Genomic DNA, 72089 nt, shown 5'->3' with positions numbered 1-72089 from the left:
AGGGAATTGTATACGGGATTGATTGAATCCCCGACATCGTGGTTCATCCGATGAGATCATCGTGGAACATGTGGGAGCCAACATGGGTATCCAGATCCCGCTGTTGGTTATTGACCGGAGAACGTCTCGGTCATGTCTGCATGGTTCCCGAACCCGTAGGGTCTACACACTTAAGGTTCGATGACGCTAGGGTTATAGGGAATAGATATACGTGGTTAACGAATGTTGTTCAGAGTCCCGGATGAGATCCCGGACGTCACGAGGAGTTCCGGAATGGTCCGGAGGTAAAGATTTATATATGGGAAGTCCTGTTTTGGTCACCGGAAAGTTTCGGGTGCTATCGGTAACGTACCGGGACCACCGGGAGGGTCCCGGGGGTCCACCTGCCCCAGTGGCCTACACGGGCCAATAGTGGGAAGGGACCAGCCCCTAGGTGGGCTGGGGCACCTCCCACCAAGGCCCAAGGCGCCCTCAAGAGGAGAGGGGGCAAACCCTAGGAGCAGATGGGCCCTAAGGCCCACCCTAGGTGCGCCCCCCCTCTCTCCCCCCTTGGCCGCCACCCAGATGGGATCTTGGGCTGCCGCCACCGCTGGGGAGGGAACCCTAGGTGGGGGCGCAGCCCCTCCTCTTCCCCTGTATATACTTGACGTATGGGGCTGCCCAACACATGATTTGCTCTCCCTCTTGGCGCAGCCTTTCCCTCTTCCATGTCCTCCTCCTCTCCCGCGGTGATTGGCGAAGCCCTGCAGGATTGCCACGCTCCTCCATCACCACCACGCCATCGTGCTGCTGCTGGACGGAGTCTTCCCCAACCTCTCCCTCTCTCCTTGCTGGATCAAGGCGTGGGAAACGTCACCGGGCTGCACGTGTGTTGAACGCGGAGGCGCCGTGGTTCGGCGCTTAGATCGGAATCAACCGCGATCTGAATCGCTACGAGTACGACTCCTTCATCCGCGTTCTTGCAACGCTTCTGCATCGCGATCTACAAGGGTATGTAGATGCACTCCCCTTCCCTCGTTGCTAGATTACTCCATAGATTGATCTTGGTGATGCGTAGAAAATTTTGAATTTCTGCTGCGTTCACAACAGTGGCATCATGAGCTAGGTCTATGCGTAGTTTCTATGCACGAGTAGAACACAAAGTAGTTGTGGGCGTCGATTTTTTCAATTTACTTGCCGTTACTAGTCTTATCTTGATTCGGCGGCATCGTGGGATGAAGCGGCCCGGACCGACCTTACACGTACTCTTACGTGAGACAGGTTCCACCGACTGACATGCACTAGTTGCATAAGGTGGCTAGCGGGTGTCTGTCTCTCCCACTTTAGTCGGATCGGATTCGATGAAAAGGGTCCTTATGAAGGGTAAATAGAAATTGGGATATCACGTTGTGGCTTTTGCGTAGGTAAGAAACGTTCTTGCTAGAAACCCATAGCAGCCACGTAAAACATGCAACAACAATTAGAGGACGTCTAACTTGTTTTTGCAGGGTATGCTATGTGAGGTGATATGGCCAAAAGGACGTGATGAATGATATATGTGATGTATGAGACTGATCATGTTCTTGTAATAGGAATCACGACTTGCATGTCGATGAGTATGACAACCGGCAGGAGCCATAGGAGTTGTCTTAATTTATTGTATGACCTGCATGTCAATGAAAACACCATGTAATTACTTTACTTTATTGCTAACCGTTAGCCATAGTAGTAGAAGTAATAGTTGGTGAGACAACTTCATAAAGACACGATGATGGAGATCATGATGATGGAGATCATGGTGTCATGCCGGTGACGAAGGTGATCATGCCGCGCCTCGAAGATGGAGATCAAAGGCGCAAGATGATATTGGCCATATCACGTCACTTTATGATTTGCATGTGATGTTTGTCATGTTTACATCTTATTTGCTTAGAACGACGGTAGCATAAATAAGATGATCCCTCACTAAAATTTCAAGAGACGTGTTCCCCCTAACTGTGCACCGTTGCGAAGGTTTGTTGTTTCGAAGCACCACGTGATGATCGGGTGTGATAGATTCTAACGTTCGAATACAACGGGTGTTGACGAGCCTAGCATGTACAGACATGGCCTCGGAACACATGCAAAACACTTAGGTTGACTTGACGAGCCTAGCATGTACAGACATGGCCTTGGAACACAAGAGACCGAAAGGTCGAACATGAGTCGTATAGTAGATACGATCAACATGGAGATGTTCACCGATGATGACTAGTCCGTCTCACGTGATGATCGGACATGGCCTAGTTTGACTCGGATCATCTATCACTTAGATGACTAGAGGGATGTCTATCTAAGTGGGAGTTCATTAAATAATCAGATGAACTTAATTATCATGAACATAGTCAAAAGGTCTTTGCAAATTATGTCATAGCTTACGCTATAGTTCTACTGTTTAAGATATGTTCCTAGAGAAAATTTAGTTGAAAGTTGATAGTAGCAATTGTGCGGACTGGGTCCGTAAACTGAGGATTGTCCTCATTGCTGCACAGAAGGCTTATGTCCTTAATGCACCGCTCGGTGTGATGAACCTCAGCGTCGTCTGTAGATATTGCGAAACATCTGACATATACGTTTTGATGACTACGTGATAGTTCAGTGCGTAATGCTAACGGTTTAGAATTGTGGCACCAAAGACGTTTTTGAAATGTTGCAGAACATGTGAGATGTTCCGAAGACTGAAATTGGGATTTCAGACTAATGCCCACGTCAAGAGGTATGAGACCTCTGACAAGTTTCTTAAGCCTGCAAACTAAGGGAGAAAAGCTCAATCGTTGAGCATGTGCTCAGATTGTCTGAATACTACAATCACTTGAATCGAGTGGGAGTTAATCTTCCAGATGAGAAAGTGATGGTTCTCCATAGTCACTGCCACCAAGCTATTAGAGCTTCGTGATGAACTATAACATATTAGGGATAGACATGATGATCCTTGAGCAACTCGCGATGTTTGACACCGCGAAAGTAGAAATCAAGAAGGAGCATCAATTGTTGATGGTTAGTAAAACCACTAGTTTCTAGAAGGGCAAGGGCAAAAGGGATACTTCATGAAACAGCAAATCATTTGCTGCTCTAGTGAAGAATCCCAAGGTTGAACCCAAACCCGAGACTAAGTGCTTCTGTAATGAGGGGAACGGTCACTGAAGCAGAACTACCCTAGATACTTGGAAGATGAAAAGGCAGGCAAGGTCGACAGAAGTATATTGGATATACATTATATGAATGTGTACTTTACTGGTACTCCTAGCAGCACCAGGGTATTAGATACCGGTTCGGTTGCTAAGTGTTAGTAACTCGAAATAAAAGCTGCGGAATAAACGGAGACTAGCTAAAGGTGAGATGACGATATGTGTTGGAAGTGTTTCCAAGGTTGATGTGATCAAGCATCGCATGCTCCCTCTACCATCGAGATTGGTGTTAAGCCTAAATAATTGTTATTTGGTGTTTGCGTTGAGCATAAACATGATCGGATTATGTTTATCGCAATACGGTTATTCATTTAAGGAGAATAATGGTTACTCTGTTTATTTGAATAATACCTTCAATGGTCTTGCACCTAAAATGAATCTCGATCGCAGTGATACACATGTTCGTGCCAAAATATATAAAATAGTAATGATAGTACCACATACTTGTGGCACTGCCATTTGAGTCATATTGGTATAGAATGCATGAAGAAGCTCCATGTAGATGGATCTTTGGACTCACTCGTTTTTGAAAAGATTGAGACATGCGAGCCATGTCTATTGGTATATATGCATGGAGAAACTCCATGCAGATGGATCGTTTGGACTCACTTGATTCTGAATCACTTGAGACATGCAAATCATACCACATGGGCAAGATGACTGAAAGGCCTCGTTTTCAGTAAGATGGAACAAGAGAGCAACTTTTTGGAAGTAATACATTTGATGTGTGCAGTCCAATGGGTGCTGAGGCGCGCAGTGGATATCGATATGTTCTTACTTCACAGATGATTTGAGTAGATGCTGAGAATATTTACTTGATGAAACACAAGTCTGAATTATTAAAAGGTTCAAGTAATTTCAGAGTGAAGTTGAAGATCGTCGTGACAAGAGGAAAAAATGTCTATGATATGATCATAGAGATATCTGAGTTACGAGTTTGGCACACAATTAAGACATTATGGAAAGTGTTTCACAATTAATACCGCCTGGAACACCACAATGTGATGGTGTGTCCGAACATCATAACTGCACCCTATTGGATATGGTGCATACCATGATGTCTCTTTACCACTATCGTTTATGGGTTAGGCATTAGAGACAACCGCATTCACTTTAAATAGGGCACCACGCAATTCCGACACCGTTTAGAGAAACCTAAGTTGTCGTTTCTTAAAAGTTTGGGGCTGCGATGCTTATGTGAAAAAGTTTCAGGCTGATAGGCTCGAACCCAAAGCGGATAAATGCATCTTCATAGAATACCTAAAACAGTTGGGTATGCCTCCTGTTTCAGATCTGGAAGTAAACATGTCCTTTCTCGAGAAAAGTTTCTCTCGAAGAATTGAGTGGGAGGATGGTGGAGACTTGATAAGGTTATTGAACCGTCACTTCAACTAGTGTGTAGCAGGGCACATGAAGTTGTTCCTGTGGCACCTACACCAATTGAAGTGGAAGCTTATGATAGTGATCATGAAACTTCGGATCAAGTCACTACCAAACCTCGTAGGACGACGAGGATGTGTGCTACTTCAGAGTGGTACGTGATCCTGTCTTAGATATCATGTTGTTAGACAATACTGAACCTACGAGCTATGGAGAAGCGATGGTGGGCCCATATTCCGACAAATGGTTAGAAGCCATGAAATCCGAGATAGGATCCATGTATCAGAACAAAGCATGGACTTTGGTGAACTTGCCCGATGATCGGCAAGCCATTGAGATAAATGGATCTTTAAGAAGAAGACGGACATGGACGGTAATGTTACCGTCTATGAAGCTCGACTTGTGGCAAAGAGTATTTTCACAAGTTCAAGGAGTTGACTACGATGAGATTTTCTCATCCGTAGCGATGCTTAAGTCCGTCGGAATCATGTTAGCATTAGCTGCATTTATGAAATCTGGCAGATGGATGTCAAAAACAAGTTTCCTTACCAGTTTTCGGAAGGAAAGGTTGTATGTGATACAACCAGAAGGTTTTTGTCAATCCTGAAAGATGCTAACAAGTATGCAAAGCTCCAGCAATCCTTCTACGGACTGGAGTAAGCATCTCGGAGTTGGAATGTACGCTTTGATGAGATGATCAAACATTTTGGGTTTATACAAAGTTTATGAGAAACTTGTATTTCCAAAGAAGTGAGTGGGAGCACTATAGAATTTCTGATGAGTATATGTTGTTGACATATTGTTGATCAGAGATGATGTAAAATTTCTGGAAAGCATAAAGGGTTGTTTGAAAGGAGTTTTTCAAAGGAAGACTGGATAAAGCTGCTTACATATTGGGCATCAAGATCTATAGAGATAGATCAAGACGCCTGATGATACTTTCAAAGAACGCACACCTTGACATGATTTTGAAAGAGTTCAAAATAGATCAGCAAAGAAGGAGTTCTTGGCTGTGTTACAAGGTGTGAGTATTGAGTAAGACTCAAGACCTGACCACAGCAGAAGAGAGAGAAAGGACGAAGGTCGTCCCCTATGCTTTAGACGTAGGCTCTACAGTATGCTATGCTGTGTACCGCACATGAAGTGTGCCTTGCCATGAGTTGGTCAAGGGGTACAATAGTGATCCGGGAATGGATCACATGAGAGCGGTCGAACTTATCCTTAGTATCTAGTGGATTAAGGAATTTTCTCGATTATGGAGGTGAAAAGGAGTTCGTCGTAAAGGGTTACGTCGATGCGAACTTTGACACTAATCCGGATGACTCTGAGTAGTAAACCGGATTCGTATAGTAGAGCAGTTATTTGAAATGGCTCCAAGTAGCGCGTGGTAGCATTCACAAGATGACATAGATATTCGTAAAGCACACACGGATCTGAAAGGTTCAGACCCGTTGACTAATAACCTCTCTCACAAGCATAACATGATCAAACCAGAACTCATTGAGTGTTAATCACATAGTGATGTGAACTAGATTGTTGACTCTAGTAAACTCTTTGGATGTTGGTCACATGGTGATGTGACCTGTGAGTGTCAATCACATGGTGATGTGAACTAGATTATTGACTCTAGTGCAAGTGGGAGACTGTTGGAAATATGCCCTAGAGGCAATAATAAATTGGTTATTATTATATTTCCTTGTTCATGATAATCGTTTATTATCCATATTAGAATTGTATTGATAGGAGACTCAGATACATGTGTGGATACATAGACAACACCATGTCCCTAGTAAGCCTCTAGTTGACTAGCTCGTTGATCAATAGATGGTTACGGTTTCCTGACCATGGACATTGGATGTCATTGATAACGGGATCACATCATTAGGAGAATGATGTGATGGACAAGACCCAATCCTAAGCCTAGCACAAGATCGTATAGTTCGTTTGCTAAGAGCTTTTCTAATGTCAAGTATCATTTCCTTAGACCATGAGATTGTGCAACTCCCGGATACCGTATGAATGCTTTGGGTGTACCGAACGTCACAACGTAACTGGGTGGCTATAAAGGTGCACTACAGGTATCTCCGAAAGTGTCTGTTGGGTTGGCACGAATCGAGACTGGGATTTGTCACTCCGTGTAAACGGAGAGGTATCTCTGGGCCCACTCGGTAGGGCATCATCATAATGTGCACAATGTGACCAAGGAGTTGATCACGGGATGATGTGTTACGAAACGAGTAAAGAGACTTGCCGGTAACGAGATTGAACAAGGTATCGGGATACCGACGATCGAATCTCGGGCAAGTAGTATACCGATTGACAAAGGGAATTGTATACGGGATTGATTGAATCCCCGACATCGTGGTTCATCCGATGAGATCATCGTGGAACATGTGGGAGCCAACATGGGTATCCAGATCCCACTGTTGGTTATTGACCAGAGAACATCTCGGTCATGTCTGCATGGTTCCCGAACCCGTAGGGTCTACACACTTAAGGTGCGATGACGCTAGGGTTATAGGGAATAGATATACGTGGTTACCGAATGTTGTTCAGAGTCCCGGATGAGATCCCGGACGTCACGAGGAGTTCCGGAATGGTCCGGAGGTAAAGATTTATATATGGGAAGTCCTGTTTTGGTCACCGGAAAAGTTTCGGGTGCTATCGGTAACGTACCGGGACTACCGGGAGGGTCCCGGGGGTCCACCAGGTGGGGCCACCAGCCCCAGAGGCCTACATGGGCCAATAGTGGGAAGGGACCAGCCCCTAGGTGGGCTGGGGCGCCTCCCACCAAGGCCCAAGGCGCCCTCAAGAGGAGAGGGGGCAAACCCTACGAGCAGATGGGCCCTAAGGCCCACCCTAGGTGCGCCCCCCTCTCTCCCCCCTTGGCCGCCACCCAGATGGGATCTGGGGCTGCCGCCACCCCTGGGGAGGGAACCCTAGGTGGGGGCGCAGCCCCTCCTCTTCCCCTATATATACTTGAGGTATGGGGCTGCCCAACACATGATTTGCTCTCCCTCTTGGCGCAGCCCTTCCCTCTTCCATGTCCTCCTCCTCTCCCGCGGTGCTTGGCGAAGCCCTGCAGGATTGCCACGCTCCTCTGTCACCACCACGCCGTTGTGCTGCTGCTGGATGGAGTCTTCCCCAACCTCTCCCTCTCTCCTTGCTGGATCAAGGCGTGGGAGACGTCACCGGGCTGCACGTGTGTTGAACGCGGAGGCGCCGTGGTTCGGCGCTTAGATCGGAATCAACCGCGATCTGAATCGCTACGAGTATGACTCCTTCATCCGCGTTCTTGCAACGCTTCCGCATCGCGATCTACAAGGGTATGTAGATGCACTCCCCTTCCCTCGTTTCTAGATTACTCCATAGATTGATCTTGGTGATGCGTAGAAAATTTTGAATTTCTGCTACGTTCCCCAACAAGCGAAAGGAGTGGGACATGAACAGTGTGGTAGAGCGTCTCCACTTCTTCCACTTCTGGGTCGGAGACCACACGTAGTAGTACTTAGTGGTATGAACGATACAAAGTGCGACCTGGAGAGAAAGACACGTCTAGTTGGAAGGTCTCGGGGCATACACGTAAACAAATATAAAAGTTAATATGTGCCTCCAACTAATATAGTAGTAGTAGAGTACTTAGGCACGTACTCCATAACATCACCGTGCATTGCACGTACAACATTTAGTGGTAGTACGTAGTAAGAGACAAATGCCGCCCAAGAGTTCCCTTCTCGACCTACTTTTGGGTGTTTGGTAGAGTGTATGGAGGGTGCATGAGTCCACACTAGTTTAGTGTAAATACACTAGAAGCATGCATGAAGAGAGCATGCATGAAGAGGGGTGTTGAGTTGAGCATGCATGAAGAGGGAACAACTATGCTGAGACGAGAACGCAACCAAACACACCCTATATGCCACGCATGTTCATACCATTTGTGCCTTTCTACTTCACTTACTGCGCTACATTACTCAGGTTCGTACGTCCACTCCTGGGTACATGTCCGTCTCGTAGTTCCAGTCCCACGTGTTCTTCATATAGATGGAACAATCCTTGCATAACACGTGCACCTTGATGCTAGATGTCTCGCGTGTTGGCAAAAGGATGAACAAAGCTCACGTAAAAAAATAGAGTGGAAGAACATAGATTCCGGACGACCGAGAAGGAGCAAGGAACCTCGTGGTGGAGCGTCTGCACTCATAATATTTAATATTCTTCAGCGATATAAAATTAACCAATCATCTCCACAGTGGACTGGAAGAGTATGAAACACGGCAGCCCAGTGTAGTTACATCATACTAGTACATGGCTAACCCACGCTATCACCATATTTCTTGGCTTCCGTGCGACACCTATCTCTAGTAATCCAGCAGCCTGTATCGTTTCTCCCTCCTCGTCTCTATCAAAGTGCGGCGGGCTGGCGTTTCTGCCGTCTATTGAGGTCGGTTAACTATCACATGTTAGCGACATGCCAAGAGCATTCTAAAAAAAATTCCTTTCACATTCCGTTTTCAAAAAGAAAAAATCCTTTCACGTACAAATTTGCCTGTATGCTTTGAGCAACTTGCATGTCCTATACTGCTCCTGTTTGATACTCTAACTTAACTAGAGGTTAGACTAACTCATGACTAACCCTGAACTAACTATAGCCAAAGAGGTGTTTGGGTGACAGGGTTAGATTGACAATAAATGCACTTCATGGAGAGAGAAAAGTAATTTTTTAGTGGTCCCAATGAGAACTATCTCCAGTTAGCACCTCTTGGGTGGGATAGTTTTTTTGGTGGGTTCGGTGCAACTTGCTCCAATTTAAACCCTCATGCTTGGATACTTTAGGGCTATTTGAGCCCCAACTAGCTCAAACTAACTCTAACCCATGGATCCAAACAGGGCCTATGGCCAGTCTCGACGCGGAGCAGTCGCGTGCACCGGGAAGCGGCGCTCTCTCGGCCGTCGCGCCACTTCAAAGCCGGCGCCAGTGAGAGGTCGCCTCCGCTCTGGCCGGGCATTAATGCGGCACTGACGCTCCAGGGCGACGCTGACCGTTTCACGCGGGAAGCGCACGCTGGCAAGGGAGTATAGGTTTTGAACCGTTTCAGGTGTAGTACTGGTAGTTTGCAAAACTACTCAATTATTGCACTCAGTTTCCTAAGAAATCATGGTAAAAAACATTACTCCACAGCCCGCTTCCCTTCTCCTTCCTCTTCCACCGCCCGCGCACGTCCGCGGGAAGCGATCGGTCAACCCTTATATAGGAGTGCTAGCACAAAAAGATGCATGCATGACCACTAAAATTTCCATATTAAAGCGCCGCTCCGGCGGGAGTATGGCGTATGTTGTTACCTTCGGCCGGCCCATGGCTACCAGGTGACGGCGACCAGAGAAGAGGCGGCGGGAGGGGAATGAATGCAGCTACTGTTTGGGTTCGCCTTCCGGCTTAAATAAATGCGCAGCATCACGTGTAGCCGTGGGTGCACAAATTGTAACATACGTGTCTGCTTAAGTGGGCGTCACGTAACTGGTGTGTGTGTGAGAGAGTCTCTGGGAGACAGAGTGCGTGTGTGCGACTCTACTCTTCGGACATGTACTCAACCTTTTGCATCGGGATATAAGTATAATGGTATTTACTTTAGCTAGTGATTTACGTGCCCATGTTAACGTGGTTGTGTCAAAAAATGTCACTTCCTGCTCGTGATTTGCGTTATATAATTACAAGCAAGATTCTCGTGCATTGCACGGAACATCAATATGCATTTTTTTTACAGAACACCTGTTGTGATTGACCCATGCAGGAGTAATCCCATGTGTAAAAACTAATGATATCTCGACAATTTTATCGGAAAACTAGTATCTCGAGAATGTCATCGAAAAAATGAAAGATGAGAGATAAGGCGAGGAGGAGTGGAGCGTGGTGGTCACTGGTGGTCGGAATGGGCGGAGGCATGGGGATGGACGGCGGCGGCAGGCGGCAGCGGCCACCATGCATGCTAGATTGTTCCAGAGACTTATTCCTTTTTAATTGCTGAGCAATGAGCTTGCGGGAGATAATGATGTGGAGAGAGGTGCGGGTATCTTTTGTAAAATTATCATAGTTTGCTTTCTATCCTCAGATATAGATCATACGGTCTGTATTACAAGATGGCAGGCACACCATCACCGCCAACTCGTTTTTATAAGGGTACAGATGATAAGTTTGCTGACTACTAAAGTAAAGTGGAATTTGTCCATGTTATGCAAGTAAATAAAGGTGATTGTTTATCATACGGGTAAGGTTGGATGAAGGGTGGTAGGAACAAATGCTCCGCCTAGAGCATGTGTGTGTGAGATGGAGTCTTAGTCTGTGTGTGTGGGGTGTGTGTGTGTGTGAGGAGAGAGAGAGATGGAGTCTTAGTTTGTGTGTGTGTGTGAGAGAGAGAGAGAGAGAGGAGTCTTAGTGTGTGTGGGGGGTGCGTGCGTGCGTGTGTGTGTGTGTGTTTGTGTGTGTGTGTGTGTGAGAGAGAGATGGAGTCTTAGTGTGCGTGTGTGTGTGTGTGTGTCGCGGGGTCCTCTGTGGAGGATGTAATTTAAGTGTGCATGGCTTCATCATAGAGAGGTGATGTGTATGGCAGAGGCCACCAACGATGGGGTGCGAGAGAGAAAATGCCCGTAGAGAGGGAAGAGAAGGTGTGTGCGCGTGAGAGGAGTCGACATCGAGAGAATGTGTTTGTTCGAGAGACACCGAGGAAGACTACTATATATCGATGGTGCATGTAGGCGTGGATTAAACAAAGGGATAGTCTTATTGGTTTCGGGGATATAGGGGAAGAGTGAGAGGCGGGGGGGGGGGGGGGGGGGTAGCTAGAAGGAGATTGTTAAGTGTGAGTGTGTGTTTTACCCATCCAGGCGGAAGTTATGTGCACAAAAGAGGAGAACGATTCGATGTGGCGTTTGGATTGAGGGTAATTAAATGTATGGAGACATAGAGACCTTGAACGTGCATGTGTGAGAGGTATACATGTATACGTGGGATGTGTGTGTGTGCGCGCGCGCATGATCGAGATAAAAGAAAGAAGATATAAGTCATAAGATCAACGGCATGGGAGAGACGGATCGGTATGACAATATGCATGCATGTGAGAATGCAGGGAAGAAGGCCCGACAATTGAGCATGTGTTTTTGTCTTTAAGAGATAGTGGCGTGGGCTGGAGCATGCATCTATGGCGAGCAGAGGGAGTGAGGCACAACGATTGTGCAAAAGAGACCAACCTATAAATGCATATGTATGGAGAGACATATATAGTGTGGGTGATAGGAAGCAAGACTCCATGCGAGAAAGAAATGTTGACGGAGAAACTACAGATAGATACAGAGATGGAGATGCTAGCTAGAGGGACATCCGCTAGTTTGGGTGTTGGAGATGACCGTCGGGTGGTTCAAAGGGTGAAGTTATATATGTGTGTGAGAGGGCACCTGACTGCATGTAGAGAGAAACATATGTAGTGTGCGTGATAGGAATCAAGAGTGAGGGCGAGAAAGAAGGTTGACGGAGAAACATATAAATAGAAAGATAAATATGCTAGCTAGTGTGCGTTAGAGATAGGAGTCGAGTGGATCAGAAGGCTGGGTTATGTGTGTGGGTGTGAGAGAGATAGAGAGAGGGTGCATGTGAGTCACATACAAACAGATATCAGAGAGAAATGAGGTCCAGAGAGACGGAGTTTTGTGTCTGCGAGAGAGAAAGATATTTCACAACGAGAGTGATAGCTAGAGAGACATACGAGGGAACGCAAGATATCTCTAGGGAGAGAGGGTGTGTGTGAGCGACATACAAGAGAACAATGGAGAAATATGAGACCCTGGGAGACAGAGTTTGTGTTTGTGTGTGAGAAAGAGATATTGAAGAGGAAGAGTCGTAGGTTCTCATATCTAAGGAGCGAAAGACATCTCTGTATGAGGGGTGTGCGAGTGGCACACATGGGAATAGTAGAGAGAAATGAGACCCCGGGAGACAAAGTTTTGTGTTTGTGTGAGAGAAAGAGATTCCACATGGAGAATCATAGTTAGAGACACATAGCAGGGAGCGAGATATACTTAGAGAGAGATAGAGTGATGAAGGTCGAGGGAGAGAGTACCGTCAGTGTGTTACGAAGATAAAAGATCATTGTCGACATACAGGTAGCACGAGAGATACCTGAGAGACGATGAACGCGTATAGGTCCAGAGAGATAGTCCTATATAAGCATGAGTGATAGTTATATGAGACGAATATTTGGATTAAAGGGGATTCAAATATTTAAACTGGAGATCACGACATCGATAATATCATAACGCAAATTGGTGTATCAAACATGCATATTCATTTGAATTTGGGAACACATGTAATGTTATATAGTTTTTCAATATTGGTGATCCATAGATTCTTCAATTACAAACAATGCATGGTTTATATGCAATTAATGTCTAAACGGGATTACACTATATGTTGCGTGTGTGAAACACATTATACATGTTTGATAAGTAAAAAAACCCGCATGAAACGCACATTAATTGGAGACAGTTAGCGAGGAATGCATCCATTAGATTTCAACATAAAGTGGTTTCAAATATTTAAAAATCCAAATTGATGGATACAACCTTATGAATCTGAGATCGTGCCATTTGTAAACCATATTTATGTATAAATGGTGTTGTGCTTTTGAAAGTATATATAAAAAAATGATGTATATAGAATGTAATTCCAATTGAAAATGGATCCCGCCCGAAAAAAAATAGAATACAAACGGGATTCGAATTGAGTTGGCACGGTAAACGTGCACTCTGCAAAATTTGAACGAAGCGGGGAAAGTCGCGGTAACCGCCCGAAACCAAAATCTGCGAGATGGAAATCACTACTGCCTATCCCTGCCACGCAAAGCCTATCTGCTGGATTTCTATAGGTTTCGATAGGGGTAGGTTTGTAATTTCACCCAAACGTGACGTAACCGCCTCTCACCCGGATTCATACACGGTGGGCGCCAAAACACAGTGTGTCCTCGGCCGAAATGGACTCCCTCCCCGATTCATATTCATACACGGTGGGCGCCAAAAACAAACTCTCGTCGGCAAATATTTGGTGTATGCGAGATTACCGTCCTATCCCCAACCGACTAATGTTGCTGTGATGTAGTAGAAATTTGAAACGGGGGCTAAGTTTGTAAATTTCCTCGCATTTGAGACAAGCGCACCCTGAATACATGGTTCCCCCCTTCCTCTCTACCTCCCTTTTCCCCATTCGTACTCCGTGGGCGCCAAAACACCCTCTCCACCCCACCCTCCTCCGTCCGTCGCCGTCCGCCACCCCATCCACCGCCGTCCTCCTCCACCATGCCGGAGCTGATACCCCGACGCCGCCGTCCATTACAAGAGATCGACCTCTCTCATCCACGGCTTCGGACCGGGATCCTTGCATCCCGTCCTCTCGCTTCATCCCCGCCGTCGTCCACCTTGCCGGCGCCGCTCCTACGACCGTCTCATCCACCGCGCCCCGCCGCCACCGTCTACCCTCCTAGATCTACTTCCACGCCGCCGACAGCCATCGCTACCGCAGCACCGTCAAATTCTCAGCAGATGCGTACACGGCGCCGCACCAGAGGCGGTACTCTTTCGTATCTACTCAACTTATTTATCGCAGCAAGAAAATAGATCTCCAGTGCTTTACTCTGATTTCTCGTCTTGGTTGCGAAGTTGCCTTTGTCCGGTTTGCACCTTCAGATCCGCCATGGCACGCTCAACACTATACTCCCAATGCTTATGGTTTTCCCCTTTTATATTCCACACTAGTTAAATCACAGTAAACTAAATTTCAAAATTGGGTCAGTCGATTTTTCAGAGCTCGCCGGAGTTCGCCGGTGCGATCGAAGGGGCTCGGGTGGTTGTGGGGCCTCGCTGAAAGAAGAAAACTCGACGCGGGTGGGGGTTGGGGCGGGGGTGGGGGGTGGGGGTGGCGGAGGAACACAGGCGATGGGGGCCGGTGGTCCGGCCGGCGGCCCGTGCGGTGTTCTGTATGGGAAGAATCAGAGACGAGGAAGAAGAAGGGTTAGGAGATGTAGGAATTCATCCAACCGCCTGAAATGGTCGAGAGACAGCTGGGAGTTGCATTCTTAATGCGCTCTGGTTCATCATGTGTGGGCACTGCGCAACCAACATTTTATTATCCAAAATCTCCTTGCTCTTCTTTACCATGTTCCTTTTCCGTTCTTCTTTAATATGTACTCTCTCCGTTCCTAAATACAAGTCTTTGTATAGATTCCACCATGGACTACATATGGAGCAAAATGAGTGAATCTACACTCTAAAATGTATCTGGATACATCTGTATGTGATCCATAGTGGAAATCTCTACCAAGACTTATATTTTGGAACGGAGGGAGTATGATAGTAGTACAGTATGTTCCTTGTACTGAAGATGAGCAGGGACATTTGCAGTGTAGAGGTCTATACGGTCGGTTGTGATGGACACTCTGAGCCTCTTTGATTCGTAGGATCTTGTAAACATAGGAATAGGATTTGTAGTGGCCTGCCCACTTGAATCCTATAAGAATGGCAAGGAAATGCGGGGAGCTGTGTCGCCTTTGAGAGTTACACTGATATAACAGTACCGCACCTTCACTTGAAGAGAGCTAGTATCCGAAGCCTTTTTAGCCGTACCGGCAATACTAGCACATATATTCCAGCAAGTTCCACTTTGCTGATTTTACTCTGATGCTTAAGGTTTTCCCGTTATATCTACACTATGATCTGTGTAGCTCCTTTGTGTCGCACTAGCAGCAGTCCACTCTTGAAGCTAAACACTGCAATGACTTAAAAAATTGGCACCAAGGCATTGAGTGCCATTCTGGATGCAATGAAACTCATACGCTCCCCACCTGTTGATTCTTGTTCAGAATATGATCCTAATGACTATTCTAACCTCGAGGAGTCAAAGGCAGATGGCCTGTCCTGTTCACCCATCAAGGTGCATGTTCTAATTTGGCAATGTTTTATTGATTGCGGGTATCTTGCATATGTTGTCTTGCATTTCTTCTACTTTGTTGCACCGCCATCTGCTTAGTTTACTCATCATATATGTCGAGATGCCATGCCGATCCATTATCAATACATATTCCATCTGTCATCATACCATGTTTTTCCACTCAAATGCTGTTCTTGTGCATCAGACATCAAAAAGGAAGAGGGTGATTGCCGAACCTGAAGGAGCACCAGCAAAGTCCTTGAAAAACGTGGTGGTGCCGGAGAAATCAGACAGAACCCCACTTATATTGGCTGTACAACCAGTGACACAAAACGTAGGACCGACTCCAGCAGACTGTGCCCATACTTCACTGGCCACACCACTAGCCCCACCACACAGGACCTGCACTCCAGCAAAAGGTATACCGATTTCATTTGCCATAGCACCAGCTGTACCACAGAAAAATCCCACTCCCGCAAAAAGTACAGCAAGTCCACCGACCGAAGACCTATCCCAACTGCAGAGATGGCCAATTCCTGCAGATTGGAACCCCATTCCATTTATTCCCAGTTTAAAAGACAATGCTTTCAATGTTGTTAGGGACTACGTGCATATATTCCCATCATGGGAAGATTATTGTGAAGACAAACACCATTTTCACAACTTCCTGTCCAACTTACGTGTAAGTGCTATTATTCATGGTTATTATTTTCCTGTTTTCTGCTGATTGAACACATCAATGATTTACATTACATTCTTGTAACTAGGCGAGGGTCAATCTGGATAGTCATGACGAGCAAACCTTGCTTGTGCTTTTCAAGGAAGCATTGCAACAGTATCGGTGTTACCTGAGGAAATCACACTTTGATGGCAAGTTTATAAACAAATTTCCGGTGAAGTCTCCTGTGCTAAATTTAGAAGACATTGAATGGAAAAACCTTGTTATGCAATGGTCTCGTTCCCAGGATGAGGTACTGTCTATGAAATCACATGACAATTTGAACTTCTACTTTTCCGCATGTGCCTTACGGATCTTTTTTGCAGGAAATCTGCTTGAAGAAGAATTCCGGTTTGGCAAGAACGACAGGATATCGCAAATATGTTGCCCGCTGCTTTGCTCTTGTTAGTACCTGTTGTCCTGTATCACTGTACTTGCATACATACCTGGTTCATTATGTGACAGCAGTATGCATGATAGCTTGCTTATCAATTGTTCGCTCCAAATTATCTGATCTGTATGAATGGTTACATTAGTGTAGAATATATCCAATGCCAATGTTTTTTTAAGCTCTGCATTGTTCTTGTAAGTACATGCTGTCCTTTATCAGTGTACTTATAATGACAGGTAGTTGTTCATGTACCATCACTCTGCAGCTTATTTTCCTTTGCCCTCCATTTTCTACACATCAAATCTATATTTACTCTTACCATAAGGTTGGTACTAAAGAAGTTTAGTTGTGCATTGCTCTTGGCTGTACCTTTTGCCTGTATCGCTGCACTTACATTTATAGCTACTTGGTTATGTAGCATCACTCTTCATCTTATCTTAAATATTCTCCATTTTTTTGTATATTATCACATCTATATTTACTCTTAACAAAATGTAGAATAAAGGCAATGCTTTTGAAGAAGATTCTGTGGTAAACTTCTTGAATTGCCCCCCCCCATCAGCATGGACAAGGCCTTTATAGAGCCTGTCTTCACCAATAATGTAAGTTTGTCCATCTCAAGCCTTCAAACTTTGTTGTATATATTTGGTTAGGCATGACTGCAACAGCTGTTTATTTTTGGTGTTTGCATCAAATTGCTTGTTTAAAGTTTATTATGTAGTTCATAAACAAAAGTTTGTCCTTTCTCAATTTAAGTTTTCAGTTGTACAACCAAGTTCCTTCTTCATACCATGTAAATTAAACTATACAGAGCAAGTGATCTTCTTTTGCACTGCATGTATCCTTCTGTTCTTCATCCGTAATCCAGTGGTGTGGTGAACCTACCCACTACAGCACAATGTCATATTCTGCAATGTCTTAACTATGAACAATGTCATATCATTCTACTATTATTTAAACCGTCTCTTTATTTGCGAATCTAAAATGGTATAAATTGACAGCACACTAACCATTGATACTGATGAGTTCTTGATCAGTAATCTAGTGGTGTCGTGAAGCTGCCAACTCCTTCACAATGTCATTTCCTGCCATGTCTTGACCTGAACAATACCATATTGTGTTAATGCAATTTTAAACTGTGTCACTTTATTCGTCAGTAAGAAATGTGATGAATTGTCAGCACTGATACTTTTATGTGCAAAACATGTCATCTGTCTGTTTGTTTATCTTTCAGAGCGAGGAAGATATAAGTGTTGTACAAGCGCAGTCTCATCATCTTGCTCAGCTGCTTGCGCTGCAGCTCTCCAGTAGGGCTAACCTTTCTTGAACTCTATTGAAGCGCTGTCAGTTTTGTATATTATTTTGTCGGCGTGTTTATTTGCACTGGTGGCGATCTTTGATGCCCAGTGTATGTAATCTGCTGTCTGCTTGTGCTTTATTATCATAGTGGCGAACTTTGATGCCCAGGGGATGTAATATGCCGTAATTTCTTTATTGTATAGTCTAGGTTTTTTCTTATTCACGGTGCTGCAGTTATTTTACTGTATATATATCCTGTCTTCGCAGTAAACCGGCCAAACCGTAAAATTACGGTACATAATCGGGCCGTCATGCAATCACGATGTAGGTTGGGCCTGAAACATGCCGAACAGCTCACGGGCCGGCAGCAGCCCGAAATGAACCCCGGCCCATGATTGTGCGAATCAAATCATGGGCTTTTAATAGGCCAAAATTGTCTCGGTCCTTGTTTGGCCCAATCAGATATCGGCTGCGAGCAGACCGGATGCAAACCGGGCCGTAGTTAGGGCCGACTATATGACGGGCTTTTAACAGACCAAAATTAATATAGGGCCGAAATGTTAAACGGGCCTTGAACAGGCCAAAACTAATATCAGGCCGAATTACTAAGTGGGCCTTTAGCAAGTGGGCCCAAAAGCATAATGTCCAGTTGACGGGCCGAATCTGATATGGGCCATAATTGAGCCCAAAGCCTCTTAAAGGGCCGGACCTGATCTGGGCCGTAATTTGGCCCAGAACGTGGTAGGCTTTTAACGGGCCGGATCTCATATGGGCCACTATTAGGCCCGGAGCGTGGCAGGCCATTAATGGACCGGACCAAATATGGGCCGACATTTGGCCCAAAACATGGCAGCCAGTTAATGGGTCGGCCTACTAGGGTCCTCAAAATCTTGTGGGCCTACAGCTGGGCCGGCCCATTAATGTCGGCGAAATCTCGTGGGCCTTTAGCTGGGCCGGCCCATTATGATCCGCAAGAATCTTGTGGGCCTTTACCTGGGACGGCCCATTATGGCACACAAAAATCTTGTGGGCCTTTACCTGGGCCGGCCCATTATGGCCCGCAAAATCTTGTGGGCCTTTAGCTGGGCCAGCCCATTATGGTCCGCAAAATCTCGTGGGCCTTTAGCTGGGCCGGCCCATTATGGTCCGCAAAATCTTGTGGGCCTTCAGTTGGGCCGGCCCATTTAAACTTGATGGGCCGGTCCACGTGTCAACATATCATAGGCGCGTCTCGCCCATTGGATGAGTGAAACCTATGCCAACGCGGACCTGACACGTGTCTCCTCTAGCCAATGATGATTTTACATGTGGAAAATCCCCATTGGTCGGGGCTGTTAACGGGTTATCGGATCCAAAACCCGATCCGATAGCTTAACGGCGTTCCGTTATGGTGGATGCCACGTGTCGGTCACCCTTGACGAAAGCACATCTGTGACGCGCGATTTATTGTCATGGAAGTGGACACTTCCGTGATGATAATTTTGGTAATGTCATGGAACACTTCTACGACAGCACATGTATGACTATCTTGATTCTGTCATAAATTTGTCATGGATGTACATGCATGACAAAAACGCGACCTACTGTGACAAACACGTATCATCACGGAAGTGTATTTTTTTTGTAGTGAACACTAGCACCCAAATTACACAAAGCATAGCATTCATGATCTTTAATTTTAATTTTAATAGTAGGTTCCCATTCATCATAAAGTTTTCTAGGGATAGAAACTTCCAACTCAAGTTTTTCTTCATAAGATTGCATCAAAGCATCAACGATATGTTTAGTAAAGGCTTTATGTTTACTATAAGCATGTGGAGAATTTAGCACGGATTGCAACAAGGAAATACAATATATCAAAGAGCAATTATCATAATTAAATTCCTTGAAATCCAAAATAGTGGGTTCATTAATATCTAGTGTTTTGATCTCTTCAACCTTGCTTTTACCAATTTTTGCATCAAGATCTAAAAACTCCGAATTTTTGGAACGCCTTCTAGGTAAAGGTGGCTCATATTCAGTCCCATCATTATCAAGATTAATATTGCAAAACAAAGATTTAATAGGGGACACATCAATAACTTTTAGATCTTCATCTTTATTTTCATAGAAACTAGAAGAACACGCCTTCACAAAGCAATCTTTCTTAGCACGCATCCTAGCGGTTCTTTCTTTGCACTCATCAATGGAAATTCTCATGGCTTTGAGAGACTCATTGATATCATGCTTAGGTGGAATAGATCTAAGTTTCAAGGAATCAACGTTCCTAGCCAATTCATCAACTTTCAGCAATTTTTCTTCAAGCAAAGCATTGAAATTCTTTTGCGAATTCATAAACTCCTTAACACTAGTCTCATATTCAGAAGGCATCTTATTAAAATTTCCATAAGAATTGTTGTAGGAATTACCATAATTATTAGAGGAATTACTAGGATACGGCCTAGGATTAAAGTTTCCTCCATACACGTTATTACCAAAATTATTCCTACCAACAAAATTCACATCGATAGATTCATTATTATTCTCCATCAAGGTAGACAAAGGCATATCATTAGGATCAGAAGAAACACTTTTATTAGCAAATAATTTCATAAGTTCATCCATCTTTCCACTCAAAACATTAATTTCTTCTATCGCATGCACTTTTTTATTAGTAGATCTTTCAGTGTGCCATTGAGAATAATTAACCATAATATTATCTAGGAGTTTAGTAGCTTCTCCTAAAGTGATTTCCATAAAAGTACCTCCCGCGGCCGAATCTAAAACATGTCTAGAAGCAAAATTCAATCCGGCATAAAAAATTTGTATAATCATCCACAAATTCAAACCATGAGTAGGGCAATTACGTATCATTAACTTCATCCTCTCCCAAGCTTGTGCAACATGTTCATGGATCAAGTTGCTTAAAATTCATAATATCGTTTCTAAGAGAGATGATCTTAGCAGGAGGAAAATACTTAGAGATAAAAGCATCTTTGCACTTATTCCAAGAATCAATACTATTTTTAGGCAAAGACGAAAACCAAGCTTTAGCACGATCTCTAAGCGAAAAAGGAAATAGCTTCAATTTAACAATATCACTGTCCACATATTTCTTCTTTTGCATATCACACAAATCAACGAAGCTATTTAGATGGGTAGCGGCATCTTCACTAGGAAGGCCGGCGAATTGAACTTTCATGACAAGATTCAGCAAAGCAGCATTGATTTCACAAGATTCAGTATCGGTAAGAGGAGCAATAGGAGTGCTAAGGAAATCACTGTTGTTGGTATTGGTAAAGTCACACAATTTGGTATTATCTTGAGCCATCGTGACAAGCAAGCAATCCAACACACGAGCAAACAAGAAGCAAGCGAAAAAGAGGCAAACGAAAAAGAGAGGGCGAATAAAACGGCAAGGGTGAAGTGGGGGAGAGGAAAACGAGAGGCAAATGGCAAATAATGTAATGCGGGAGATAAGGGTTTGTGATGGGTACTTGGTATGCTGACTTTTGCGTAGACTCCCCGGCAACGGCGCCAGAAATCCTTCTTGCTACCTCTTGAGCACTTCATTGGTTTTCCCTTGAAGAGGAAAGGGTGATGCAGTAAAGTAGCGTAAGTATTTCCCTCAGTTTTTGAGAACCAAGGTATCAATCCAGTAGGAGGCCACGCATGAGTCCCTCGCACCTACACAAACAAATAAATCCTCGCAACCAACGCAATAAAGGGGTTGTCAATCCCTTCACGGTCACTTACGAGAGTGAGATCTGATAGATATGATAAGATAATATTTTTGGTATTTTTATAATAAAGATGCAAAGTAAAATAAAAGGCAATGAAAATAGCTAAGTGTTGGAAGATTAATATGATGGAAGATAGACCCGGGGGCCATAGGTTTCACTAGTGGCTTCTCTCGAGAGCATAAGTATTACGGTGGGTGAACAAATTACTGTTGAGCAATTGACAGAATTGAGCATAGTTATGAGGATATCTAGGTATGATCATGTATATAGGCATCACGTCCGCGACAAGTAGACCGACTCCTGCCTGCATCTACTACTATCACTCCACACATCGACCGCTATCCAGCATGCATCTAGAGTATTAAGTTCATAAGAATAGAGTAACGCTTTAAGTAAGATGACATGATGTAGAGGGATAAACTCATGCAATATGATATAAACCCCATCTTGTTATCCTCGATGGCAACAATACAATACGTGCCTTGCTGCCCCTACTGTCACTGGGAAAGGACACCGCAAGATTGAACCCAAAGCTAAGCACTTCTCCCATTGCAAGAAAGATCAATCTAGTAGGCCAAACCAAACTGATAATTCGAAGAGACTTGCGAAGATAACCAATCACACATAAAAGAATTCAGAGAAGATTCAAATATTGTTCATAGATAAACTTGATCATAAACCCACAATTCATTGGTCTCAACAAACACACCGCAAAAGAAGATTACATCGAATAGATCTCCACAAGAGAGGGGGAGAGCATTGTATTGAGATCCAAAAAGAGAGAAGAAGCCATCTAGCTAATAACTATGGACCCGAAGGTCTGAGGTAAACTACTCACACATCATCGGAGAGGGTATGGTGTTGATGTAGAAGCCCTCCGTGATCGATGCCCCCTCCGGCGGAGCTCCGGAAAAGGCCCCAAGATGGGATCTCATGGGTACAGAAGGTTGCGGCGGTGGAATTAGGTTTTTTGGCTACGTATCTGGTAGTTTGGGGGTACGTAGGTATATATAGGAGGAAGAAGTACGTCGGGGGAGCAACGTGGGGCCCACAAGGGTGGAGGGCACGCCCAGGGGGGTAGGCGCGCCCCCTACCTCGTGCCTTCCTGGTTGATGTCTTGAGTAGGGTCCAAGTCCTCTGGATCACATTCGTTCCAAAAATCACGTTCCCGAAGGTTTCATTCCGTTTGGACTCCGTTTGATATTCTTTTTCTGCGAAACTCTGAAATAGGCAAAAAACAGCAATTCTGGGCTGGGCCTCCGGTTAATAGGTTAGTCCCAAAAATAGTATAAAAGTCTATAATAAAGCCCATTAATGTCCAAAACCGAATATAATATAGCATGGAACAATAAAAAATTATAGATATGTTGGAGACGTATCAGCCAACATCATGAGGGAGGCGCTCGGGCACCACGTGGAGGCGTGCTTCAGTGCGCGCTTCCGTCGGGAGGGCCCAAGGCACAGGGTGCCAGGTGCTCAGGAGTTCATCACCAAGGCAACCGAGGAGCTTCAAGAAGCGAGAGCCATGCGCGGCGACCGCCGCCCACCACCTAGCGCGTCAACATTCCAGGGCTCAACAGGGCCGCATCCCAGGAGCGCTTCTGGCCATATCGCGTTGGTCGGTGTGAGGGCCTCCCTCACAGCTACGTTCGCATGCCTTTCGGCCTGCCGAACGCGGCTGTCACCTTCCAGCGGCACCTGCGGAGCGTTCTGGCGGCTCAGGAGGCCAGGCACCACGTGGTACTGGCGGAGATGGTGACGGTTCTTCGCGAGCCACCCGAGCCCCCCGAGCCTCCCGAGGTTCAGGACCCAGGCGACTCGTGAGGAGCGACTTCTTCAGCACGTGTCTTCAACTACTTAAACATCTCTTCAGCAACAGTGCGAGGTGACATTTTCCGGTTTATTCAGTTGGAGGCGCCCCTCGGGCTGCATTATCCCCCGATCGCATGTGCCTATCCCTGCGACGTGTACCCTTTTGCATCTTTGATTCGCTCTGTTGGGGCCACCCCTCGGGCTGCATCATCCCCAGGCCGTGTGGGTCTGTCCCTGTGGCATTTATCGTTCTTGCATCTATTAGAGCTAGCCCTGCCTTACCCTTGAGATGATTTATGTTATCACCTGCTTGCCTGTTGTTTATTGCCCTTCACAGCCTCCCGCGTTGCTGACTGGCCTCCTGCTCATCCTGCAACGGGGGCTACACATGCTGGCACGGCGCTTGTGCTCGGGTCCGTCCCTGCAATGCTGACAAATCTGAGAGAACGAGCTCTGGCTCGCGGCCTGCCCCACGCACGTCACCTCACCAGATCCTCACTGCCTTCATCTTCTTGCAGAAAGATCAGCGGCAGGACAGCAAACGCGATTATGAGTTATATTCTCCTCTCGGACTAACCCGCAGGAATCTCCGGAGCTTAACTATAGGCGGCCCCGCCGGCCGTCCCCCTTTTTACGCAATTCGCTTGCATGTTAAAGGGGGGGGCTCCTGAGCATCGCGCCTCAGGAGCTCCTACTGACTCTCCAGCCCTCACCCCCTGGCCTTGACCACGGCATCGCGACCTGGCATACCAGCGGCGGCTAAGCCCCGCTTGAGGGTCGGGACCCGAGGACGTAGAGCATTAAGATGAGCGAGAAAAGGGAAGGCCGGCGTGAGCCCTACCTGGTAGCACCACCGCTAAAGCACAATCAGGTGATTCGCAAAGGAATCACCTCAGGCTCATTAAGATAAGTCACCTGTACGTATCAGCGTGAACCCGCTGTCCGGAATCTTCAAGTCCCGCAAACTCGCTCCGGCAATGCCACTTCCCTTTTCGGCATTCAGGGACCTGCTTCACGCCAAAGGGGACCTCTTGAGCATCGCGCCTCACGAGCTCTTACCGGACCTTGGGCCGCTCACCTGCTGGCCTTGACCACGGCATCGCGACCTGGCATACCAGCGACGACCGAAGCCTGCCCGGGGACTGGGACCTGCTGGCGTAGAGCGCAAAGCAACCGCGAGAACGAAAAGGGGGAACAATGCCGAAGCGAGACACACGGCTGCAACCTTATACTAGGAGTAATAAACATTGGAGAAAAATGTAAGTGCATCTAGTGCCACCCCTAGTTGGTTTTGGAGTATTGACGACAAACTTGATTGAGGGACTAATGTGTTTGTGAGAATTGCAGGATAACACACGTAGTAGTCCCACATTGATTCAATTTACCTACCAGAGATGACCCCTAAAATGTGTGAAGACATTGAAGACAATGGTGGTTTGTGAAGATATTCACAACGAAGATTATGACCTAAGAAGACATTCACATGAAGACTATGGAGTGCGAAGACATAGTTGTTTCGTAGTTTCCTTTTCTTCTTTGTTGAGTCATAGGAACCACCGCACTGTTAAGTGGGGTCCAAGTGAACAAAGTCAGAGTGACTAAGGTGATGCTCAACCAAATCCTATGTCTTCGAGCGAAGACAATGAGAGCAAATCTTATCCAGAGTTGGATGAGTCAGCTTTACTTGTAGCCCAAGTCAAGTTCTCGCGTGTGTTTGAAATCTGACCGCTGGACACGTGTCAGTTCCTTAGTGGCCCAGGGTCATTTTGGACAAATCAGGTCGGGTTGCCTCCTGGCTATAAATAGCCCACCCCATACACCACAATTTGGTGGCTGCTCAGAGTTAGTACACGGCTTTTGTCGTTTGAGAGCAACCCACCTCCGAAGCATTTGAGAGAGAGATCCTTGCAAGGACAAAGCCCAAAACACCCAGAGCCAAAGAGTGTTAGGCATCACTGAAGTCTTTCTGTCCGCGTGATTTGAAGACTTGTTACACTTGAGGACTATGAATCCTCCAGCCGGTTAGGCGTCACGTTCTGAGCATCCAAGAGTCATTGTGGATTGCTGGTGAACGAAGTTTGTGAAGGTTTGGAAGTCTACCTTGAAGACTTACCAGAGTGATTGGGCAAGGACTAAGTGTCCTTAGCTCAAGGGGAATAAGGTGAAGACGCGGTCTTCTGAGTTGAATCTCAGCCTCCCTAACCAGACCTAAAGTTGTCACAGCAACTGGAACTGGTCCAACAAATCCCTGTCCTCACCAAGCAACTGGTTGTATCTCTTACCTCTCTTTACTTACAGTTTGTCTTCGTGAAGTCATTGCCTGCTTGCTTGATCTGATTGACTTCACTATGTGTCGACTATTGTTGTTTGGCTTCATACTATCTTCCATCCTGATCCATACTGCCTAGCTGCTAATAGTCTTCGTGGTTTCACTTCATTGCTTACTTGAGTATGGCTTGTCTAGTGTAGTCTACCTTTCGCTGCATATCAATAGGCTCATATCTACTGTTTGTCTTCAAAGCCCCCATGTTTTGAAGACTTTCATAAAAATCGCCTATTCACCCCCCCCTCTAGTCGATAACTAGCACTTTCAATTGGTATCAGAGCAAGGTGCTCCCTTGTTCTGTGTGATTCAATTTAACCACCTGGAGTTTTAGCTATGTCGACTGCAGGGATAATCAAACTCTCTGCTGCGTGCCCTGTCTTCGATGGCACTGATTACCCCTACTGGAAGAATAAGATGCGTATGCATCTTGAAGCCATTGATGTCGACCTCTGGTATGTCGGTGAAGGTGTCACTGCTGCTGATGTCAAGAGGTTCATTCAACTGGACTCGACTGCCAAGAACATCATCTGTGGTCATCTGACCAAAGGACAGTATGGTCGTGTGAGTGCTCTGGAAACTGCGAAGCTAGTATGGGACTGGCTCTCCAAGGTCAACCAAGGCGTCTCAACCCAGAGAGACTCAACGATCAGTGTTCTTCGCAACCTCTTCAACCGCTTCAAGAGAAATGACAATGAGAACATCCAGCTCACATGTGACCGCCTCACGGATATCACAAATGAGCTTCATGCACTCGGCGCCACTGAGATCACCAAGCATGAAATCGTCAAGACACTCTTGAGATCGCTTGACAACTCATTTGACACCCTGGCCCTGATGATTCAAGAATGCCCTGACTTCAAGACTCTCGATCCATCTGACATACTTGAGAGGCTCAACACACATGAGTTCCAGTTATCTGAGAAAAGAGATATCTATGGTCCCAACTATGGCCGAACTCGCGCTTTGAAGGCAAAGGTTGTTTCCTCATCTGAATAAGAATCTGACTATAGTTCTGGGGATCCTGAAGACATTGGAAAGGAGCTTACTATGCTTGTGAAGAAGTTCCAAAAATTCACTAAGAAGAAAGGCTTCAGAAAGTCTTCAAGATCCAGCTCAAGAAATGATGAAGCTTCTACTCATGACCACAAGAAGAGAACATGCCACAAATGCAAGAAACCTGGTGACTACATTTCTGAATGTCCACAGTAGGACAATGAGAACAAGAAGAAGAGGAAGAAGAGCGAGGAATATGATTCTGATGACAAGAAGAAGAAGAAATCATCAAAGTCTTCTTCAAAGTCTTCATCAAGGTCTTCATCACACAAGAAGAGCTCATCTGGCAAGGCACGTGCTTTTGTTGGCAAGGAGATGGATTCAGAGGAGGAGTCTGCTTCTAAGGAGGCAGAGGTGGAGTCTGAGGAGGAGTCCGATTCAGGTGTGGCAAGCCTGGCTCTAGCTTTAGCGTATGTCGCCAAGTCCATCTTCAACACTGAAGACAATGGCCTCGTCACCAACACTGATGCTAATGATGAGGATGACTCTGCTCCCACCTACTTCTTCATGGCACGTGGTGCCAAGGTAAACTCACGCGATGCTTACTTTCAAACATCAAGTGAATATGACTCTTACTGTGAATCCAAACCTAGCTACAAAACACTTGCTAAAATTGCAACTGAACAACAGAAAGCTATGGAACATATTCAAAAATTTCTAGACAAAAGCGATGACCTATTGGACGCGGAAATGACCCGATCTCAGTCCTTAATTGAAGACATAAAAAATCTTCATGTTAAGTACGAGGAACTTGAAAGTTGTCATGAAACGCTCTCAATAACTCATGAAAAGCTTTCCTACGATTATCTTCAAAGGAAGCAAGAACTTGAGAAATTGAGAGCGGCTCATGAAGATCTTCAAAAAGAGAACGAGTCACTTCGCGCTCAACAGATCAGTCCCGCTCAGGAAGGATTTGAACCACCATGTCTAAAATTCCTTGAGCGTGATAATGTTGCTTCTGTTGCTGAATGTTCTACTGCTGCTACTGTTGCAATATCTTCAACTGCTGATGTGGTAACTAACCCCTCTGCTGAGGATACCACTACTATTGCTGATGAGAATGCCAGGTTGAAGACATTGCTTGAGACAGGAATGTACAAAAGTCTCAAAGGGCATCAGACACTATGTGATGTCCTCAAGAAACAGATTCTGAACCGAAACCCTAGGAAAGAGGGTGTTGGGTTCGAGAGGAAAATGAATGTTGATGGTTCTTACTGGAAACCTGAGCAGTATCCCAAAACCACATGGGTTGCTGCAAAGGGACCTTCAGTGGATCCGTCTACCTTGTCTGGCTTCACTTGCGCTAACCCGATTATCATTGATGAATCCTTTGATGCAAACTATAAACTGTTTAAGAATCAGAATGGTGAAGTGTTCGCCGGGTATATTAGTACTAACTGCAGGACTGGACCACCTATGAAGAAGATCTGGGTACCCAAAATTTGTCTTGAGAATCTTCCTGTGAATGTCATCATGACACCACCAGGGAAGAAGACAAATCCCAGACCAAAGGCTTCATATGGTCCAAAGGATTCGTACAGGCAGAGGATTCACCAGATTCACCCTAACGCCAATGTTTTGCAGGGAAACCATACTCAAACTTTTGAATATGAGCGTGTTTCTTGAAACCGCTATGTTCATAAGACCAAGAACTATTCTTCTTATTCTTATGAGTATTATTCACCACCTGCAAGGCTATTTGCTACGGCCCCAAAGCCGAAGTTCTCAGATGCTGCACTTAGACTCATTGCTTCTAAGCCACCCCTGAAGATATGGGTGGCTAAGAAAAATTAACTCTCTTTTGCAGGGAAGGGTCTCTAGCCGGAAATCTAAGGCGTCTGATGCTTATACTGGGAACCTAAAACATCTTGTGGGACGCAAGATAAAATGTCCAAGTGGTCTTACTATGTATTTCATCCCAGGATTCCTTGACAATCATCCTATCTATCCTAACCAAGATCTGAACTTCCATAATCCACTCGTTCGTCAAATGTTTATGCTTCACAATACCCTTGGTGAAGCTTATCCCCCTAACTGCATTGTAGGGTATGACACAAAAGGCTTCAGAATGGATTATGGACAGTGGATGCACTAACCACATGACTAGTGATCGAAGTCTTCTGATGGATTCAACCCTACGTCCACCTGACAAGAGTCACATCACATTTGCTGACACTAGTAAAAGCAAGGTATTGGGTCTAGGTAGAGTTGCAATCTCAAAGGATCAGCACATGGATAAAGTGATGCTTGTTGAATTCCTTGGTTTCAACTTAATGTCTGTCTCAATGCTTTGTGACTTAAACATGATTGTGATATTTGGAAAATATCGTTGCCTTGTGCTAATGGAATCTAACAAATCTCTAGTCTTCGAAGGGTATCGAAAAGATGATCTATACATGGTAGATTTCTCAGCAGGACCACAGTTGGTCGTATGTCTTCTAGCAAAAGCTTCAGAGTGTTGGCTCTGGCATCAGAGGCTAGGGCATGCTGGCATGAGGAACTTGTACACTCTCGCGAAGAAGAAACAGGTCGCTGGCATCGAGGGCCTCAAGTTCAAGAAGGATCATCTGTGTGGTGCGTGCGAAGCTGGAAAGATGACTAGGGCTAAGCATCCCTCGAAGACAATCATGACGACATCGCGTCCCTTTGAGTTGCTTCATATGGACTTATTTGGCCCTACTCACTACTCTATTCTTACTACCACTGCTTGCCTCTATGGTTTCGTCATTGTTGATGATTACTCAAGATATACATGGGTGCATATAATTCTCTACAAGAATGAAGTGCAGGATGTCTTCAGACGATTCGTCAATCGTGCCATGACGAATTATGGCATCAAGATCAAGCACATCAGAAGTGACAACGGCACAGATTTCAAGAACACCGTCCTCGACACTTATCTTGATACATTAGGCATCACTCATGAGTTTTCTGCTCCATACACACCCCAGCAAAATGGCATCGTGGAGTGCAAGAATAGAACCCTCATTGAGATGGCACGGACGATGCTTGATGAGTACAAGACTCCAAGGAAGTTCTGGCCTGAAGCCATTGATACTGCATGCCACGTCAACAACCGTGTTTATCTTCACAAGCTTCTAAAGAAGACATCCTATGAGCTCCTAACTGGTAAGAAGCCAAATGTCAGTTACTTCAGAGTATTTGGTGCCAGGTACTGGATCAAGGATCCACATCACACTTCCAAATGCACCGAAAGCACATGAAGGTTTTATGCTTGGCTACGGAAAGGATTTGCACTCCTACAGAGTCTTCAACCTCTTTCACTATAAAGTGGTTGAAACTGTGGATGTGCGGTTCGATGAGACTAACGGCTCGCAAAGAGAGCACCTGCCAAATGTGCTAGATGAAGTCCCACCAAGTGAATCGATCAAGCTTATGGGTACTGGAGAAATCATACCTTCAGAAGCTCAGGCTGAAGAAGAAATCATCATTGCACCAAGTCAACCTAAAGACAATGCTCAGCCTGAAGCCAATGCTGAAAATGAAGACAACGATCAGCAAGGGCAAAATCTTCGTCCAGTTCATCCTCGTGTTGCAAATGAAGTACAAATTAAGAAGATAATTGATAGCATTAATGCACCTGGTCCACTCACTCGTTCAAGAGCAACACAACTAGCAAATTTCTGTGGGCACTTTGCATTTGTCTCTATATCTGAACCCAAGAAAGTTGCTGAAGCCTTCATGGAACCTGAATGGATTCAAGCTATGCAAGAAGAGCTTCAACAGTTCGAGCTGAATAATGTGTGGGAGTTGGTTAAGCGTCCTGATCCTCGCAAGCACAATATCATTGGCACCAAATGGATCTATCGCACCAAACAATATGAGCATGGTCAAGTTGTCAGAAACAAGGCTCGTCTCGTTGCTCAAGGATACACTCAAGTTGAAGGGATTGACTTTGATGAAACATTTGCTCCCGTGGCAAGGCTTGAAGCCATTCGCATACTGCTAGCCTATGCCAACCATCACAACCTCTTCCTGTATCAAATGGATGTGAAGAGTGCTTTTCTCAATGGCAAGATTGAAGAAGAAGTGTACGTTGCACAACCACCTGGCTTTGAAGATCCAAAACATCCGGATATGGTATACAAGCTCAATAAGGCACTGTATGGCCTCAAACAAGCCCCTCGCGCTTGGTATGACACACTCAAAGACTTCCTGAAGAGCAAAGGCTTCAAACCTAGTTCCCTGGATCCCACTCTCTTCACGAAGACATACGATGGTGAACTGTTTGTATGCCAAATCTATGTGGATGACATTATCTTCGGCAGCACTGACAAGAGATATAGTGATGAGTTTGGGCACATGATGCAAGAGCAATATCAGATGTCCATGATGGGTGAGCTGAAGTTCTTCCTCGGTCTCCAAATTCGTCAGCAAAGCAATGGCATCTTCATATCACAAGAGAAATACCTCAAAGATTGCCTGAAGAAGTTTGGAATGCAAGACTGCAAAGGTTACACGACGCCAATGCCAACCAAAGGTCAATTGGGTCCCGACGACAATGGTAAAGAGTTCGATCAAAAGGTATACCACTCCATGATTGGTTCTTTACTCTATTTATGTGCATCTAGGCCAGATATCATGCTTAGCGTTTGCATGTGTGCCCGATTCCAAGCGGCACCAAAGGAATCACATCACTTAGCTGTGAAGTGAATTCTTCGATATTTGGCTTACACCCCAACACTAGGATTATGGTATCCAAAGGGCTCAGAGTTTGATCTAGTTGGATTCTCAGATGCTAATTATGCTGGTGACAAGGTTGATCGCAAGTCCACATCAGGCACATGTCACTTTCTTGGACGATATCTTGTCTATTGGTCTTCAAAGAAGCAGAACTGTGTATCTCTCTCCACTACTGAATCTGAATACATTGCTGCTAGATCTTGTTGTGCTCAGCTTCTATGGATGAAGCAAACTCTCAAGAACTATGGTAACTGAGGGAGTCCTGGACTAAGGGGTCCTCGGGTGTCCGGCATGTTAGCCATGGGCCGAACAGATGGGCCGTAAAGATACAAAGACCGAAGACTCTACCCGTGTCTGGATGGGACTCTCCTTGGCGTGGAAGGCAAGCTTGGCGATCAAATATGTAGATTCCTTTCTCTGTAACCGACCTTGTGTAACCCTAGATCCACCCGGTGTCTATATAAACCGGAGGACTTAGTCCGGAGGAGGGAGACTCATTTTACCATAGTCATACAAGCTAGGCTTTTAGGGTTTAGCCATTACGATCTCGTGGTAGATCAACTCTTGTAATACTCATATTCATCAAGATCAATCAAGCAGGAAGTAGGGTATTACCTCCATAGAGAGGGCCCAAACCTGGGTAAACATCGTCTCCCCTGTCTCCTATTACCATCGACCTTAGACGCACAGTTCGGGACCCCCTACCCGAGATCCGCCGGTTTTGACACCGACAATAACCACCTGAAGCAAGTGCCACTTTACTGCGATAATGGAAGCGCCATCAAGATTGCCAACAACCCAGTTCAGCACTCGAAGACAAAGCACATTCAGATCCGTCATCACTTTCTCAGAGATCATGTTATGAAGGAAGATATTGATATCATTCACGTCAACACTGAAGAGCAATTGGCAGATATCTTCACAAAGTCCTTGGATGAGAAAAGGTTTTGCAAGTTGCGGTGTGAGCTAAATATCTTAGAATCCTCAAATGTCCTGTGATTGGACACACATCCTAACGCTTATGCATGTTGATGACTTAGATGTGCAACACACGAAGTAACGTATATCTTCAATCAATGAAGACATACACTCTAAGTGTGAATACATTAACTCGGAATTTGACTTCGGAGTGCCACAATAATTGTGCGCCCTGTCTGGGTCTAATACTTCCTATACGGTGGGTAACGCCACCACAAATTCTTGTTTGAAGTGTTTCAATTAGCGTCACAAGTGCAAAGTCTTCGCATTTGGTTTGTCTTCAACATTGATTTGACTTCATGTTTATCTTCACTATGTTGATTTGGTCTTATGCTGATATATACATATATTCGTGTTCTGTCCTCTACAACATTCACTTATAACTATGTCTTCATGTTTGCATTTTGTTGATCTAAGTGAATGTGATCGGACCCTAACCCCTTCTATGCTTCTACCTCAAATTCTATCTGCCCAAATCATATGCATTCTATTGAAACTGTCGATTGTCTTCTCTGAATCCTTGTCAGCAGAAGACACAGAGACAAAAGTTGAATATGTTTTTAATGCTACATCCTGATTGCCTGAACATCGGAGAAGCCGGAACGACCACCCGACAATCCAGGCGTGCGTGGGAACATGGAACAACTCCCAATAAGTTGCATGCATGCCACATGTCCTTCAGATGTGAACCGCCAGGGGCACCTGCATAATTACGTTGTGCTGTCCCTTTCCTTATAAATACACAACTCACTGCGGTCATTATCTCTTCTTCCACCTCGCCACCTCGCACAAACCCTAGCGCCTCCGCTAGCTCGCGTCGACGCCGGAGATGAAGCGCTTAGCTGCCGCGACTTCTTCGCCGCCGTCCTCACGCCGGCTGCAGACCTCATCCTCTCCGCCGCCACCGTAGGTGTCTTCCGTCGCCCAGTTAGGGCACGGGAGATTGAACTGCTCGGCCTCTCTCCTCGCCTCGTCTAGCAGTTCGTCAAGCGGTAATTATAACTTACTTTCTACTACCTTTTTGATCCATCAGATCCATCCACTTCAACCAAAAGTGGTTTCTTAACTTCCAAATCTGGATCTGTCTTCTTATGCATCGCATATCTTGCCAAGTTTATTCACTTATGCTTCAAGACTAGTTAGATTCCTCACTTGTACTTATTCATGGATTCGTACAAATATGGAACCAACTCTCATCAAATAAGTGAATGTCTTCGCGCTATGAGGTCAATGTCTTCAAACTGATTTATCTTCAAAATCTTTTGAGAATGCATATGACCTCTTCCTCTTCCCTCGCACCTCTAATGTTGTCACAGGTACATGTCCGTGGGAGAATCCCTTGGTTCTCATAGTTTGCATTCATTTGCAGAGTTCTTACAGTGTCATATTCACTCACCAGAAGCCAGTTCTTGTCTGACCAGCAAAAGGAAGCCATTCACTGTATTGAAGCCATTTAGTCTGAATATTATGGCAACTAACAAATCTGCAAGGAAAGGCAGCAGGCAGCGCCGTGGAGATACATCTAAGGATTTACCTCCTGATCTGTATGAATTGTACAAGACTGATCCTAAGGAAAGCTATGGCCAGCGCAAGACTCGAATCCAATGGATTCGAAGATATTGGGCGGAACAATGGTTGAAGTACCAATTTGTGACTGCTGAATATGCTGAAAAGAACGCAATCAAGCGCCCATGGGGAGATATTCTATACATAAATCTTCAGCCCAAGTCCAAGTCTGAAGCCATTGCTCAAGCCTTCTACCCATGCATGGTTTGAGGACCGAAGCCAGATAATGCCGGCCCATGATCTATGTTCTGGTGTCGAGAAGACAATCTCTTCAAGTGCAACTATCAGTTTGCAAAAGATTCTGCTGTGAAGAACAAGGAAAATCTTGGCATCAACTTCAACCCAGGTCCGTCTGCTCCTAGGGCTGATGGCACACGCGATGCCACTCCCAATGTCATCGGCCCCTTCGACAACTTTGATGGCCTCCTCTCTCATATCGCTTCTCAAAGGGCCACAGTGGATCAATCTGCTGACGATGCTGACTCTAAAGAAGCGCCAGCACCTCCAAAGCCTCAGAAGAAGAAGAACAAGACAAAGGCTTTGAAGCCCTCTGCCGCACCGAAAGCTTTGACTGTGAAGCCATTGGCCACTGCACCTCCTGAAGCCAGTGTGCAATCTGAAGAGTTATCTCGTGTCTCCAAGAAGACTGAGAAGTCCAAGAAGAAGAAGCCCATGAAGACTTCTGGGCATGAACTGACCCTTGCTGCTGTTCTGCGGAATGAGGATGCCACCATTGATCTGTCTAGTGATGAAGATCTTGGTGATGAAGCCCTTGACATGCTTATCAAGAGCAAGCATGAGGCGGAGATTTTCAATGATCTGCCCCTCTTTGATGTGGACATTCTGAACAACTTCATCGACGAGTGGTTTGATGACCAGACTATCAGTATTGATGATCTTCAGCTTCCCGTGGACATCAGCATCACATTCCACGGAGCCATTGCTAATGAGTTGGCCTTGGCTCAGAAGATAGTCGAGCTCAAGAACAAAATTGATTATGAGAAAGCTCACTTCAAGAAGAACATGGCCAAGCTCAGTGTGGCTGATGTTCAAATCTTCAAGAAGATGTTGCATGAGCTCAAGGAACAGTTTCACAAGAAGTGTGAAGAAGCAAAAGGTTCAAGAGAGCGCATGAAATACTTTGCACAGAAATGTGTCCAAGCACACAATGAGGCTGAGAAGCACAAGGCTCTTGGGCGTCCTGGCATCGACCCCAGAATGGCGGCAAAACAGAAGAAGAAGTCTGTCGTTGCCCAAGCTGAAGCATCAAGGCGGGAAGAACCAAGCATTGTCTTCCCAGCCAGCATGACAGGCTCGAAGCCTAAGGTCCCTTCAGCAGCTTCAGAACTGAAGAAGACAAGGGTAGCTGAAGCCGAAGCCAAGAAACGCAAGCACAAGAATGCTTCTGATGACGCCCCATCAAAGAAGAAATTGAAGACCACGTCTTCAAAGAAATAGTGTGTTGCGGCTTCTGAACCCCTTGTTGTTGAGCCCATTTTTGTTGCCCGTCCTGCCTCCACCAACCAAGAGCGTCGCATTGTGATCCACAAGCCTACTTCCACAGAGGCTTATGAAGATGAAGAAGTTCCAGCTGTTGACCCCATCACAGCTGAAGACATTGGTCGTGAAGACAATGTTGGAGATGATGAAGTCCTTCCTCAACTCGAGCACCAATTGGTATTATCTCCTGTTCTTACGAACACCAAACTCATCAGCATTGGTCGTCCTTTGGCGCCAATTGCTCAGGATGATTCGTGGGCCGATCGCCCTCAACAAGACACCCCCATTCATGATGAGACACCCAGAACTCCACCACCTCAAGTCACCACTCCGGTGCTTGACGACGACAATTACATGGTGCAGACCACTCCATCACCACAGGCGTCGCCCGCATTCCGCAGGCTTCGCAAAGGCCGTAGGCCACATGTCACCATGTCAAGCATTCCAGAAGGGGAAGCGCAACAAAGCTCAGAAGCACGTCAAGTGTTTCCTGAAGCCACCCCTACTGCGAATGTCTCTGAGTCTGAAGAAAAAGCTGCTGAAGACATTCCGGCTGCATCAGCCGAAAAAAATCAAGAAACAAGAGAAGAAGAAGCACGAATTCCCACACCCCCAGTCACTGATGAAGTCATTCTCGAGGAGAATGTGACTATGCCCGACCCTCCTGCTACTGAAATGGAGGTTGAAACTACTGAGGCGGCGACAACCAATGATGTTGAAGCCCATGACACTGTCATGGCTGAAGACCATGTGGCGCCTGAAGATAATGTGGTGCCTGAAGCTCATGTGCAACCAGAAGCCAATGTGGATGCTGATGCCACAGTTCAACCCCCAAGGCCACACACACCATTGAGTAGGCCTACAATCGTGGTGAACTAGTCACAGTTCGGTGGCCCATCATGGTGCCTCCCACTGCTCCCGGACCTCAGTATGATTACCATGTGGAGCAGAGGCCACAAGTTTAGAAGCCGAAACCAAGGCTGCCAAGGCTTCCAGGTGCTGCTACATCGCCAGGATCATTCAGTGTGAATAGCTTCAGGGCACACAACACATTCTTTGACAGTGCCAAGAATCCACACTCGAAGCCAAAATCTCTTCTAATAGCTTCTGGAGCTATCAGCAGCGCAGCTATTACTCATGTGTCTTATACAATCAAGAGCGAATCTTTCCTCGCATGCGTCTGGATTGTGAAGCCATTACTGGTCTGCCCTGCCTTGAAGAATCTCTGGACTGTTGTAGAGAGGTTGGTCTTCTACAGTTTGTCACTGATGAGGAGCACTGGAATGAAGAACTACCGCTGCAGTTCTATGCCACACTTCACATTCGCGGCTACAACAGGGATCCGAAGACTTGGATCCTTGAGTGGATGACAGGAGATGTGCACCATGAAGCCAAAGCTCAAGACATCATCGAGCTTACCTCTCTGCCCACTCCAGTGAACTGTATGAGCCTGGTTGTCAGCTACACAGCAATGAACTGCAGAGTATTTTTCAGAAACCTGAACCCAATATGAGTCAGATGCTCAGCATGATAAAGCCACTACCCCAAGATGCTGAATACCCCAAAGAATTCTTTGTCAAGGACCTTGAGTACCTGCTTCTGAGGCGAACTCTATGGCCAATCAAGGGACATTCTTCTGAAGCCAAACTTGAAGGAACCATGAAGACATTGGTATTCTATATTGTCAATGGCATCAGATTCAATTCCCAGGATTTCTTCATCAGGCAACTTGCTGCATCTGGGATTGATCTATTTGGCTTGAAGTTTTATGCTCCATGGGTGATGCGCCTAATCAAACTCCATTCATCTGTTGACTATCAGCCCTCAGCGCGCAACCATCTTGTATTTCTGCCTAAGGTTGATCTGTCAGTTGAAGCCATCTACCCTGAACCTGCCAAGGAGCCCCTATATCTTCACAATGTTGATCATCAAAGCTTCACGCAACCAATATAAGGGGTTCATGTTCCAAATGTTGTGACTCCTGCTTATCCTCTAGCTGGCAATATGCATGTGTCTCATCGTGCAAAAACTAAAGCCACTGACAGTATAATTGCTCAAAGGCCTCGGAAGCGTTCTCGTGTACTCAATGACCGAGAGCTTCTAGTTGCCTTACATCAGAAGCAGGACAAGCATTATGACTGGCTAAAGCGCCAGATGCAGAGTATCATGGTGGACGTCAATCACATCAGAAACTTGGCCACCAAGAACTCATTCGTATTTCATGAAGCCCGTCGGCGGTCTTGGAAGAGTCTCACATTGCTATGCCCTGAAGAAGATCTTCGTGAAGATGGCTTCACAGAAGGCTTCAAATTTGACTCAAGACCTCCATGCAATGCAAGTTGGCGCCGCATTCCATCAATAGAAGATTCTGAGTATTCATCTTCGGCTGCAACTGTTGTTGCGAGAGTCGTCGATGAAGAAGACGACGCCACTTCACCGACCATGGCTTCACTGCATCTTGACACTGCACCAGGCCCTCCTGCACCACCGAACTCCAATGTCGAACATGCACCTTCTTCTACTCCTGATGGGAACGAGTAGATGCTCTATGTCTTCAAACCTTTTTGGTCATTACTGACAAAAGGGGGAGAAGCATATGAGTTGATAGTCTTCAAGCGGGTCCTTATGGGTGGTTGCTATATTTTGCCAAGTGTTTACAACTCTCGTCTTTTGATACATTTGGTTCTTCGAGTTTTAACACTTAAAATTGATGGTCGTCTGCTACGTCTCTGCTATTCTATGATGCGATGATAAATTCCGCATGAATTCATTCCGCAGACGTCCATTTTTCATTATGCATGTCATTATCTTTGCTATATCTTTATATGCATGATGAGTTGTCTTCATAAGTTGAAGAGGATCTCCGCAAAGTAAAACCTACCATCTGCATTTGCATTCAAAAGCAAACTACTTATATGCACATCTTCAGGGGGAGCCTTTTGCTACTTATGAAGACAATGCCTTAATCCTTAAACTTTCACATACTTTTATCCCCGTTGAAAACTTCAACCAGTTTGTCATCAATCACCAAAAAGGGGGAGATTGTAAGTGCATCTAGTGCCACCCCTAGTTGGTTTTGGAGTATTGACGACAAACTTGGTTGAGGGACTAATGTGTTTGTGAGAATTGCAGGATAACACAGGTAGTAGTCCAACATTGATTCGGTTTTCCTACCAGAGATGACCCCTAAAAATGTGTGGAGACATTGAAGACAATGGTGGTTTGTGAAGATATTCACAATGAAGATTATGACCTGAGAAGATATTCACGTGAAGACTATGGGGTGCGAAGACATAGTTGTTTCGTAGTTTCCTTTTCTTCTTTGTTGAGTCATAGGAACCACCGCACTATTAAGTGGGGTCCAAGTGAACAAAGTCAGAGTGACTAAGGTGATGCTCAACCAAATCCTATATCTTCGAGCGAAGACAATGTCACATCCCTAGTTCTGGTTTGCTCTAGGCTAGCTAGTCATGTGTGCATCATGTTTAAATTTCAATGAATTTGAAATGGGGACATGTGAAAGCCTCAGAAATCATTTCTGAAAAAAAAACCAAGATAAAAATTGCTTCAAATAGGTCCAAGAAAATGTTCATGTTTCTCTATGAAAATATTGGCCAGAATTAAAATTCAAACCAATATTTTTAGGAGCTCATAAATATTTATTATGGGCATTTGAAGCTAATGCAATAACTATTTGCATTGGATTTATATTTTCTATATATCGAATATGTGTCCAATAATTCTGAGAAATTGTGAGGGGCTTAGGGATAATCCTTTTAGTCCCTGCAAAATTATCAGAAGAAAGCAAAATGGTTTAGTGCTTAAAACTAAATCAAAACAAATAACAGAAAAGGAAAACAGAAATAAAAGAGAGAGAGAAGGACTACCTGGCCATCTACCTGTAGCCGGCCCAGCCCACCTGGCGCCTCCTATCGCCTTCCTCCTGCCAGTAGGAGCAGCTGCGTGCTCGCACGCGCGCGGCCGAGGAGGCCAGCTCCTCCCTGCCTGCCTGTCGCTTCCCCGACGTGCCTGGACGACGCCACGCGCCACCCCGGTCCCTCTCTCCCACTCCCTCGCCCTTCCCCGCCTCTGCTCCCTCTCCGCAGCGCCCGAACACCCCGTGGCACGCCGACGAGCACCACCGCAGCCACGGCTATCCCCTAGCCCAACCATCGTGACCAATAGCTCCGCAAGGACGCGAAGCATCTCCTCGACGAGCCACGCAAGCCGGGTCTCACCGCAACACCGCCATCGATGCCTTCTTCAACCTCGGGACCGCCGGCCATCTCCGTCAAATTTGTCGGCTCCGGACCGTCCCCGACCTCGCCGAGCGTCCCCTCGTCATCGCTGTGAGCCCCTGACCACTTACCCCTGCTCCCCTTGACAAATTCGTGCCGCAGCCATCGATCCCCACCGTGCCAGAAGCTCGGCTCCGCCGGCCATGTCGCCGTCGTGGCCACTGTCACATAGAGCTGCAACCGAGCACATAGCCGTGCTCAGCGCAACGCCAGAAGCCCAAAACCCTTTCCAGCTGCTCCTGCCGTGCTTCGCAACACCGAAACCGCCGAGACCCGAACTCCGGCCGCCGCTTTCGTGCTCACCGCCGTCGACTCAGACCACCCCAGCTCCTCCCGCTTGGCCTACCAGATGCGCGTGAGCCCCAGCTACACGTAGGACCATACCGCGGTCGATTTGGTCGACCGTGGGCAAATTCCGAGCCCCTCCGCCGTCTCGGGCCTCACCCGCGACGAGCCGTGGACCAAATCCGGCGGATTTGACCCTGCTTGACCGGGGTTTGACTTCCCCCCTGACCCACTGACGTGTGGGCCGCCCTTGTTAATTATTAGTTAGGTTAGTTTAGCGCTAATTAATCTAGATTAGTGCTTAACCTAACACTAACTAACTCTTTTAAGTTAGTTATGACACTGACACGCGGGGCCCACAGGTCAGGTTTGACCTGGACCGCCCTGTTGACCTGATGACGTCACCCTGACGCACTGCTGACGCAATAAAGCATTTACTGGATTTATTCTTGTATAGGAAATTCCAGAAAATAGTGCTAACTTTGAAAAATCATAGAAATTAAACCGTAACTCCAAATGAAATAAATTATATATGAAAAATTATCAGAAAAATTCAATCTATCCATCTGTACTGGTTTCATGCATGACAAACCAACCTAAAACTGCTGTATAGATGAAAACACATAAAGGGCATTTAAAATGCTTAAGTTTGAAGTTGCATTTGAATCCTTGATTCAAATGAGCTCCATTTAACTTGCTGCTAGTTGCATTAGCTCGAATCACAACATATTGACATGTCATGATCATGCATCATATTGTGCATTGCATTGATTGTGTTCCTTCTCTGTTGCCGGTGGTTGTTCTCTCTCGATAGACGTGTTCCGACGATGAGATCGATGACACCGATGAAGAGCTATACTATCTTCAGAAGTGCCAGGCAAGCAAAACCCCCTTGTTCATTCCGATACAATCCCACTCTCTCGCTCCTGCTCTCTTTTACTGCATTAGGACAACAACGTTTCATCTGTTACTTGCTTCGGTAGTTGAACCCCTTTCCTCTGCATGACCTGTCACTGTCACAGTAAATAGATGAAACCCACTAGCATGAGTAGGAGTTGTTTGAGCCCTGATGTGCCTACTCATTCATGCTTGTTTGTCATGCCTGCTATTGCTTAGAGTTGTGTCAGGTCTGATTCATCGGGAATGAATTGGAAAGTTACAAACATGTCCTACTGTGTGAGAGCTAAGTGTGTGAACACGATTTGGTAAAGGTAGCGGTGAGAGGCCATGTAGGAGTACATGGTGGGTTGTCTCATTGAAACCGTCCTCAGGAACTGAGTTCTGTGTTTGTGATCCATGTACAGTTACTACCACACATTGGGTTCCGGTAACTCGACCCCTCTCGACTTATTAATCAACTTGATCTCTGTCCAGGAGTTGCAACTAGTTTCTGGTGTTTGTAGGTAGTGTTAGTAGTCTACCAAGTGGCACCCGGTACAGGTGGGCTTGGGACAGACTAGGCACACGTGGCCTGGTGTACCGAGTGGCACTCGGATGGTGGGCTCGGGAACCCTGCACACATAGTTTGGGGCCGTGAGCGACACCCCGGCCGGATCTCCTTGCGGATGGAACCCGAATAGGCGATAAACCTGGACGAGAGACTTGTGTGGTTAGTCAGGTCGTGGCCGACTCCCTCGCCAGGCTTCCGCTTGAAGGTTGCCGAGATACACGACGTGTACATGGTGGTAAGTGGCGAGAGCGTGTGTGACGAATTACACCCCTGCAGGGTTAACATCATCTATTCGAATAGCCGTGTCCGCGGTAAAGGACTTCTAGGTTGCCTGTACAGTTCATAGACAAGTGAAAGTGGATACTCTAAAATGCGCAAGATAAGCGTGAGTGCTATGGATGGCGTTCTCATAGGGAGACGGGATCGGATCCATAGTGGTGTATTGATATGGTGAATATGTGGACTCGTGTGCGCCACCTCAAAAGAGTTACTTGCAGTCGTAGTTCAGGATAGCCACCGAGTCAAAGCTGGCTTGCTGCAGTTAAACTCCACCACCCCCTTTGTTGATACCGATGCATATGTAGATAGTTCTTATGTAAGTCTTGCTAGGTACATTTGTACTCACGTTTGCTTATTTTATGTTTTGCAGAGAGACGTCAGTCTTGCTAGTAGTTCCGTGTGGACTTTGACGTTTAGCTTGATACCTCAGCTACGATCTTGTGCCCTCGGCAGGGTCTTGTAGATAGTCAGGCTTTGCAGCCTTTTTCTTTTGTAGATGTCTGTACTCAGACATGTTAAGCTTCCGCATGTGCTTTGACTTGTATGCTCTGAATGTTGGGTCATGAGACCCATGTTTGTAATATCTCGCTCTTCGGAGCCTAATGAATAAATACTCTGAGTCGTAGAGTCTTGTTGTGATGCCATGTTGTATTTGCACACATCGAGCATATTGTGTGTATGATTGAAATGCTTGGTATGTGTGGGATCCGACAACCTAATTGTTTATCCTTGGTAGCCTCTTTTATGGGGAAATGTAGTCTTGTGCTTCCATGAGCCATAGTAGTCCGCTACAGCCCGGTTCACCGGAGTCCTGCTAGCCTAGCACTACTGCTCCGGAACACTTGCCTGGCCGGCATGTGATTCACTTCGTTCCTGTGTCTGTCCCTTCGGGGAAATGTCACGCGGTGACATCCGGAGTCCTGCCTAGCCTGCTACAGCCCGGTTTTCCGGAGTCCTGCTAGCCCAGAGCTACAGCCCGGATTCGCACGCTGCTGACCGACATGCTCGATGTTGATTCATGTATGCCTGTCCCCGTAAGTTAGTGCCACTTTGGGTTCACGACTAGTCATGTCGGCCCGGGTTCTCTGTCTTATGGATGCTAGCGACACTATCATATACGTGAGCCAAAAGGCGCAAACGGTCCCGGGCCATGGTAAAGCGACACCCGTGGGAATACCATGCGTGAGGCCACAAAGTGATATGAGGTGTTACCGGCTAGATCGATGTGACTTGGAATCGGGGTCCTGATAGCTTTGGTATCAGAGCCTGACTGCTTGTAGGATTACCAAGCCAAACTGGTCGAAGTTGAGTCTAGAAGTGCTTTAGTTATAAGAGGGAATTGATTGTGGAAGGGAACGTAAGGCTCTTTTTACTCCTTTACCTTATGCCTTTCTGATCTGAGTCACCCTCTTCTCTTCTACGGGGATTAAGAACTAGGCTTCTCATCTTTCTATCAGGATCACATGTTACTAATCCGTAGACTCATAGGATTGATGGATTTAAGCCTCAGTTCAGTTCCTACTACTTCCGTATGTTGACCGTTGATCCCGGAAGTTTATATTGTGATGTGAGTGGTTATGCCACCATTTTGTAGGATGTCTCAAATCTTTTTGAGCATTTACAATCGTTATGCTATCCGAGTCATCCCAGGTTTCTAAACAGTCTGATGCATTTGCAAATCCCTTCCTCCCGTACCTGATATCCTTTTGGGCCGGATTAAGCACACTAATCGGTCTGTTGAGGTACTCCATTGCCTCGACATATATGTTGGAGCTATTATTATGACCCTAGGTGTCATAGAGGACCACTCAGTAATCTAGCAATGCTTTGTATCCCCAGTGTGATGATTCTGGCCATTATTCTCGAAAGCATCCCGTGATGCCATTTAGTTAGTAGGCATTCTATTCTGGGTTCTTGAGCCCGAGATTCCCTCTACTCATTCATGTTGGTAGTGTTTGCTAGTTCCTCTAGGATATTAGTAATCTTTGCGATAGTCCTCAAGGTCCGTGGTATATCCTTCTTCCGAATACCATGAACTGCTTATGGCAGAAGTTCTCTTGAACCAAAAGACCACAACCAGAGTGCTCTTGACGTGCTCTCCATCCAAATTGTGATTCTGCCAGTCCTTCCTCCTCTGCATGGGTTATCCGGAAGAAATATGTTGAATTTGTTCGACATACTAATTCATGCATCCACAACTCAGAAAAACATATGTTCCTTTGGGTTGTCCCTCTTTAGTTATTTTCTGGCCCTCGTCTATCAATTGATAGTCAGGAGTAATTGTGCATTTGTGTTATCGATGCCTATTATTCTTGTGGTCTGTCAAGCCATTCAAATCCGGAATGACTAGGAGAAACAAACTCCAGTACCTCGTCCATCTTTGGGATTGGGTCAAAGTAGTTGTATTCCGCAGATCAAATGCCTAACCAGCTTTTGTTCTGTTCTACCTTCGAGTATTACCCCCTTTATGTCGAGAATATCGTAGGAATTGCACCACCTTTTGTGAATTCTTGACGCAGTGATACTCCTCGCCGTCATCATTCATTTCTCGGTCCCGTGTTATTGTAACCGGAACACCGACAAGTGAATCATGATGTGTGAAATCAATACTCCTAGCAACTCCGTTGCTTGGTAGTTGAAGGACAATAATTTCATCCTTAGCGTGTTGGTTACTGAATCACATCCTAAAGTTGATCGTGCTACCTAGTCCATTTTTCCTGGTGCACCCTTTGATCAAGAGTTAGGATTGTATCAATCCCTTTCTTGTTTGGTCACATCGTTTTGCCCTGAAAAGCAAGATTGTTCTCGAGCTTAGTAACATATCGGTGGTTCGTGATTTTCCGAATATCCTCTCGGAAGTTTTACCAGGTTGTCACCTGACCGCTATGTTGAGCTCGCGATCAAGTTGGTTTTCCAATAAACCACTCTTTCTCCAAGGATATGTGTTGGATACCCCTGAGCTAGTTGGTTAAGCCAAACAACAACTTGGAGAGTTGGAAGATAAAAGCTTGCCTGGCTTAGTTCATCTTAAGGGATATCTTGTATGTGTGTTGAAGAAAGATGTTATATTCATTGATTGATCCTCGTGATCAATTGTTGGATCTATTGTCTTGTCCAAACTTTGATTTGAGTATGGGCTATCATCAAATCAAATCAGTACTAGTGATGTTCGTAATGTTGTCTTACTCGTGGTTGATCCTTTGAGCATACACCATTACATCCTTTGGTCTGATCAATGCTATCACCGTGTTCACATGTTGGTGGAAGTCCAGTGATATGGAAATTCCGATGAGTTGCTGTTGAACCCATCAGCAGCATTTTGTCTCCCCCATGATTCATGTTGAATATCAACCTAGTGTTGAAAACTTTGTAACCATTGCCTTCATGTTGCGTTCATGAGGTATATGTTTGGTGCAAGAAGTGGCTTTCTCCAAGTTCACGTGCATTAGGTGCCAGTTGCCGTCGTGAATTCGAGAAAGTTAGTTTTGCTTCCTCTGGAATCATCCCAAGTCAGTCATGCACGTGCGAAGTATACCATGGCTTGAGAGATTAGCTACCTCCATCCCATCGGTATTTCCTAGCACACCAAGCCACTGATTGATTTGTTCAAAGAAAAGAAGTTCATGCGCTACTCCTGAAGGGCCCGGACGGACATGCACAAGACTTCGTTATTTCAATGATGGTTCCCAACCAGAGCTCGGTAGTGTTCTGTTGTAAGACTACCATGTGGTCATGCTTGTCTGGGACAGAGTGTTCACAGGTTGTAGCAGAACCAGCTCATGTTTTGGAGCTTGCTATCGTAGCTCATCTCCCGAGAATCTCGCAACATCATCTCGTCGGGTTGTGTTGCAAACTTTCTTTCCAGACACGTTGTCTGAAATATCCTATTACCAACCAGATCTGAATCTCAGGCAGATATGATGGTTGGAAACTTTTTCCAGTATCTATGATGTAGGTCCCGACAAGGTTGATGTTCTGGCCGACGCACCTAGCCGGAAGATCTATTATTGTAGCTTCTTGATTAAGCAATTTGACCATCTTCTCCATGAGGATTTCGTATGATCTATTCTAAAGGTTGTTCCTTATGGATTCCTGCGCTCCCGAAGTCCGACCTACTACTTGATGTTCAAGATACCAAACCACATCTAATGGGTTACGCTAGAACATCAAGGAGAACATTAGAAGCGGAGTGCTAAATGTCTCTCGGTCGATCATCCAGAATTTGCTCCCTTGGCTTCGCTAAGGTGAAATCTGAGAAAGTGTTGTCCTCCTTTGCACCTGCATCCTCCATCACCGTTCATCATGGTAGTATGTTGTGTTGCCAGGATCCTCGACACGGATAATGGTAAAACCTTGATGAATATGGAAATGCTCAAGTTCTTGAGAGCACGCGCAAGCAAAATCATCCCTTGCGTTGTCTTCAACAAGGTAGTCCACATCATCCATTCTAGCCCGAGTGTGTCGTTCTCCCGAACTCCGCCAAACGATTGTTGTGATTTGCCTTAAGCTGGCATAAAGAGTTTCAATGATCTCCGAATCAAAAGTAATTCTTTTTGCCACTTAAGGGAATATTTCTACAAGTCACCTTCCCTAAGGTGCCATTATGGAATCATGGCAGATAACTCCTTGTTATCTTGAAACCATGCACCATCTTATTCAGCATGGAATTGTGCTTATCAACTTGGATCCTCGTTCTCTATCTCACTCCATCCCTCGGGATGTATGCTTCGTGTCGTAGCTTGAGAGATGTTCAACATCTCATTCCGTGAGTTCATCGTAAGTTGCTCGATCTTTAAGAAGATCGGTTCCTATAGAGTTTCTTCTATCGTCATCGTGTTGGATGAAGATCCCGGAAGCAAAGACGACAAGATCAATTTGAAGTAATGAATTAACATCTTCAATGAGGGCAATTGGATCGAGAAGATTGTGTTAGCTTTTGTGTCCCCTCTTCCTCTTACCCTACGCCTGAATCTCGGGACGAGATTCTTGTTTAGTGGGGGTGACTTGTCACATCCCTAGTTTTGGTTTGCTCTAGGCTAGCTAGTCATGTGTGCATCATGTTTAAATTTCAATGAATTTGAAATGGGGACATGTGAAAGCCTCAGAAATCATTTCTGAAAAAAACCAAGAAAAAAATTGCTTCAAATAGGTCCAAGAAAATGTTCATGTTTCTCTATGAAAATATTGGCCAGAATTAAAATTCAAACCAATATTTTTAGGAGCTCATAAATATTTGTTTTGGGCATTTGAAGCTAATGCAATAACTATTTGCATTGGATTTATATTTGCTATATATCGAATATGTGTCCAATAATTCTGAGAAATTGTGAGGGGCTTAGGGATAATCCTTTTAGTCCCTGCAAAATTATCAGAAGAAAGCAAAATGGTTTAGTGCTTAAAACTAAATCAAAACAAATAACAGAAAAGGAAAACAGAAAACAGAAATAAAAGACAGAGAGAAGGACTACCTGGCCATCTACCTGTAGCCGGCCCAGCTCACTGGCCCAGCCCACCTGGCGCCTCCTGTCGCCTTCCTCCTGCCAGTAGGAGCAGCTGCGTGCTCGCACGCGCGCGGCCGAGGAGGCCAGCTCCTCCATGCCTGCCTGCCGCTTCCCCGACGCGTCTGGACGACGCCACGCGCCACCCCGGTCCCTCTCTCCCACTCCCTCACCCTTCCCCGCCTCTGCTCCCTCTCCGCAGCGCGCCCGAACACCCCGTGGCACGCCGAAGAGCACCGCCGCAGCCACGGCTATCCCCTAGCCAACCACCATGACCAATAGCTCCGCAAGGACGCGAAGCATCTCCTCGACGAGCCACGCAAGCCGGGTCTCACCACAACACCGCCATCGATGCCTTCTTCAACCTCGGGATCGCCGGCCATCTCCATCAAATTCGTCGGCTCCGGACCGTCCCCGACCTCGCCGAGCGTCCCCTCGTCATCGCTGTGAGCCCCTGACCACTTACCCCTGCTCCCCTTGACAAATTCGTGCCGCAGCCATCGATCCCCACCGTGCCAGAAGCTCGGCTCCGCCAGCCATGTCACTGCCGTGGCCACTGTCACATAGAGCTGCAAGCGAGCACATAGCCGTGCTCAGCGCAACGCCAGAAGCCCAAAACCCCCTCCAGCTGCTCCTGCCGTGCTTCGCAACACCGAAACCGCCGAGACCCGATCTCCGGCCGTCGCATTCGTGCTCGCCGCCGTCGACTAAGACCACCCCAGCTCCTCCCGCTTGGCCTACCAGATGCGCGCGAGCCCCAGCTACGCGTAGGACCAAACCGCGGTCGATTTGGTCAACCGTGGGGAAATTCCGAGCCCCTCCGCCGTCTCGGGCCTCACCGGCGACGAGCCGCGGACCAAATCCGGCCGGTTTGACCCTGCTTGACCGGGGTTTGACTTCCCCCCTGACCCACTGATGTGTGGGCCGCCCTTGTTAATTATTAGTTAGGTTAGTTTAGCGCTAATTAACCTAGATTAGTGCTTAACCTAACACTAACTAACTCTGTTAAGTTAGTTATGACACTGACACGCGGGGCCCATAGGTTAGGTTTGACCTGGACCGCCCTGTTAACCTGATGACGTCACCCTGACGCACTGCTGACGCAATAAAGCATTTACTGGATTTATTCTTGTATAGGAAATTCCAGAAAATAGTGCTAACTTTGAAAAATCATAGAAATTAAACCGTAACTCCAAATGAAATAAATTATATATGAAAAATTATCAGAAAAATTCAATCTATCCATCTGTACTGGTTTCATGCATGACAAACCAACCTAAAACTGCTGTATAGATGAAAACACATAAAGGGCATTTAAAATGCTTAAGTTTGAAGTTGCATTTGAATCCTTGATTCAGATGAGCTCCATTTAACTTGCTGCTAGTTGCATTAGCTCGAATCACAACATATTGACATGTCATGATCATGCATCATATTGTGCATTGCATTGATTGTGTTCCTTCTCTGTTGCCGGCGGTTGTTCCCTCTCGGTAGACGTGTTCCGACGATGAGATCGATGACACCGATGAAGAGCTATACTATCTTTATAAGTGCCAGGCAAGCAAAACCCCCTTGTTCATTCCGATACAATCCCACTCTCTCGCTCCTACTCTCTTTTACTGCATTAGGACAACAACGTTTCATCTGTTACTTGCTGCGGTAGTTGAACCCCTTTCCTCTGCATGACCTGTCATTGTCACAGTAAATAGATGAAACCCACTAGCATGAGTAGGAGTTGTTTGAGCCCTGATGTGCCTACTCATTCATGCTTGTTTTTCATGCCTGCTATTGCTTAGAGTTGTGTCAGGTCTGATTCATCGGGAATGAATTGGAAAGTTACGAACATGTCCTACTGTGTGAGAGCTATTTGTGTGAACACGATTTGGTAAAGGTAGCGGTGAGAGGCCATGTAGGAGTACATGGTGGGTTGTCTCATTGAAACCGTCCTCAGGAACTGAGTTCTGTGTTTGTGATCCATGAATAGTTACTACCACACATTGGGTTCCGGTAACTCGACCCCTCTCGACCTATTAATCAACTTGATCTCTGTCCAGGAGTTGCAACTAGTTTCTGGTGTTTGTAGGTAGTGTTAGTAGTCTACCAAGTGGCACCCGGTACAGGTGGGCTTGGGACAGACTAGGCACACGTTGCCTAGTGTACCGAGTGGCACCCGGATGGTGGGCTCGGGAACCCTGCACACATCGTTCGGGGCCGTGAGCGACACCCCGGCCGGATCTCCTTGCGGATGGAACCCGAATAGGCGATAAACCTGGACGAGAGACTTGTGTGGTTAGTCAGTTCGTGGCCGATTCCCTCGCCAGGCTTCCGCTTGAAGGATGCCGAGATACACGACGTGTACATGGTGGTAAGTGGCGAGAGCGTGTGTGACGAAGTACACCCCTGCAGGGTTAACATCATCTATTCGAATAGCCGTGTCCGCGGTAAAGGACTTCTAGGTTGCCTGTACAGTTCATAGAGAAGTGAAAGTGGATACTCTAAAATGCGCAAGATAAGCGTGAGTGCTATGGATGGCGTTCTCATAGGGAGACGGGAGCGGATCCATAGTGGTGTATTGATATGGTGAATATGTGGACTCGTGTGCGCCACCTCAAAAGAGTTACTTGCAGTCGTAGTTCAGGATAGCCACCGAGTCAAAGCTGGCTTGCTGCAGTTAAACTCCACCACCCCCTTTGTTGATACCGATGCATATGTAGATAGTTCTTATGTAAGTCTTGCTGGGTACATTTGTACTCACGTTTTCTTATTTTATGTTTTGCAGAGAGACGTCAGTCTCGCTAGTAGTTCCGTGTGGACTTCGACATTTAGCTTGATACCTCAGCTACGATCTTGTGCCCTCGGCAGGGTCTTGTAGATAGTCAGGCTTTGCAGCCTTTTTCTTTTGTAGATATCTGTACTCAGACATGTTAAGCTTCCGCATGTGCTTTGACTTGTATGCTCTGAATGTTGGGTCATGAGACCCATGTTTGTAATATCTCGCTCTTCGGAGCCTAATGAATAAATACTCTGAGTCGTAGAGTCTTGTTGTGATGCCATGTTGTATTTGCACATATCGAGCATATTGTGTGTATGATTGAAATGCTTGGTATGTGTGGGATCCGACAACCTAGTTGTTTATCCTTGGTAGCCTCTCTTATGGGGAAATGTAGTCTTGTGCTTCCATGAGCCATAGTAGTCCGCTACAGCCCGGTTCACCGGAGTCCTGCTAGCCCAACACTACTGCTCCGGAACACTTGACTGGCCGGCATGTGATTCACTTCGTTCCTGTGTCTGTCCCTTCGGGGAAATGTCACGCGGTGACATCCGGAGTCCTGCCTAGCCTACTACAGCCCGGGTTCCCGGAGTCCTGTTAGCCCAGAGCTACAACCCGGATTCGCACGCTGCTGACCGACATGCTCGATGTTGATTCATGTATGCCTGTCCCCGTAAGTTAGTGCCACTTTGGGTTCACGACTAGTCATGTCGGCCCGGGTTCTCTGTCTTATGGATGCTAGCGACACTATCATATACATGAGCCAAAAGGCGCAAACGGTCCCGGGCCATGGTAAGGCGACACCCGTGGGAATACCGTGCGTGAGGCCACAAAGTGATATGAGGTGTTACCGGCTAGATTGATGTGACTTGGAATCGGGGTCCTGACAGAAAATGAGAGCAAATCTTATCCAGAGTTGGATGAGTCAGCTTTACTTGTAGCCCAAGTCAAGCTGTCGCGTGTGTTTGAAATCTGACCGTTGGACACGTGTCAGTTCCTTAGTAACCCAGGGTTATTTTGGACAAATCAGGTCGGGTTGCCTCCTGGCTATAAATAGCCCACCCCCTACACCATAAATTGGTGGCTGCTCAGAGTTAGTAAACGGCTTTTGTCGTTTGAGAGCAACCCACCTCCGAAGCATTTGAGAGAGAGAGAGAGAGATCCTTGTGAGGACAAAGCCCAAAATACCCAGAGCCAAAGAGTGTTAGGCATCACTGAAGTCTTTCTGTCCGCGTTATCTGAAGACTTGTTACACTTGAGGACTGTGAATCCTCCAGCCGGTTAGGCGTCGCGTTTTGAGCATCCAAGAGTCATTGTGGATTGCCGGTGAACGAAGTCTGTGAAGGTTTGGAAGTCTACCTTGATGACTTAACAGAGTGATTGGGTGAGGACTAAGTGTCCTTATCGCAAGGGGAATAAGGTGAAGACGCGGTCTTCTGAGTTGAATCTCAGCCTCCCTAACCACATGTACAGTTGTCACAGCAACTGGAACTGGTCCAATAAATCCCTGTCCTCACCAAGCAACTGGTTCTATCTCTTACCTCTCTTTACTTACAGTTTGTCTTCGTGAAGTCATTGCCTGCTTGCTTGATCTGATTGACTTCACAGTTTGTCGACTATTGTTTTTTAGCTTCATACTATCTTCCATCCTGATCCATACTACCTAGGTGCTAATAGTCTTCGTGCTTTCACTTCATTGCTTACTTGACTATGGCTTGTCTAGTGTAGTCTACCTTTCGCTGCATATCAATAGGCTCATATCTACTGTTTGTCTTCAAAGCCCCCGTGTTTTGAAGACTTTCATAAAAATTGCCTATTCACCCCCCTCTAGTCGATAACTAGCACTTTCACAAAAGCATTGTAGTTTTTCTTACATACCCCCATGGGGTTTGTCACGATTCCGCGCAGGGAAACAAAAAAGGAGATTTCAAGGTGCCCTGGCTACTAGGCATCACCGACGACGCCGAGCGGACGCCACTGTCGCGCTTCGAGCACGGCGAGAGCTTGGTGGCACGTAGCTATCGTCGCTCGACACCGGAGACTCGCTGAACTCGGGAGAATCGCAGGACACCCAAGAGTCGTCGCTGCTGCTAGAGGAACTGTCGAAAGGGCCGAAGGCGGGCTCGGTGCCCGCGGTCGCGCCGCACAGGCCGCTTCCTCCAGGGAAACACTCCAGGTGACGGCCTTCCTCGTCAAAGACCTTGAAGGACAGCGTGGAGGCGCCGTCGTACTCGAAGTGGATGGCGAGGGCCCCCTCTGCGCGGCAGGCACGAGCGACCTCGCCCCATCCTCGGGTCATGAAGATTTTGCCCGGGGGGAGGACCTCGACCTCCACCCCCGTGGCCAGACTGCAGCACCCGATGTGTTACAGCCACAGCTCTAGTGACCCCCTCGGCGACATCTCCTCGGCGAAGAACCGCGGGAGCTGGATCCATGTGCATGGTGGCATCGCCGCCCACACCATGAAATCGCACGAGGATCCTTCGGCGTGGGTTCGCAGGCCGGCAGCCCGTGCAACCCCAGCCTGGCCACCACGGCCGTGGCTTGCTTGGCGCGGGGCGCTGCCGCCTTATCTGGAGCCTTGCGCTTGGGCATACAGAGGGATAAGGAAGCCGGGCGGAGGCCATTCGTACCAAGACCTCGTCACCTCTGGCCTCTCACCGACATCGCGGGGGCGACTAAGCCTTTTCTTTGGCGGGAGCAGCCCCGGTTCCTCCCGGGGAGTTTTTCCCTTCTCCGCTACGGAGAACCTCCTAATCGGTGCCATGAGAACTACAGCAAGATGGTGAGACAGGGACAAAGAAGAAGGAGCGGGTGGCAAGAAGAAGGAGATGGGCGAGGGGCTCTGCCCCTCCCCTCATTTATAACCAGAGGGAGGCCAACCGCCAGCCTCCACGATCGCATGAAATGATGGTTTTTCTCTGCATGCAGCAGAGTCTCGTCAAGTTGAACGGTTGTCGAGGCAGCGTGGGGGAGCGGAGGTGCCCACGTCTCATCAATCGCCGTGCGTCAACCGAGGTCGCAGGCGGTTGGGGCCCGCGGTGCTCCGCACTTGCCCTTTGGCTTCGCCTTGAAGTCAAGTTCTGCGCCTTCGGCCCGGGGGCCACTGTCGGCGTCCTGTTACCGAGGGTGCCCAGACTTGCCTACCTGCAGCCCACAGCGTGGCTCCGTCAATGGCCCGGTACGACCTAGCTTTAGCAACAACAACCCAAGACCCTCACGAGGGGCCAACCCTCGCGAGGCGGACGACACCAAAACCTCCACGAGGGGCGGCCTCCCCAGGCTGGCTCCCGAGGAGCGGAGATATCTATGCAAGTTGCACCTCGCGAGGTTCACATGACGTGAGCCATGACGACCAAGGCCTGGCGGGCGCCAGCGGGCGCAGTGTACCAGTTTCCTCTTTGGTGCTAAGGAGGCAAGCGCAGGCGCGGGGTCTTGAGGAATCAAGGAAAGGTTTCCATTTCAGTGCAACAATACCAAGACCGCCAGGACGGCAGGACAGAGGTCATCGTGGAGCCCACAGCAGCGTCACCACCAGAGGCTTTTGCAGGCGACGACTACTTTTGTCAGGATAACTTGTACTAGTTGTCTCCCTTCGTATTTGGCCGTTGTGGGATCCCTTCCCGCCTACATTTGGGAAGAGGACCAAGGCCACTATAAATAGGACTTAGCCACCACCATAGAGGGGACGGATCCATTCCACCCTGACCAGCTCACCAGCTCATCGAGCACAAGAACACCTCACCTCCTGAGGTTGTTCCACCACTTTACTAGTTCATCCAGCCCCTCGAGGCAATCCACCACAAAGGTGGAGTAGGGTATTACACCGCAAGGTGGCCCGAACGAGGATAAACTATTGTGTCTCTTGTTCGTTGGGTTTGTCTAGCTAGGCCGTGGATTCGGTGAGCAGGCAGACTGGGGAGGACGAGTTCTTCGCACGCACCCCAAAGTTCGAACCTCTCAAGGGTCTGCGGAACCCTGAATCCGACATGATCTTGTCCATTTGGTTGAGGGCCTTCACTTTATTCTTCGGAAGCGTGTGGGTCTTGGGTTGCTGATGGTTCCACTTGAGTGGAACATTGTCCTTCTCCTTCGGCCAAAAGGGGTTCCTCAATGGGTAGGATATGACCAACACCCATTCTTCTTATGGCTTGAGGAGGAATTTCATCACCTACATCACAAGTACCACTTTGCTCCACTTGGGAGCAGTTGTTCTCATCAAACTCCATGTTACACGTCTCCTCAATGAGTCCCGTGGACTTGTTGAGGACACGGTAAGCATGAGAGTTTGTAGCATAACCAACAAATATACCCTCATGAGCTCAAGCCTCAAATTTAGACAAACGAACACCTTTCTTGATAATGAAACACTTACAACCGCTTGCCGGTAACACCTCATATCACTTTGCGGCCTCACGCACGGTATTCCCACGGGTGTCGCCTTACCATGGCCCGGGACCGTTTGCGCCTTTTCGCTCACGTATATGACAGTGTCGCTAGCATCCATATGACAGAGAACCCGGGCCGACATGACTAGTCCCGCGTGTGCTTGTTTCTTGTATGCTCTGTATGTTGGGTCATGAGACCCACGTTTTTAATACTTGGCTCCTCGGAGCCTAGTGAATAAATACTCTGAGTCGTAGAGTCTTGTTGTGATGCCATGTTGTATTGCACATATTGAGCATATTGTGTGTATGATTGAAATGCTTGGTATGTGTGGGATCCGACAACCTAGTTGTTTATCCTTGGTAGCCTCTCTTATGGGGAAATGTAGTCTTGTGCTTCCATGAGCCATAGTAGTCTGCTACAGCCCGGTTCACCGGAGTCCTGCTAGCCCAGCACTACTGCTCCGGAACACCTTTCAAGAGACAAACCCAGTCAAGGGTCCACACGTCACTAACACAGGGGTTAACCGGGTCCAATCCCGCGTTGACTGGGATTTGACTCGCTGCGGGACCTGCTGTCAGTGGATGTGGGGCGTCTAGCTGGCAGGGATTAGCACTAATGATAGTGCCACGTCAGCTCGCCGGAGTTTGGCTGGCGGCGACCATTTCGTGCGGCGGAGGGCGTCGGGTTTGAGCTACGATCGACGGTTTCGAGCGCCGTTTGCTGCTATGGATTGCTGGCGCACGCGCGCATCTAAAGGAGGCAGCGGGAGGTGCCGGGGTGCAGTGTAGCCGCGGCGGCGATGGGCGGAGCGGCGGCCGGAGTTCGGCCGGGTGCGGGGACGTGGCTGCGGTGCGCTGGGAAAGGAACTGGCGGTGGCGTTGGCTTCCTGCAGAGCTGCTGAGCATGGTGACACGTGCGGATGCGGGCTAAGGTGGCTCAGACCACGGCGGCGCCATGGCCGGAGGCGGAGGGCTCTCGGGCTCGATGGGAACGATGACTACACGGCGCAATCGAGCAAGGGGAGAGAGGGGGGATGAAGGAGGAGCTCACGGTGGGTCAGACGAGCGGCTCGGTGGCCTCGAGGGAGGCTTGGAGGCGACGGGCAACGATGGCGATCTCCGGCGGCCATGCAGAGAAGAAGAGCTCGATGACGAGGCTTCAAGGTGTCCGAGGTCGTGTGGTTCGGCGTAGAGGTGCATGGCAGCGAGGCGGAGCTCGTGGGTGGGATGGCTGGCCGTGGGGAGGTCGGTGGTCACGGCAGCGGTGAGCTGTGCGCTGCGGGTGTGTTCAGGCGGCTGCGGGACAGAGAGCCGGAGCGGTGGGGAGAAGCCAGAGAGGCGGGGGGAGTGGGCGAGGGGGTGCTGGGCATCTCCAGGCGCGGAGGCCCGATGGGGAGGCCGCCAGCACGAAGCAGGAGGTGGAAACCTCAGGTGCGTGCGCGGGCGACACGGCGTCGTCCTCCTGGTAGGAGCTAGGAGATGACTGGCAGAAGGCCAGGTGGGCTGGGCTGCACAGCTGGGCCGGCTACAGTAGCAGGCCGCGCAGGTAGGCTGAGGTAAGTTCTGCTCTGTTTTACTTTTCTTCTGTTTTCTATTTATTCATTTATTCATTTTGCCACTGATTCAAGTTCAAAAGAGAATCCAAATAGTGCCAATAAACCTTTGAATATTTTTATGTTGCTAACTGGATTGTTCCTGATGCACATAAAATATTTCGAAGTTATTTGAATATATATTCTATATATTAAGAATATAGATCCAAATTCAAATACAATATGATTTAAATTCAACGTCCCTAAATATTCCATAAAAATGTTCCAGAATATTGGTTTGATGTATAGCTCTTTCCAAAATTACCAAAACTATTTTTAGGGCATTTTGGCTTCACTGAATGCATTTTCAGGGTTCTTGCCCTTTATTTAAAATTTTGAGGCGTCCACTTTCCTCAATTCAAGTTTCATATGAATTTAAACATGATGACATGAAGATCAAGCAAAGACTACAGGGGCTGAGCTAGGGCTGTGACAACCGAACACCCAGAAGTACTTGAGGTTGGGCTTGTTGCCGGTAAGTATCTCATATGGAGTCTTGTTCAAGCCTTTGCGGAGATAGAGCCGATTGGATGCATGACAAGCGGTGTTGATGGCTTCGGCCCAAAAGTTGTACGAAGACTTGAACTCCGCCATCATGGTCCTTGCCGCGTCCATCAACGTCTGGTTCTTCCTCTCCGCAACACCATTTTGTTGAGGGGTGTAAGGTGTGGAATATTGATGCTTGATCCCCTCATCACTAAGAAACTCATCCAAGGTGTAGTTTTTGAACTCGGTGCTGTTGTCACTGCTTATTGTCAAGATCTTTGCATTGTGTTGACGTTGAGCTTCATTTGCAAAGTCGATGACGGTTTGTTGGGTCTCACTCTTCCTCTTGAAGAAATATACCCAAGTGTATCTTGAATAATCATCCACAATCACCAAGCAATACTTTCTACCCCCAAGACTATCAAAGGATGCAGGCCCAAAGAGATCCATGTGAAGGAGCTCCAAGGGCCTCTTCGAGTAGATGATAGTCGTGGGTGGGTGAGCCTTCTCATGTAGCTTTCCTTCGATACAAGCACTGCAAGCACGATCTTTGGCAAAACTAACATTTGTTAGTCCACGGACATGGTCCCCCTTGAGAAGACTTTGCAGATATCTCATATTGACGTGGGGTAAACAGTGATGCCAAAGCCATCCCACGTCAGCTTTTGCCATTAGGCATGTCGAGGTCTTAGTGGGTCGCTCCGAAAAGTTAATCACATATAGACCATTCTCGACATGCCCAACAAAGGATACTTTAAGATTCTTGCTCCACAAGAGGGCCACGGTATCAATATCAAAGAAAGTGGCAAAGCCCATGAGTGCAAGTTGACGAACGGAAAGTAAGTTGTATGCAAGGGACTCAACAAGCATGACTTTCTCGATCGCAAGATCATGAGAAATGACAACCTTGCCAAGACCCAATACCTTAGAAGATGAGGCATCACCCTACTCGACATTGGTGGGCATAGATGAAATCTTGTGCACGTCCATCACCAAGTCCTTGCTTCCGACATATGATTTGTGGCTCCACTATCGAGCAACCATGATCCCGCACCGGAAGCAAACACCTACAAGAGATCAATGCTTGGTTTTAGGTACCCATTTTGTAATGGGTCCTTTGATGTTAGTAACAAGGGTCTTAGGAACCCAAATAGACCATTCAATGTACTTATAAGGAGAACCAACAAATTTGGCATAAATATGCCCATCACTAGCACGACATAACACATAAGAAGGGTTAAAGTCGCCGGCTTTGTTGGAAGGGGTGGCATTGCCCTTCTTGACACCACCACCCTTCACATTGTTCTTCTACTCCTTAGAAGCACCCTCTCCCTCCTTCACAAAAGTTTGCTTGAGAGGAGGAGGTCGTTTGGCCTTGTCATTCTTCTTCTTATTCTTGGACTTGGGTGCAAACCCAATTCCCTCCTTGCCCGCAACTTCCTTTTGATTGCTCAAAAGGTCGTTGAGGTTCTTATCATCTTGTATGCAAGACACAAGGCCTTTCTCAAGTTGCTCCTTCAACTTGGCATTCTCCTCCACAAGATGCACATGCTCACAACACGGGTTAGTAGCATTTGCATTATCAATTAAAACCATATGAGGAAATGTGGCTTTCTCCTTGGTTAGCTTCACTTGGAGTTGATCATGAGACTCTTTGAGGTTAGCATGAGCACTCTTCAAGGCCTTGTGAGCCTTGTCAAGTATATAAAACTCCTCCTTGAGTCTAGCATGGTCAACCCCAAGTTTAGCCTTCTCGGAATTGAGCACACGTGATACAACAAGAGCATGATCAAGATCTTTCTTTAACTTAGCATGATCATCGTTGTGTGACTCCTCAAGAGCCAAACGATGACCACGCTCTTTCTCAAGGGCATTAGAGAGATCCGATATCTCATCGGCATAGTCGTGACTATGCCCTTCCATCTTAGAGATGGTTTCTTCGTGAGCCTCGATCATGTCATTGGCTTCACCAAGTTGTTCCAAGAGAGAAACTAAGTGCTTCTTGGGTTTACCCTTGAGCTTACTCATAAAAGACTCAAATTCATTTTCTTCCTCCTTCGACCCCTCACTTTCATCACTGCAATCCGTCAAGGAAGGATTAGTAGTGATGGTGGTTTTGATGTTGGGGGTTACCTTGTTGGTGGCTTTGGCCATGAGGCATTTGGCGGTGATGTTCTCGTTGGGGGAGTCGAAGAGGGACACCCGTGGAGTTGTTGCAATGGCAACGGAGGCCATGGCAACCATCTCACCATATTCATCATCATCATCCTCATTGTACTCTTATTGTGCCACCAACCCCTTTGGAGGAGTCTTCTTGGTGAAGTTGTTCTTGTTGGGGAAGGACTTGGCCTTGTCTTTTCGGATAAGCTTGCCACCATTGTCTTCCCTCTTCTCATACGGGCACTCCGCAACAAGGTGGCTTACATTGCCACAATTATAGCATGTCCTCACAAGTTGCTTGCCCTTGGCGCCACTTGAGTTGTTCTTGTTGAAGTTGGGCCTTGAGTTCTTCTTGCTCCAAAATTACTGTGAAGCGAGAGCCATGTGCTCATGATAAGCATATTTTGTATCTTCGGGGCAACACTCTTCTTCTTCCTCTTCACCCTATTCTTCCACACTAGCCTTGTCCTTCAAAGCAAGGTTGGGCTCGTTTACTCATTGAGAACGCAACACCGCATTGTCGGCAGTCTTGTCCAAGATCCTCATTGCCACAAACTCATCCAACACTTCACTTGATGACAAGGCGTGGAAGTCCGTCCTTTGACGGATGACGGAGGACATGGCCTTATGGAAAGCATCATAGCCTTGAGAAACTTGCGCTTGATCCAATTGTCATCCGTATCCTTGCTCCCATGATCTCGGAGTGAGACCGTGAGAGTGGTTAATCTCCGGTAAAGCTCTCCAGGTTCTTCATCTTCATTCATTGCAAACTCATCGGCTTCATCTTGCACCACTTCAAATTTTGAGCGTTGAATGCTTGCACTTTCCTTGTAAATGGAAACAACATGTTGCCATGCTTCCTTGGCCACGGTGAAAGGTCGGAGATGCGCAATATCTTCGGGTGGAATTGCTTCTTGGAGAATGAAGAGAGCGGACTCGTTGAATTGATGATCCGCAGCTTCTCTAGGAGAGAAGTTGCTTGGGTCGTGCGGGTAGAAACCTTCCTCAATAATTATCCAAAGATTAGTAGAACTATGATTTAAATGACGTTTAAAGCGATAGACCCAAGAGGGAAAATCCTCATTTTTCACAAGCTTAGGAGGAGGACCAACATGATTCATATGCGTGGAGGGAACCGGTCCGCCATAAGTGATTGGAGGTTCAACATGGGCAAAGATGCCACTACCACTTCTACCACTAGGCAAAGGAACTTGATCACTAGTAGCTTCCCCCTTTTTGGAGTTAGCATCTGTCACCTTGTTAGCGGGGTCATCCACTTCCAACGGTGCGGTGGATAATTTGAGACCATCAAGAAAATCCTTAAACATGCCTTTGACCTCGGTCGTCATGGAGGTTTTCAATGTGTCCAAAGCCGCATTGAACTCCTCACGAGAGACCGTGGATCCCCCATCGGCCGTAGACGATAACGGATTCACACCGGAGTGCTCCTCCCCGCCATCTACGGTGTCAACCATACTCTTCGGACAACAAAGTCCTTAATAAAGAGACGAGGCTTTGATACCAATTGAAAGGATCGATATAGTTGACTAGAGAGGGGGTGAATAGGCAACTAACAATTTTTAGCTTTTATTTTACCGAATTAAACTTTGCACCAAAGTAGGTTGTCTAGACATGCAATTAGGTGAGCAACCTATATGATACAACAATAAGCACACAAGCAAGCAAGGGATACAACACAATATAAGCTTGCACAACTAAAGGTAAGAGATAACCAAGAGTGGAGCCAGTGGAGACGAGGGTGTGTTCCCGAAGTTCCTTCCCTTTGAGAGGAAGTACGTCTCCGTTGGAGCGGTGTGGAGGCACAATGCTCCCCAAGAAGCCACTAGGGCCACCGTATTCTCCTCACACCCTCACACAATGCGAGATGCCGTGATTCCACTATTGGTGCCCTTGGAGGCGGCTACCAAACCTTTACAAACAAGGTTGGGGCAATCTCCACAACTTAATCGGAGGCTCCCAACGACACCACGAAGCTTCACCATAATGGAATATGGCTCCACGGTGACCTCAACCGTCTAGGGTGCTCAAACACCCAAGAGTAACAAGATCCGCAAGGGATTAGTGGGGGATATCAAATTTGTCTTGGTGGAAGTGTAGATCGGGGCCTTCTCAACCAATCCCTAGAAAATCAACAAGTTTGATTGGCTAGGGAGAGAGATCGGGCGAAAATGGAGCTTTGAGCAACAATGGAGCTTGGGGAGGTAAGAGGTGAGTCAACTTGGAGAAGAAGACCTCCTTTTACAGTGGGGGAACCAACATGCAAAAAACAATCTATTTTGGAGTGTTGATTTTTTTGCCACGACTTCCATGATTGTCATTCCCTGATAAAACTTGGCAAGCACTTAAAACATTTGTCATTCTTTACCACCAAATTTATTTTGGAATTTTTTGAATTTTTTAGATTTTATTGTTCATGGTGGTATGATAAGAGCTAAAACTCGGATGTGCACTTTCCAACACTTTTGTCATGAATGCAAATGACATTGACATGTAGGTGATGTTTTCCCAAACATTTTGGAATCTTATTTGCATTTTTCTGATTTAGTATGAGTTAGTTATGAAGTTTTCAAAGTGGCGGTCAAACGGTCAAAGGGCAAAAGCACAAGACAACCAAAGTGGGTTGGACAGAACCACTAGCTTTTGAAAATTAGGGGCAATCCTGTCGAGTGGGACACAACTAGGGGCATAAAACCAATTATCCCTTTTGTTTTAATTTGGTTTTTGAACCAAACTAATTTCGTTGCTTCTGATAAGTTTTGCAGGGACTAAAAGGATTATTCCAAAGCCCCTCGCCAAAAATCAGAATTATTGGAGCAATAAAGTATTTATAGTATTTATTTGCTCCAATTCAAAATATAATATATGTTAATTCAACAATCCAAAATATCATGCAAAAATGTACATCACCTCTGGTTGCTGTTTCCAGCATTTTCCAAAAATGATGAACATATTTTTAGTTCACTGAAAAATATTTTTAGTTGAACCTATTTGAATTTCATTGAGGCTAGGGTTTGAACATCCCCCATTTCAAGTTCATTTGAATTTTAAACATGATGCTCACATGAAAGCTAGCCTAGGTCATACCAGGACTAGGGATGTGACAACTCGCCCCCACTCGAAAGAATCTCGTCCCGAGATTCAGGAGTCGGTGGAAAGAAAGTGGGGTACTCCAGTCGAAGATGATCTTCTCGCTCCCAAGTAGCTTCTCTCTTGGAATGATGAGACCAGTGAACCTTGAGAAATTTGATGTTCCGACGTCGGGTGACACGCTCTGCTTGATCAAGAATGCAAATAGGGTACTCTCGATATGTGAGGTTATCTTGGAGATCAAGCGTTTCATGGTCCACTCCGCGGAGGGGATCCGAGAAGCAACATCTGAGTTGAGAGACGTGGAAGACATCATGAACTCGAGAGAGATGTGGGTGTAGTTCCAACTGGTAGGCAACCTCCCCTCGTTTAGCGAGAATGCGAAAAGGACCAATGTAACGAGGAGTCAACTTGCCCTTGATACCAAAACGATGGGTACCCTTCAAAGGGGTAACCCGAAGGTAAGCCTTGTTGCCAATTTCATAAGCCACTTCCTTATGACGACGGTCATACTGGCTCTTTTGACGAGACTAGGCTGTTTTCAAATTCTCACGAATAATGCGAACTTGCTCTTCTGCTTCCTGGATCATGTCCAGTCCAAAGAATTGTCTTTCAACGGTTTCTGACCAGTTCAAGGGTGTTCAACATCTTTGTCCATAAAGAATCTCGAAAGGAGCTTTCTTAAGACTGGATTGGTAACTATTATTATAAGCAAACTCAGCGAAAGGAAGGCACTTCTCCCAATCCATATCGAATGAGATAACACAGGCTCTAAGCATGTCTTCGAGAATTTGGTTGACCCGTTCCACCTGACCACTTGACTGAGGGTGGAAAGCGGTACTGAAACAAAGATGGGTTCCCATGGCAGTCTAGAAACTCTCCCAGAAATGAGAAGTGAAAAGACTACCACAGTCTGAATTGATCTCTAGTGGGACACCATGAAGTGACACTATTCGAGAAATATATAAGTCAGCGAGTTGACTGGTAGTGATACTCTCTCGAACAGGTAGGAAGTACGCCTCTTTGGAGAGACCATCAATGACTATGAAGATAGCATTATTCCCTCTCTTGGTCCTAGGAAAGGCGGTGATGAAGTCCATACCAACTTTATCCCGTTTCCACTCAGGAATAGCTAAAGGCTGAAGGGTGCCAGCAGGTCTCTGATGCTCTGCCTTAACGCGATGACAAACGTCACAGTTAGCAATGAACTGGGCAATTTCTCTCTTCATCCTAGTCTACCAAAACCTCTAGCGTAGGTCCTGATATATCTTAGTGCTACCGGGATGAATCGTGAGAGGAGATTCATGACCCTCCTTAAGGATCAGTTGTCGCAGATGTTGATTCTTGGGAACCACCAAGCGATTCTCAAAGAAAACAACACCTCGATCATCCATAGTGAAACATCCACCAACTCCCTTCTTAAAGTTTCTCTTGATGCGGATAACACCCCTATCAAACTTCTGGTCAGTAATGATCTGATCCTCAAGGGTAGGTTTCGCCACCAAGGTAGAAAGGAATCCGTGAGGAGCAATGTGAAGGTTAAGATTACAGAATTCCTCATGGAGAAGTGGTTGGCCCTGCTGCAACATGAGATTGTTGCAATAGGACTTACGACTTAGTGCATCAGCCATGGCATTGGCCTTGCCTGGGGTGTAAGTAATCCCTAAGTCATAATCTGAGATCAACTCCAACCAACCTCTTTGCCTAAGGTTCAAATATGGTTGGGTGAAGATATACTTGAGACTCTGGTGATCGGTGTAGATCTCGCAAGGTTTACCAAGAAGGTAATGTAGCCAGGTCTTAAGTGCATAGACTACGTCTGCAAGCTCTAGATCATGTGTAGGATAATTCTCCTCATGTGGATGCAAATTTCGAGATGCATAGGCAATCACATGGCGATCCTGCATAAGAATGCAACCTAGTCCCTGTCGTGAGGCATCACAATAGATAACAAAGTCCTTAGTGGAATCCGGTGGCACAAGTATGGGAGCAGAAGTCAGGCGTCTTTTCAGTTCCTGGAAACTTTGCTCACACTATGGGGACCACTCAAACTTTTTATCTTTCTTGAGAAGTTCCGTGAGAGGTTTGGCCACTTTGGAGAAGTTCTCAACGAAGCGGCGACAATAACTGGCTAGACCAAGGAAACTCCTAACTTGCTTAACTGATTCAGGTGGAGTCCAATCAAGAACGGCTTGAACTCTCTTAGGATTGCTAGCAATGCCCTTACCAGATATCACGTGGCCTAGATATGTCACTTCTGGCAACCAAAATTCACACTTGGAGAACTTGGCATAAAGACGATGCTCTCTGAGTTTTTCTAACACAAATCTAAGATGTTTTTCATGCTCTTCCTCATTCTTCGAGTAAATAAGAATATCATCGAGGTAAACCATGACGAACTTATCTAAGTACTCCATGAAGATCGAGTTCATCAAGCGGGAGAATGTGGCTGGAGCGTTGGTTAGACCGAAGGACATGACGGTGTACTCGTACTGGCCATAACGAGTGACAAAAGCCGTCTTAGGAATGTCCCCATTTATGATCTTGATTTGGTGGTAGCCTAACATCAAATCCATCTTGGAAAAGACTGAGGATCCAGCGAGCTGGTCATACATGCCGTTGATCCTGGGGAGCGGATACTTGTTCTTTATCGTGACCAAATTAACGGGACGATAATCTACAACCATCCGATTCGTACCATCCTTGTTCTTGACGAAGAGGACAGGACAAGCCCAGGGAGAAGAACTAGGACGGATGAAACCCTTTTGCAAGGACTCATCAATTTGTTTCTTAAGCTCAGCTAGTTCTAAGGGTGCCATCTTATAAGGTCTCCTTGAAATTGGAGCGGTTCATGGAATAAGATCTATGACAAACTCTACATCCCTGTTAGGTGGAATACCTGGCAGTTCCTCTGGAAAGACATCTGGAAAGTCTCGGACTACTGGGATATCTTCAAGGTCTGGGAGAGGGCTGGCATTAAGAGAATAGAGTTGGCGCTTTGCAACTCTAGTGGTGACAGTGACTATCTTGCCAGATGGGTGTGTAAGCTGAACAGACCTGGTGTAACAATCAATCTTGGCATGATGAGCTGTCATCCAGTCCATACCCAAGATGATGTTAATATCTGAAGACTTGAGAGATATCAAGGAAGCAAGGAATACAAGTCTATCAACATGGATTTCATTGCCATAACTTATCCTAGAAGTTTGCCATTAGGATCCAGGATTTTGAATGAGTAGTGGGAAGGGCATATCGCAAAATGACATGTCGTGCAAGCGGGCATAGCTTTCGGAAATCAAGGAGTGAGACGCTCTGGTATCGAATAGAACTGATGCTGGATGACAGTTGACAAGGAGTGTACCAAGAACGACATCCGGATCATCATGAGCATTTTTAGCCGAGACGTGATGCACAAGTCCACGTTCAGTGGTAGCTGACTTGGCACTGATCATCTTGCGTGATGGCTTACCACGGCCAACCGACTTCTTGGGCTGGGGTGGAGTAACACTGGTCTGAGTGCAATTACGGGCAATGTGGCCTGGCTCGCCGCACTTGTAACAAATCGTGGAGGTAGGACGTGGACCCACATTGGCAGGCGGTCCACCAATAGGCCTGGGTGGAGCATATGGCTGAACTGGATGAGGTGCCGCATAAGATGGCCTCGGTGCATATCCGGGTGGAAGAGCGGAGTTTGGAACCCAAATTCGGCGCTTCTGAGAACTAGAACCGGAGGAAGAACCCAAATCACGGTTCTGCTTACGAGACTCCTCGTAAGTGAGCTGAGCTGTCTCTGCATTAATGGCCTTGTTCACCAGAGCCTGGAATTTATTGCAATGATGCAAGTGGAGATCACGACGCAACTTGGGGTTGAGACCCTTCCGGAACCTAGCCTGCTTCTTGTCGTCCGTAGACACCTCCTCTGTAGCATAGTGGGCGAGGTTCTCAAACTCTCTACTGTAGGCATCAACAACCATCTTATCCTGAGTGAAACTACATAATTCTTCTCTCTTGCGGTCAATGAGAGCTTGAGGAATGTGATGCTCGCGAAAAGCCTCACTGAAATTTCTCCAGGTAGGAATCTGACTAGCTGGAATTATGGCCCCATAGTTTTGGCACCAAAGACTAGCAGGACCCTCTAGGTGATATGTGGCATAGGTGACCTTGTCACCTTCAGCTACATTCGCGGAACGCAGCTTGTGAGTGATACTACGGAGCCATTCATCTGCATCGAGTGGCTCAATGGAATGATGGAAGGTGGGTGGGTTCAGGCCAATGAAGTCGGTGATGGAAACTAACTCATTATGCTGATGGGCGGTGTTCTGCTCAATCCATGCCAACAAGCGGTAAGACTCACGCTTGTTCCTCTCAATCTCTAACAAGAACTCTGCCAACGAAGATTGGCCGGGAGGATCCTCATCCCTACCATCTCCCTGGTTCCGGCTACAAGCAACAAAACTTCGATTAACTGACGAACCAACCAAGGGAAACAAGGATGGATTCAGCATCAACATAAGGATGTAGAATGTAGTACAAGGAAAATAATATCCCTTGAACTCCTAGGACAATTCCGGCAGCATAACGACAGTAAAATGCTCAAAATAGGAGACATCCTGCAATAAGGGGTAGTACAACAGCTTAACATCATCATGAAAGGATCTGTGATAATACCAAACAAGCTACACCGAAAGTACTCGGAAACTGGAATATGACTCTGATCAACCAATCCTATGGGACTACGGAGTAGTAACTCGTGATCCTGGTAGACGGAAGAGAAATCCTAGTTCCTTAACCCTGTAGGAAAGATAGGATGACTCAGATCAGAAGGACATAAGTTATAAGGAGTAAAAGAGCCTTACGTTCCCTTCCACAATCAATTCCCTTAGACTCAACTTCGACCAGTTTGGCTTAGTAGTCCTACAGGCAGTCAGGCTCTGATACCAAAGATGTCGGGACCCCGATCCTAAGTCACACTAATCTAGCGTGTAACACTTCATATCACTTTGCGGCCTCACGCACGGTATTCCCACGGGTGCCACCTTACCTGGCCTGGGACCGTTTGCGCCTTTTGGCTCACGTATATGATAGTGTCGCTAGCATCCATATGACAGAGAACCCGGGCCGACATGGCTAGTCGTAAACCCAAGGTGGCACAAACTTACAGGGACAGGCATACATAACCCAGCAAGGAACGTGTCGGTCATCAAACGTATGAACCCAAGTCGTAGCAAGCTACAAGGACTTAAAGGAACAATGCGTGATATTTCCCCGAAGGGACAGATACAGGAACGAAGAAGGATACGTGCCGGCCAGCCTAAGTGTTCCGGAGCGTTCACTCTGGTGATCGGTGTAGATCTCGCAAGGTTTACCAAGAAGGTAATGTTTACCAAGCTACACTCTGGTGATCGGTGTAGATCTCGCAAGGTTTACCAAGAAGGTAATCTTTACCAAGCTACATTCAGCAAGCTACACTCTGGTGATCGGTGTAGATCTCGCAAGGTTTACCAAGAAGGTAATTTAGCCAGGTCTTAAGTGCATAGACCACGTCTGCAAGCTCTAGATCATGTGTAGGACAATTCTCCTCATGTGGATGCAACTTTCGAGATGCATAGGAAATCACACGGCGATCCTGCATAAGAATGCAACCTAGTCCCTGTCGTGAGGCATCACAATAGATAACAAAGTCCTTAGTGGAATCCGGTGGCACAAGTATGGGAGCAGAAGTCAGGCGTCTTTTCAGTTCCTGGAAACTTTGCTCACACTATGGGGACCACTCAAACTTTTTATCTTTCTTGAGAAGTTCCATGAGAGGTTTGGCCACTTTGGAGAAGTTCTCAACGAAGCGGCGACAATAACTGGCTAGACCAAGGAAACTCCTAACTTGCTTAACCGATTCGGGTGGAGTCCAATCAAGAATGGCTTGAACTCTCTCAGGATTGATAGCAATGCCCTTACCAGATATCACGTGGCCTAGATATGTCACTTCTGGCAAACAAAATTCACACTTGGAGAACTTGGCATAAAGACGATGCTCTCTGAGTTTTTCTAACATGAATCTAAGATGTTTTTCATGCTCTTCCTCATTCTTCGAGTAAATAAGAATATCATCGAGGTAAACCATGACGAACTTATCTAAGTACTCCATGAAGATCGAGTTCATCAAGCGGGAGAATGTGGCTGGAGCGTTGGTTAGATCGAAGGACATGACGGTGTACTCGTACTGGCCATAACGAGTGACAAAATCCATCTTAGGAATCTCCCCATTTATGATCTTGATTTGGTGGTAGCCTAACCTCAAATCCATCTTGGAAAAGACTGAGGATCCAGCGAGCTGGTCATACATGGCGTTGATCCTGGGGAGCGGATACTTGTTCTTTATCGTGACCAAATTAACGGGACGATAATCTACAACCATCCGATCCGTACCATCCTTGTTCTTGACGAAGAGGACAGGACAAGCCCAGGGAGAAGAACTAGGACGGAAGAAACCCTTTTGCATGGACTCATCAATTTGTTTCTTAAGCTCAGCTAGTTCTAAGGGTGCCATCTTATAAGGTCTCCTTGAAATTGGAGCCGTTCCTGGAATAAGATCTATGGCAAACTCTACATCCTTGTTAGGTGGAATACCTGGCAGTTCCTCTGGAAAGACATCCGGAAAGTCTCGGACTACTGGGATATCTTCAAGGTCTGGGAGAGGGCTGGCATTAAGAGAATAGAGTTGGCGCTTTGCAACTCTAGTGGTGACAGTGACTATCTTGCCAGATGGGTGTGTAAGCTGAACAGACCTTGTGTAATAATCAATCTTGGCATGATGAACTGTCATCCAGTCCATACCCAAGATGATGTTAATATCTGAAGACTTGAGAGATATCAAGGAAGCAAGGAATACAAGTCTATCAACATGGATTTCATTGCCATAACTTATCCTAGAAGTTTTCCATTTGGATCCAGGAGTTTGAATGAGTAGTGGGGAGGGCATATCGCAAAATGACATGTCGTGCAAGCGGGCATAGCTTTCGGAAATGAAGGAGTGAGACGCTCCGGTATCAAATAGAACTAATGATGGATGACCGTTGACAAGGAGTGTACCAAGAACAACATCCGGATCATCATGAGCATTTTTAGCTGAGACCTGATGCACAAGTCCACGTTCAGTGGAAGCTGACTTGGCACTGATCATCTTGCGTGATGGCTTACCACGGCCAACAGACTTCTTGGGCTGGGGTGGAGTAACACTGGTCTGAGTGCAATTACGGGCAATGTGGCCTGGCTCGCCGCACTTGTAACAAATCGTGGAGGTAGGACGTGGACCCACATTGGCAGGCGGCCCACCAATAGGCCTGGGTGGAGCATATGGCTGAACTGGATGACGTGCCGCATAAGATGGCCTCGGTGCATATCCGGGTGGAAGAATGGAGTTCGGAACCCAAATTCGGCGCTTCTAAGAACTAGAACCGGAGGAAAAACCCAAATCACGGTTATGCTTACGAGACTCCTCATAAGTGAGCTGAGCTGTCTCTGCATTAATGGCCTTGTTCACCAGAGCCTCGAATGTATTACAATGATGCAAGTGGAGATCACGACGCAACTTGGGGTTGAGACCCTTCCGGAACCTAGCCTGCTTCTTGGCGTCCGTAGACACCTCCTCTGTAGCATAGTGGGTGAGGTTCTCAAACTCTCTACTGTAGGCATCAACAACAATCTTATCCTGAGTGAAACTACATAATTCTTCTCTCTTGCGGTCAATGAGAGCTTGAGGAATGTGATGCTCGCGAAAAGCCTCAGTGAAATCTCTCCAGCTAGGAATATGACTAGCTGGAATTATGGCCTCATAGTTCTGGCACCAAAGACTAGCAGGACCCTCTAGGTGATATGTGGCATAGGTGACCTTGTCACCTTCAGCTACATTCGCGGAACGCAGCTTGTGAGTGATACTACGGAGCCAGTCATCTGCGTCGAGTGGCTCAATGGAATGATGGAAGGTGGGTGGATTCAGGCCAATGAAGTCGGTGATGGAAAGCAACTCATTACGCTGATGGGCGGTCTTCTACTCAATTCGTGCCAACAAGCAGTAAGACTCATGCTTGTTCCTCTCAATCTCTAACAAGAACTCTGCCAACGAAGATTGGTCGGGAGGATCCTCATCCCTACCATCTCCCTGGTTCCGGCTACAAGCAACAAAACTTCGGTTAACTAACGAACCAACCAAGGGAAAGAAGGATGGATTCAGCATCAACATAAGGATGTAGAATGTAGTACAAGGAAAATACTATCCCTTGAACTCCTAGGACAATTCCGGCAACATAACGGCAGTAAAATGCTCAAAATAGGAGACATCCTGCAATAAGGGGTAGTACAACAGCTTAACATCATCATGAAAGGATCTGTGATAATACCAAACAAGCTCCACCAAAAGTACTCGGAAACTGGAATATGACTTTGATCAACCAATCCTATGGGACTACGGAGTAGTAACTCGTGATCCTGATAGACGGAAGAGAAAGCCTAGTTCCTTAACCCTGTAGGAAAGATAGGATGACTCAGATCAGAAGGACATAAGGTATTAGGAGTAAAAGAGCCTTACATTCCCTTCCACAATCAATTCCCTTACATAACTAAAGAATTTCTAGACTCAACTTCGACCAGTTTGGCTTAGTAGTCCTACAGGCAGTCAGGCTCTAATACCAAAGCTGTCGGGACCCCGATCCTAAGTCACACTGATCTAGCATGTAACACTTCATATCACTTAGCGGCCTCACGCACGGTATTCCCACGGGTGCCACCTTACCTGGCCTGGGACCGTTTGCGCCTTTTGGCTCACGTATATGATAGTGTCGCTAGCATCCATATGACAGAGAACCCGGGCCGACATGACTAGTCGTAAACCCAAGGTGGCACAAACTTACAGGAACAGGCATACATAACCCAGCAACGAACGTGTCGGTCATCAACGTATGAACTGAAGTCGTAGCAAGCTACAAGGACTTAAAGGAACAATGCGTGACATTTCCCCGAAGGGACAGACACAGGAACGAAGAAGGATACATGCCGGCCAGCCTAAGTGTTCCAGAGCAGTTGCGAGCTACCATGGCTCAGTGGAAGCACTAGGAGACATTTCCCCATAAGGAAGGCTACCAAGAATAAACAACTAGGTGTCGGATCCCACACATGGCAATACACGTTACACGTACGCATAGCATGCAAGTTTGTGCTGTACAACTTGGAATCACAACATAACTATCAACAACTCATATAGATAAAGGCTTAGAAGAGCCATCATAGCATTTATTACAAACAGGGGTCACATGACCCAACATACAGAGCGTACAAGCAACGGAAGCATAACATGTCTGAGTACAGACAACTACAAATGAAAAAGGTTGAGGAGCCTGACTATCTACAACACCTGTACAAGATCGTAGTTGAGGTACCAAGCTACTTGTCGAAGTCCAAGCGGAACTACTAGTGATACAGATGTCTCATCTGCAAAACAGAAATTAAGCAAATGTGAGTACAAAGGTACTCAGCAAGACTTACATCAGATCATATCATACATGCATTAGTATCAATAAGGAAAGGTGGGGTTTAGTTGCAGCAAGCCAGCTTTGACTCAGTGGCTATCCTGTTCTACGACTATAAGTAACTTCTTTGAGGTGAGAAAGCGCACACGAGTTCACTAATCACCACATCAATACACTACTATGGATTCATTCTCGTCTCCCTACGAGAAGGCCATCCCTAGCACTCACACTTGTCTTGAGCATTTTAGAGTATCCACTTCAAGTTGTCTATGTACCATATAAGCATCCAAGAAGTCCATAACCGCGGACCCGGATATTCGAATAGATCATGTTAACCCTGCAGGGGTGTACTTCTTCACACATGCTCTCGCCACTTACTGCCATGTACACGTCATGTATCTCGGCAACCTTCAAGCGGAAGCCTGGCAAGGGTGTCGGCCATGACCTGACTAACCACGGAAGACTCTAGTCCAGGTTTATCGCCTATTCGGGTTCCATCCACAAGGAGATCCGGCCGGGGTTTCACTCACGACCCCAAACGATGTGTTTAGGGTTCCCAAGCCCACCTCGCCGGATGGATCTACACTTGGTACACCGTGCCACCTGTGCCTAGTCTATCCCAAGCCCACCCTGCCG

The sequence above is a fragment of the Aegilops tauschii genome, chromosome 4 (assembly GCF_002575655.3).
Source record: "Aegilops tauschii subsp. strangulata cultivar AL8/78 chromosome 4, Aet v6.0, whole genome shotgun sequence".
NCBI classification, from domain to species: domain Eukaryota; kingdom Viridiplantae; phylum Streptophyta; class Magnoliopsida; order Poales; family Poaceae; genus Aegilops; species Aegilops tauschii.
Note: the sequence above shows the minus strand (reverse complement) of the source record.